Source organism: Bos javanicus, chromosome 9 (assembly GCF_032452875.1).
Source record: "Bos javanicus breed banteng chromosome 9, ARS-OSU_banteng_1.0, whole genome shotgun sequence".
Lineage (NCBI taxonomy): Eukaryota > Metazoa > Chordata > Mammalia > Artiodactyla > Bovidae > Bos > Bos javanicus.
The window spans coordinates 42,089,409-42,161,497 of NC_083876.1; the positions used below are offsets into that span (position 1 = coordinate 42,089,409).

Below are 72,089 nucleotides of genomic sequence, written 5' to 3' on the forward strand. Positions count from 1 at the left end.
TAGACGGGCGCTGTCCAACATGGCACCGCTCGCCAGACAGGGCTATTCACATTCAAATTCAGTACGGTTAAAAATTCAGTTCCCGGGTCGCGGTCGCTACAGTACGAGTGCTCAACAGTCACAAGCAGGCTAGTGGCTACCGTATTAGCGCAGATGTAGAATCTTTCCATCACCTCGGGAAGTCTATCGGACAGAGCTGACACAGTTTAGAGTTAAAAACAAGAACAAGTTTGTAAACCACTAGGCTCCACAATCAAAAACAACCAAGAGACGTTATTACTCTTTCCAAATATCTTGAGGGGAAAAATTATACTAAGAAACACCCAATTAAAAGAAACCTGCAAAGGCACCTGCCAGCAGGCTCCGTCAGCAACTCACTCGTTAATTCCCACGGCGGAGGCCGTCCGTCTTTCTGTGGTACATAATTCCTCAGACTTGTAGAACTCAGCAAACTCCCAAGGCGGTGGGCAACTGAGGGCAAGACTCCTAAAATTTAACTGTTCAAAGCGGCCGACGCCTGTATTCACAGCGCGGGCGAGCCTCGGCTCGGTGTTCCACAGCTGGACGCCGCCCGGGTCTCGCGCGACCCTCAGTCAGGCGCTTGTCACCGGCTGGGAGCGCGACGCCGCCCGTGTGTGCGCGCTCCCGCACGCGCGCCAGCCTGCGGCGCGAGCGGCTCTCGGCGGCCAATGGGGCGGGGAGCCGCGCGCCGGGGGCGGGGCCGTGACGCGCGCACCTCGTGACCGTGGTAGCGGCCTGCGCCTGAGGAAGCCGGAAGCGGCTGCTATCCGCAGCCCCGACTGGAAGTGATCAGGAGGCAGTTTGCGCCTTGGGGGTTGTGGAACCCCGCGATGGACCCGAACCGGACCATCGAGCGGCGGAGGTCATCATTGCTGCTGCTGCGGCTGCTGTTGGTGGTGCTGCTGTGGTCGGGACTGGCTCTGGGCACCTTCTCCGTGGGCAGCAGCCCCCACAGGGTCCTCCACGACCTCCTGTCGGAGGAGCAGTTGCTGGAGGTGGAAGACTTGTCCCTGGCTCTGCTGCAGGGCGGAAGGATGGGGCCACTGTCACTCCCCCCAGATTTGCCGGATCTGGATCCAGAGTGCCGGGAGCTGCTGCTGGACTTCGCCAACAGCAGTGCTGAGCTGACCGGGTGTCTAGTGCGCGGCGCCCGACCGGTGCGCCTCTGTCAGACCTGCTACCCACTCTTCCAACAGGTCGCCAACAAGATGGACAACATCAGCCGAGCCGTGGGGGTGGGTAGAAGAGCACATCCGGGACCTCTGGTGTGGATTGTTGGGAAGTGAGGAGGATGTAATGATAGTTAACTCGGGGTGGGGCGGGGGTGGGGAGGGGCTCCTCAGTTTCCCCATCTGTGAGAAAACGAGGTTGGATTGGGGCAGTGGAGTTAGGGGCATCAGAAAAGTGGGTGGTGGTATAGGGAGGGCTTGAGGTTTGGATTTTTGCCTCCATGGCTGCTGTTGGGCCTCTTTCGGTACATACTTGCAGATAGGTATAACTAGTTTTCTTGGGGCTTCTGCACCCCAACCCTGCCTTTTCTTCCTTTCCTTCACCCCTTTGCCCCAACTCTGCCACAGCTTCTTCCTTTCCCCACTTGCAGTTCCCAGGAAGGACTCTTTCCTGAAACCCCAGGTGAAGTGGAGAAACTGCAGTGTGGTGGTGATGAGAAACTTGAACTTTGTAGCCAAACCGTTTCAGATTCACCACTTTCTAGAAGTTTGACCTCAGATTAATTATCTTGGAGTCTTAGTTTCCTCCTCTGTAAAATGGAGGAAAACTGCTGCCAGAGGTGACTGTTAAAATAATAAAAAAAGAGATAATGTATGAAAGGCCATTTTAGTCATTAATACAGTCTGGAGACATTTGGCTAGGACACCATTTCTTCTCTCTTATTAGAGGTGTACTCTGAGCAGGTTATATTCTCTGGGCCTGTTTTCTCATGTGTAAGATGGAGATAAAACGAACTCTTAGAAAACAGGCACAGGGACTTCCCTGGTGGTCCAGTGGCTAAGCCTTAAAGCTTCCAATGCAGAGGTCCCAAGTTTGATCACTGCTTAGGAAATAGGATCCCACATGCTGCAATTAAAAGATCCTGCATGCTACAACTAAGACCCGGCACAGCCTAGTAAGGAAATAAATATTTTATAAAAGAAAAAAAAACTGGCACATAGCAATAGTTTTCAGTAAATGGGAACTAAAATTTTACAAAATAGTAAAGCTGCTCTCGTGTCTTGGTACTCAGAGCTCTTCTGGTCATGTGGTACACGCTATGAGGCACTTAATTAAAAGAAAGACACAGAGACATGTCCCTGTTCCTAAGTACCTTATAGGGCTTGGCTTAGGAAAGGATTAGTGTCAAGGCTGGTGGGAGTCATGAGGTATGGGCTGGATATCCCTTTTAAAGGAACAACATGAGGAATGACATTGGGATTATGGAATGGAAAGTTCCTCTTGTACTGAGAAAAAAAGTCTCATGAAAATGTGATTGGAATTATTTCATAAATTATGGTTGATTTGACAGAATTTAGACGTATTTAGACATTGCATCCCCTACTTTGTCAGCCTGATATTACTTGACATAAGTATGCATTTTTATATAAATAGGGAATTTATTTGCATTAAATAAATTCTGTGCTCAATCTTTCTGTAAAGAGTAAGTTTTCAAGGAAGTTTAGGCTTACATGCAATATTTTCGTGCATCCTTCTATTGGGTATGCTGCTGCTAAGTCGCTTCAGTCGTGTCCGACTCTGTGTAACCCCATGGACGGCAGCCCACCAGGCTCCCCTGTCCCTGGGATTCTCCAGGCAAGAACACTGCAGTGGGTTGCCATTTCGTTCTCCAATGCATGAAAGTGAAAAGTGAAAGTGAAGTTGCTCAGTCGTGTCTGACTCTTAGCGACCCCATGGACTATAGCCTACCAGGCTCTTCCATCCAAGGGATTTTCCAGGCAAGAGTACTGGAGTGGGGTGCCATTGCCTTCTCTATAGCCAGGGATATATATGTGTGTGTGTGTATACCCCATTATTTTAAAGCACCCAAGACTTGTCCCTTGCTGTCATACTATAGCAGGTATGTACGGCATCATAACTGATTTAAGCAGTAAGTGAGTTAGTTGTTCTGTGGTCAGAATGACTGAATTGTGTTGCACTGCTTGGCTCTTGAGGCAGCAAATACTTTTCTCATTTGTGTAGTTTCTGTGGAATTAAGATGAAGTTAAAAAATTACCCCAAACTCTGGTGGTACAGTGCTATGGGCTTCTGTGGGCCAATTAAGGGCCAATTTGTGTATGGATTTCCACATGAGTTCCCCACTGCCCATGGCAATGTAAGGGTGGCATGAACTGTGTCCTCTGCTTTGTGTCTCACATTCTACCAGTGACCTGCATACCTGGCTTGCCTCACTGTTGTGTGAAAGGATCAGAGGAGAGATAACAAGAGGCAGAAAGACCCTTTCCCCAATTTATATTTCCTCTCCCAACTCATCCACCCCTTTCCTCAGTAGAGCTGGATGCCATAGCTCAAAAGCATGATTTCTGAACTTCTGGGGGTATTTCATGGGTTTAATAGGCTTTTTCAGATAGGTGTGGGAATTGAGCCATTATGTGTAGTAATGAACATATGGAAAAATATGTATGAATTTCTTAGGAGTGAATTTAAATTATCAGTTGTCCTTTGTGTGTGTGCAGCAGGGAGTTGTTTCTGGAGAGTAATGTATTTTCTTTGACTCAAGTCTTTGATTTAAATCAGTTTAATTAGCAAGTACATGCTATTCTTAAATATTGAACAGGTAAAAGGGTACTGAAGGAAAAGGAGGGGATAGTCCAGGCTTCAAACTTAAAATTATCAGTGTAGTTAGGGAAATAAAATTAATCTATATTGAGAAAAATTTAAAAAGGAAAAAAAATCCATGTGAATGTTACAAATTGTACAATAGGATTTTAGAACAAAAGAGTGAAGATGCTGAATTAAAGGAGGGAAGAGAGCAAGAGGGGGGTGCTTATTAGAGAAAACCTACAAGCAGAATTTTATCAAGACATTCTTTCTCAACTCTTTAGTGTGAATCCATGTCCATGGATTGACTGAGAGAGGAGGAGAGTGTAAAGAGAAAAAGAATCAATGGTAGAAATTAGCATGCTATTTCTGTGGTGCAGCAAACTGATTGATTTATCTGTAATAGTTATCTGAAAAGAATTCTATTTTCTAGTCACTTTCTCTTGGAATTAATGGGTCAAGGACTCCATATAGTTTTATTATCTCAAGATAAAGAATACAGTGATTTGTGAAACCTGAATAATGGAATTAATGGATTCCTTCTTACTTGAATCATACTTTCTTCTTTTAGTTTAAACTCATAGGAATATAGTTTCATTGAGCTGTTCACCATCATCAGAGTGGTTGCCAAGATGCTTTGCCTCTCCTCCCCCTATTCTGAATTGCTAATCTCTATCTTATTCTACTTGGTTCATTTAAAATTTATATAGGCAGATAGATAGACATATGTTTGTGTGCTAAGTCACTTCAGTTGTATCCGACTCTTTGCGACCCTATAGACTATAGTCTGTCAGGCTCCTCTGTCCATGGGGTTCTCCAGGCAAGAATACTGGAGTGGGTTGTCATTTCCTCTTCGAGGGAATCTACTTGACCCAGGGATCAAACCCACATCTCCTGTGTCAACTGCATTGGCAGGCAGGTTCTTTACCACTAGTGCCACCTGGGAAGCCCAGATAGACATATAGATATGTGTATATATTTATGAAGGTACTAGTAATTGAGGATATGTATCTGGAAGTGTTCAACATAATTTTAGTGTAGATTTACAAATTCTTAGGAATAGAAGGAGGAGATTGGAACACAACATGACATAATATGTCTGTCTTTCATTAGAGATTAGAATGCACTGTTTCTTTGTGGTTTAGTTGCTAAGTCATGTCTGACTGTTGGGACCCCATAGACTGTGGCCCACCAGGCTCCTCTGTCCATGGGATTTCCCAGGGAAGATTACTGGAGTGGGTTGCCATTTCCTTCTCCAGCACTGGTTCTTATTCATTCAGAAAAATTCTTCAATACTTATGATGTGCAGGGTAGTTGTACTTACTAGGGATGTATCTGTGAATGAGAAGAGCTTATAGTCTGATAGAGGAAACAGACATTAAACATCATTATAATTATTTAGTTCAGGTGTGATGTAAGTGTTGCAGAGAAAAAAATCCCAAATGCCACCAAAGCATGTAACAAGAGTGCTGATCAGGACTCAGGCTGGGAATAGATAGAAGTGGTGAATAGTTAAAGACACCTAAAATTTGAGAGGGTGGGAGAATGGGGAGAATATATACATTGTAAAGAAGTAGCAGGTGTGAAGACTCCGAGAGTCTGGTGTGTTTAAGGACTAGAAAGAACTCAAAGCACTGTGAGCCAGGAGGAGACTAGTTATTTGAGTCTGAGAAAGTGGGCAGGTGCCATGTCATGAGTCCCATGCAGTGAAAGTGGCTGGATTTAATCCAGAAGGATGATCTGTCTATTTCATAGAGTTTTTACAAGGATTTAATGAGCTATACATTTAGGGCATTTAGAACCACTAGGTATTCAAAAGTACATCATCATCATTGGGGTTATTCATCATTTCCCTTCCATTCTCATGGTTGCCACCATCTTCTCATCCTGGATACTCCCTGAATACCACATAGTCATTCCTTCTTTCACCCCTTGATCATTTTATTTACTCCATTTAAAACCTTTTCCCCTTTCTTCCCTTTTCCCTGGGCTTCCCAGGTGCCACTAGTGGTAAAGAACCCGCCTGCCAGTGCAGGAACATAAGAGATGCGGGTTCGATTCCTGGGTTGGGAAGATCCCCAGGGAAGGGCATGGCAACCCACTCCAGTATTCTTGCCTGGAGAGTCCCACAGACAGAGTAGCCTGGTGAGCTACAGTCCATGGGTCGCACAGAGTCGGACACGGCAAGCGACTTAGCACACATGCGTCATGTGGGATGTTAGTTCCCCAACCGGGATTGAATCTGGGTTTGAGTGTGGAGCCCTAACCACTATATTGCCCCTTTCTTAGTATTGGGCTTAGTTCAAATCCTGCTTCCTCCATGAACTCTCCTCATTTCTCCCAACTACATTGATGTCTTCCTCAACTGAACTATTCCACACACTGACCACTCATACAGGTTATTCTGTATTGACTTTTAAAATAGCCAATCATCCACTTACATCCAGTTCCTTCTTAAGTAACAGGTTACACTTAGCCAGCTACACCCACCTAGAGCACTTTTGTTGGCAACAGGTAGCTAGGTGAAATAGCAAATATCAGTTACTTACTGGGTGCCAGCCAGTGTGCTAAGTGATTCATCTATGCTATTTCGTTTAATACGGTACCTGTAGGACTCAATGATTATGAAACTGGGCCTCACAGAGTTTACCTCAGCTTTCCGAGATTGCCAGCTAGTAATTCAGGTTTGTCTGACTCTTTAGGCCACATTCCATTTTAATCTGATGGGTAAATTATCACAAAATATTGTTTCATTTTCTTTCCTGAAATTTTCTTCTATAGCTGATATTGCTCTGAAAGCAATTCCAGGAAAGGGGCTTTTAACATATTTTATTCGAGGTTGCATCTTTTAATGAGTTAACAAAACTAAGCCACAGAATGGGTAATCATCCCAAAATGATCTTCAGAGAGATTTTAAAGCAAGATTTCTGCTCTTAAGCCCAACTTCCCTCTTTTCTAACCCCACATGGCTGATCAGTTCTTTTCTAGAGCTAGCACACTCTCTCATTTATTGCTCATCACACTAATTCCTTATCTGTATGTCTCTGGGGAGGTTCTTGAAGGCCCAGTGTTGATGGCATGCCTTGTCACTCTTTGTACCCTCAATACACCAGGATTCTCTTTTTAAGAAAATATTTTATTTATTTATTTGGCTATATTGTGTCTTCGTTGCAGCATGTAAGATCTTTTGTTGCAGTAAATGGAATCTCTAGTTGTATCTTGTAGGCTCCAGAGCATACAGGCTTCAGTAGCAGCCCACAGGCATGTAGGGTCTAGTTCCCTGATTAGGGATTGAACTGCATTGCAAAGCAGATTCTTAACCTCTGCACCATCAGGGAAAACTTACCCCAAAATTCCAGGATACTTATTATGCCTGGTAAATAATAGAAGTTAAATAACTTTGAAAGGGTGAAGGGTCAGCAAGACTTAACTTTGCTTGTGGCAAAAAGGAAAGGAAATAGATAAGGATCCAGTAATTCAGGAACTTGAATTTATCATTTACATAGTGTAAATCCATTCTTGTGGATTTTAAGATTTTGAGCCAAAACTGTCCAGAAGATGAAACAATGTTTTGTCATCATTTACCCACCAGATTTTTAAAAATACATAAATAATATATGTTCATTGTAGAAAAGTTTGGACAGTGTAAAAGAGGCAAAAAAGAAAATGAAAACCCTTCTATTTCCATTATTTAGAGATAGCTACTGATACATTTTGGTGAACAGCTTTCCAGAATATTTTCCTGTTCATAAGAAGTATATTAATATTATATGTGGGCCTAAGTATTTGAAATGGTACCATAGAAGCAAATACTTATTTAAGAAGCAAAGATTTTCTTCCTTTGTAAGTGAACCTGGTGCCAATAAATGTTAGCTGCTATTGTTTTATTACAGTTATTATTAATGATGTCATTATTTGATTATAACAAAATATTAAATGCTTATAATGCATATGTGCTCCATTGCTCAGTTGTGTCAGACTCTTTGTGACTCCATGGACTATAGCCTGCCAGGCTCCTCTGTCCATGGAATTTTCCAAGCAAGAATACTGGAGTGGGTTGCCATTTCCTCCTCCAGGATATCTTCCTGACCCAGGGATCAAACCTGCGTCTCCTGCTTTGACAGGGAGATTCTTTACCACTGAGCCACCTGGGAAGCCCCCAAAAGCTTATAATAAATATGAATTATTTTTATAAGGTTTTTTGGGCCTCAGGTTGTTGTTTGGGAAGTCTAAGAATACTCAGATTGTATTTTTTTCTTTTGTTTGGTTACAGAATTCTTCAGAGAGTCATAGTTGTGCCAGAAGCCTTTTAATGGCAGATAGAATGCAAATAGTTGTGATTCTGTCTGAGTTTTTTAATTCCACATGGCAGAAGGCAAATTGTGCAAGTAAGTAACTCTTTCACTTTCATTTTTGAAGTTGTATTTCAATAGTATAGATGTCAGATTTTACTTTAGTGAATTTTGAACTCTGAAAATTTTAAATACTCTTTATTACTAAATTTAAATGAATTTTGATTAGCATCATGGTTTATTAGTGAGAACATCTTGGGCAAATACTGAAAGCCAGCAAAGAGTAGCAGTTAACAGTGAGCTTTGCAATCAGATCTGAATCTTGTTCTAAGCTCTGTGACTTATTCTATCTTAACCTACTACTGTCAGACCTTGGGCATATAATTTTGCCTCTTGGAGCTTCAGTTTCCTCACCTGTAAATTCATGGTAATATTGGAACCTACTTTACCTGATAGTTTTGAAGATTAAATGAAATAAATTGCGTACAGCTCTTAGCTCAGTACCGGGCATATAGTTACTGTTCACGGAATGTTAACTGCTTAATAATTATGATGTTTATAATAATCTGTCAAATGGTGGTAGGGGGAGGTGGTAACATCAGTTCCAGCAGGTTTGTGGGCTTGTATGTATTTGTATAATGAAATGAGATTTATTTTCAGGCATTCTTTGGAAAAATTAAAGTTATTATTTCAATTCATAAGTGTTTTTAAAACCAACTATGTATTAGGAAATTCTTGTTTTCCATATCTTATAATTTAGTGAAGAAGAAAGTTAGAGTTACAGTATAACCTAAGGTGACAATAAATGCTACGAAAACATCATAGAGTTCTTGGGAAAATCGAAAAAAATCAGATTGACAAGAATTTGAAGTGACTTCCAGGAGGAGGTACCTTTTGATCCTACACCTTTATGACTGGACATGATTTCAGTAAGTAGAGACAAGAGGAAGGACACTGCAGATAGAGAGGCATCCTGAACAAAGGCACAGAGATATAAAACAGTAATAGACATTACAGGATGCTGGAAGCACAGTGGGAGGTGAACTTGGAAAGGGAAAGTAGGACTTTGACCTATATAGTAGTTTATCACTTATGCCAACATTTTTCATACTGCTTAGAGCATCAGCATAGTACTATGAAGTGGTTATATACTGTAGTATCTTGGGAACTTACAATACACATGGAATATTAAAGTCAGTGAGGACTATAGGTTAAAATTTTTCAAATATCACTTAACCTAGCACTTTCTGAATGTTTTTAAACTGTAAAAATCCTTTTTTTTCCTGTGGAACCCCAATGGAAGGGAGAGACCAGTGAGGAAATTTTTACAATGGTTTAGGCAAGAGGCAAAGAAAATGTGAAGTAGGGCATGGGCTGTAAAAATAAAAAGGACAGAATGAATTAAAAATCTGTGTACCTGTAAGTCATTAAGGAGTTTAACTTTTCTAAGGACTTTGTCTTTTTGTTTATTCATATGACGATGGAAAAAAGACTCCCTGCTAAGTTTCTTTCCTTTGTAGTATACCATGGATATTGGATATTAACTCTTTTCATTTTGTTTCTATTAATTCAGAGGCTTGGCTGACAGCTAACTTTTTTTTTTTTAAGGCAAAATCTTTCCTTTTTGGAGTAAAACTTTTTAGTATAAATATGATTGAACAGTTTGTTTAACATAAACAGAAGAGCTGTTTTTAAGTATTATTAAGCCCTTCACAAAAATCCATTGATAGATGAAGTGAGTGAAGTGAAAGTCTCTCAGTCATGTCCAGCTCTTTGCAACCCCATGGACTATATTGTCCATGGAATTCTCTAGGCCAGAATACTGGAATGGGTAGGCTTTTAATTCTTCAGGGAATCTTCCCAACCCAGGGATCAAATCCAGGTCTCCTGCATTGCAGGTAGATTCTTTACCAGCTGAGCCACAAGGGAAGCTCAAGAACACTGGAGTGGGTAGCCTATCCCTTCTCCAACAGATCTTCCTGACACAGGAATCAAACTGGGGTCTCCTGCATTGCAGGTAGATTCTTTACCAACTGAACTGAAAAATATGTTAATTGCAAATCATTTAAAATCAGTTCATTAGAATAAATGGGGTATATGTTGGGGTTCACTTCTTTTGACTGATGTTGTTGTTCAGTTGCTAAGTCATCTCTGACTCTTTGTGACCCTATGAACTGCAGCATGCCAGACTTCCCTGTTCTTTACCATTTCCTGGAGTTTGCTCAACTCATGTTCATTGAGTCAGTGATGCCATCCAACCATCTCATCCTCTGTCACCCTCTTCTCCTCTTGCCCTCAATCTTTCCCAGCATCAAGGTCTTTTCCAATGAGTTGGCTCTTTGTGTCAGGTGGCCAAAGTATTGGAACTTCAGCATCAGTCCTTCCAATGAATATTCAGAGTTGATTTCCTTTAAGATTAACTGGTTTGATCTCCTTGCTGTCCAAGACACTCACAAGAGTCTTCTCCAGCACCACAGTTCAAAAGTATCAATTTTTTGGCACTCAGCCTTCTTTCTGGTCCAGCTCTCACATTTGTACATGAGTACTAGAAAAACCAATGCTTTGACTATACGGACCTTTGTCGGCAGTGATGTCTCTGCTTTTTAATAATGCTGTCTAGGTTTGTCATAGCTCTCGTTCCAAGGAGCAAGTGTCTTTTAATCTCATAGCTGCAGCCACTGTCCGTAATGATTTTGGAGCCCAGGAAAATAAAATCTGTTACTGTTTCCACTTTTTCCCTATCTATTTGTTATGAAGTGATAGGACTGGATGCCATGATCTTAGTTTTTTGAATGTTGAGTTTTAAGCCAACTTTTTCACTCTTTTCTTTCACCTTCATCAAGAGACTCTTTAGTTCCTTTTCACTTTCTGCAATTAAAGTGGTATCATCTGCATATCTAAGATTGCTAATATTTCTCCCAGACATCTTGATTCCAGCTTGTGAGTCATCCCAGCATTTTGCATGATGTACTCTGCATACAAGTTAAATAAGCAGTGTAACAATATACAGCCTTGATGCACTCCTTTCCCAATTTTGAAGCCATCCATTGTTCCATGTCCAGTTCTAACTGTTGCTTCTTGTCCTGCATACAGGCTTCTCAGGAGACAGGTAAGGTGGTCTAATATTCCCATTTCTTTAAGAATTTGACCTGATGTTACTTTATATATGTGAGAGGTAAAGCATCTTTTCTTTAAAAGGTATTTTGTAATGAATTTACCAATTGAAAGAAGCTTTCTTCTCTAGTTATTTTCTAAAAAAGGAAAAAAACATTTTGCTGCATACTTACTCAGTATGGCAGGTATAAAACTCTTTAGAATAAATTCTTAGGGTGCTTTGTTTGCCTTTGTTTTTCTATGAGGCGTCCTATCTTGAAAATATTCCTTGATTGGACTTCTGAAGAAAAAATGAAATGTTTACTCCCTAATTAAAATTAATTTGCCCAAAATGTATGGCCAAGCAGGGTGCAGAGAAGTATGACATCTTTTGGAGAATTATATAGCTAGGTGGGCAGAAAAGAAAGAAAGACTTAATTTTCATTCTACTTACATTTGTATCCTTTGGATTATATACCATGTGCATTTAATACCTAGTCAAAAATACATAAAATTTAAAAAAACTTGACAAATGGTCCAAATCTGCTGTGATTATTTGTATGTTAGATGTAATTAGAAAGATTGGCTATTTTCTTTTCCCAGATTATGCATCCATAAAAATTGTCTTCCATTCATTGTTTCACATTTTAAAATTTATCACAGTTTATATTCTGTATTTTATATGGAAATAAAATAGTTTTATAAATTTGTACTCCTCAGCAGTTCTCCCTTGGGCATTCATTCTAAAATAATTATCTTACCTAGAAATGAATAATCTATACCAAATTACCTGGAAACACTTCTAATTATGTTCTCTGAAATCTGCTCAATAAAGATATTATGAACATTTTCTGAAAATTTTAAAGAATTGTTCAAAAAACTTTGAATTTTCACCAAAATTTAACAAGACATTGTTACTTGAGCAACATAGTGTTTTCTTACAAAGTAGTGAGAAAAGAAATTTGAAGAAAGGGAAAAATGAGCTAAAGAAGGTGAGTAATAAGTCAGCAGTTAAATAATATTTCTCAATTTCATAACACTTGGCTCATTTGAACTTCACAATAAGCCCTGTGAAGTAGAATGAAGGCTCAGAAAGTGTAAAGGAATTACAGATCAAGAGTGTGGAACTAAAATCAAAAGGCTTTAAGAAAAGACTGTATTCATGAGTTAAGGCCTAATTTTGTTTTTTAAGTTCTATTTGATAAATTAATTGCACAGTCTCCATTTTAAGAAATATAGATACATTTTAGCCCTACAAAGTTTAATGTTTATGCTATGTACATGTTTGATATTATAGAAAACCTAGTCTTTTACTAAAAATAGAAATGTAAAATATTCTTTTTTTTCTATCATGCTACATAAAATTAAAAGTAGATAATGTGAAAAAAATGTCTTTAGTAAAGCCGCACATTTTCTAATGTTAATCCTCAGCAATGATCAGGAATCCGGCATCGGGTTCTGAGACAATCACATCTTTAGCAAGCAGATCTATTAAACCACTGATTTCGTGAGATCCTCACTCTATTTTCTTTATAAATGATGCTCTAGGCTTCTCTGTGTTTGTGTGTGTGTGTGCATGTGTATGTGTGTGCGCGCGCACACGCGCATACTAAGTCACTCAGTCATATCTGACTCTTTGTGACCCCATGGACTATAGCCCACCAGGCTCCTCTCTCTGTCCATGGGATTCTCCAGGCAAGAATACCGGATCAGGGTGCCATTCCCTTCTCCAGGCGATCTTGTGGACTTAGGGATCAAATCTGTGTTTCTTGTGTCTCCTGTATTGGCAGGCAGATTCTTACCACTAGTGCCACCTGGGAAGCCCCAGGCTTCGGTTTACCTTGTACTTAGCAATCTGTTTGTTATCTATTCAGTCATTGTTTGTTTTAAATATTTGGCCTTTATGCTATGCTATGCTAAGTCACTTCAGCCATGTCCGACTCTGTGTGACCCCATAGACGGCAGCCTACCAGGCTCCCCTGTCCCTGGGATTCTCCAGGCAAGAACACTGGAGGGGGTTGCCATTTCCTTCTCCAATGCATGAAAGTGAAAAGTGAAAGTGAAGTTGCTCAGTCGTGTCTAACTCTTAGCGACCCCATGGACTGCAGCCCACCAGGCTCCTCCGTCCATGGGATTTTCCAGGCAAGAGTACTGGAGTGGGGTGCCATTGCCTTCTCCGATTTGGCCTTTAGAAACAGGTAAAAGAATGAATACAAAGAATATTTACTCTTTTAATAAAATGGAAGAAAGCAATCATGTCACACTATAATTTTAAATGAATTTGTGTCTGATCAGACAGAAGTTTGCCTAGGATGTTGTCATTTTGTACTGTAGGAGACCAAATGTGCTATCCCAAAATATGCCTCTTTGGCGTGAGGGTTATTTCAAGCTCATTATTTTGAGAAACAGTAGACACTGTTTCTCAGGAGAAGCTCTGAAAACAGAGTAGAAATAACCATTTTGTTTAGAAATTTATATTTATAAAGGAAATCTCTGTTTATAAGAGTGTCTCCGTCTCTACACCAGGAAGAAAACGATGACTTTAAATCACAAGAAAATCTTGTAAATGGAGAAAGCAGGGACATAAACCTGCATAGCCTTGTACTTGCTTATGTTACTTTTCCTAGTCACTTCACCACTGACCTCCTCTACACCCATCTTTCTTTGTTTTTACCTGAACATTATATTCAAGCCTAAATTCTAAACTACCTCTTTGAGTTACTCAATTTCCTTTTGTATCTTCCATGTATATGTGACATATACAAGTTAACAAACTTCTGTTTGTTTTTCTCCTACTGATCTGACTTTTGTCACAGGGGTCCCAGCTGAGAACTTAGAAGGGTAGAGGGAAAATTACTTTTCCTCCCCTATAGTATATACATAAAAACTGCAATATAAATATTCAAAAATATAGATTATTTGCCTTTTTATTTAAACACAAAACACTGGTCAGTTTTCTCAGAGTTTGTATAAAATTGTTAAATACAAGCCATGATCCCTTTTATCTCAGTTAACTTTATGTGGTGATCTAGTTATTAAATTTACAAATATAGAGCTGATAAGGGATGCCAGCAATAGAGACCTTTCAGTTCAGTTCAGTTCAGTTACTCAGTCGTGTCCAACTCTTTGCGACCCCGTGAATCGCAGCACACCAGGCCTCCCTGTCCATCACCAACTCCTGGAGTTCACTCAGACTCACGTCCATCGAGTCAGTGATGCCATCTAGCCATCTCATCCTCTGTCGTCCCCTTCTCCTCCTGCCCCCAATCCCTCCCAGCATCAGAGTCTTTTCCAATGAGTCAACTCTTCGCATGAGGTGGCCAAAGTACTGGAGTTTCAGCTTTAGCATCATTCCTTCCAAAGAAATCCCAGGGCTGATCTCCTTCAGAATGGACTGGTTGGATCTCCTTGCAGTCCAAGGGACTCTCAAGAGTCTTCTCCAACACCACAGTTCAAAAGCATCAACCTTTAGTGGTAACTAATCTGGAGTCTATTCCATCTGGCATCTAAAAGATAAAATGGGAAGGAAAAAAATTACAAAGGAAGAACAAAACTTACTGATGTGTTTTTCAAACTTGCTTTTAACTGAAACTTAAACCAATATGTGATCCATTTTGTAGGCATGTATCTTCTGATATAAAATGACTATTCCTTTTTCATCTTCTATGCTAAGAAAATGTAAAACTATAATTACATAGTTTAAAACCTTTTAAAGTTAATTTAAGGGGATGTTAGGGTTTTTAAAAATAACTATTAAAAATATAAACATTTAAAAGTGTAAAAGCTAAAATATTGTTTAAAAAATCACCTTTCCTTCTATTAGACCTAGCTGTGGGTTAGTACCTAGTCTTTGCCATTATTACTTGATGAAAGGACGGCTAGAAACTCAATAAAAGAGAGTGCCATTCTAAAACAACATTGTTAATCTACCATTGTTGTTGTTGTTCAGTCATTAAGTCATGTCCGTCTCTTTGCGACCCCATGAACCCCAAAGCAGCATGCTTTGCTTCCCTGGCCTTCACTGTCTCCCAGAGTTTGCTCAAACTCATGTCTGTTGAGTCAGTGACGCTATCTAACCATCTCTATTCTCCAATATAAAATAAAAAAATTTTTAAAAGAGTGCCATGCATTACCACTACCGTCTATTTTATATTTAGAATTTCTGTGTCTTTGAATGATATTGGTCTTTGTTAGAAATGAGTTTTGGGAAATTAAAATTCAAAAGAAATGTTAATACAACTCTTCCAATTCACATTACAAATAACATGAAAATTAATTTTTGTAGAGAGTGACTGCTAAGAGGTAAAGAAAATATATCAAGGATTTCTCTTCACAATTTTAAAGCTGTGTATTGTTGACATAAGGATAGCCTGGTTATTGAGATCCTTCTTAGTTATCTTATGCATATGACAGTTGGATAATTAGTAGAGTGACCAGATTTGATGGGACCATAACTTGCTTTAAGGTAGTGTTTTGGTACTTTGTTTTTTATTTTTTTCTTTTTCAACTTTTTTGAGATGTAATTGACATGTAACATTGTTTACATTTAAGTTGTACAATGTGTTGATTTGATACAATTATATACAGAATGATTACCACCATAGTGTTGGATAACAAACATCTCCATCATGTCACACGATTACCATTGTGTGTGTGTGTGTGTGTGTGTGTGTGATAAGAACACTTAAAATTTATTCTCTTAGCAGCTTTCAAGTATACAATACAGTATTGCTAACTAAATCACCATTCTGTACATTAGATCCCCAGAACTTGTCTCATCGTACAACTGGAGGTTTGCGCCCTTTGACCAACCACCCCCTTTACCCCCACCCACCACCCTTTGATAATCACCATTCCACTGTTTCTATGCTATCAGCTTATGCAAGAATACTGGAGTGGGATGCCACTTCCTTCTCCAGGGGATCTTCTCAACCCAGGATCAAACCCCAGTCTCTGCACTGCAGGGGTCTCCCACATTGCAGACAGATTCTTTACTGCTGAGGCACCTTCAACTCTGAGCTACCAGGGAAGCCCATAGTTGACTATATATGCAGGAATTTATTTCTGGACTCGCCATTCTGTTCAATTGGTCACCTTTCCCCTGATAGGAGAAAATCTTCCCTAGTTGATGAAACTCCTGGAGAAGAGATTTATGACAATTGAGTTTCTTTTGGAAGCTCTGTCTTTAGGCAGGTAAGGGGGAATTCATAGAAAGCTTATCACTACATTGGCTGTTTTCCAGGTGCCTGCAGCTCAAAATAATCCTTATGGCAGATAAGCCTATGTTAGAAAGGCATATTCTGCCACTCTTCACTTTTTGTCTTGATTCTTTAAAAACCAATAATAAAACTTAATAGTTAACCAGGGTTCCATGCCTGGTCCAGGAAGATGCCACATGCCTCGGAGCAACTAAGCCTGAGCACCGCAACTCCTGAAGCCTGCGTGCCCTAGAGGCCATGCTCCAAAATGAAGACTGAGCAGAGCCAAAAATAAATAAATTAATCTTAAAAAAAAAAGTGAACAAGAAAGTCAATTAATTGGAACCCATCTTTCCCATATTTTAGCCAAATGGTAGCATACTAAGCATTAGACACACATTTATGTCTTATAACTTTAGATATCCTATGTTCATACTTACTAAGCTTAATTATGTTGTTTAGGTAAAAAGTTGCCATACTTTAATGCTATATTTTCTGAAGCTTACCCTATTTTTCAGAAATTGGTGATTGTCCCTGTTTTTCTCTATAAAACTAGTTATGAAAAACAGCAGAGATTCTTATACAAACTCCTAACAGATGTCAAATTCTTTTATCTAAAGATGGATACATAATTCCTGTTATGATATTTAGTAGGTTTCTATGTAAGGTCTTAACTTGAACCCTTAACACCTTTAAGAATGCCTCTTGAGCTGATGCCTGAGCCCTTACTGAGCTAGAAACTGTGCTAATCTGTCCTTGATGAGGCTTCATTGGTTATCTGAGATGAGGAAAATTCATAATGACCACTTCACTTATAGTGCTTATAGGAAGCTTTATTATTACTAATATTTCTTATTAATTTCTAAACTATATAGCTTCTCACTGCTTGTAACCATATGTTCCCAATTCTTACAAAAGGATAAAAGGAATTTCACTGGAGTTCCTTTGTTTTAGATCAGAAAGTCAGAGCTCTTTAATAATGAAGACATTTTTAATCTCATTATGTAAGTAAACTCCTTTGTGCTTTATAATATCACTAATGATCACTGAAAGATTTTTGATAGTGCTGCATTAATGCAGTACTTAATAAGATGACTGGTCTATATTAGCTTTTAGTTTAATTTTCAAATTATTTCAAATGAAAAGGAATGGCTGTTAGTAAAATAAGAGGAATTAAGTTCTTTGTTGTTCAGAGAAGCTTCTTTTTTTTAAATTATTTTTTCTTTTGTTTTTATTTTTCATTATTCTATAAATTACCTTTTTATAAAGAAATTACTTCAGTTACATATTTTGTATAGAAGAAATTACCATTGCTCTCTCTTTTATACGGCAATACAGGGGTATACACCCACCCCCTGTGCCATGACATGGCTCATTATATACAGATGTATAATTGTTGTAGGTGAAATTTTATTCCCTCTACCTCCCTACAAAATGTCAACTACAAAACCTGTAAACCACTTCAATCTTTTTTTTTTTTTTTTTTACGAACGAGGCAATTTATTAACCCAGCATCATTTGTTCTAATGCTTCTTGTTGGCAGCTGCCACCTGTCCAGCGATTCTGTCCAGATCTCTCTGTCCCTGAGGCGTCAGTTTGCGGCCCCCATCTTGGTCCTTTTCCACCATTTTCAGCCCCTCCAGGGCTTGGAGGACCCGCCGGGCCACGCTCTTGGAGCCTCTGCTGAAGTGGCTGGGCATGACGCCATTCCTCTGGCGCCCCCCATAGATCTTGGTCATGGAGCCAACCCCAGCGCCACCCCGGAGGTACAGGTGCCAGGTGCCGTGCCGTGGAAGCAGCTGGTGTGTAGAACCAGTTCTCATCATAGAGAGCAAGTTCTTTATGCTTGGCCAGCTTGACGGTGTCCACCCATTCAAGGACTTTCAGCTTCCCGGACTTTTTGAGGAAGGCTGCCAGAGCTCTGACGAACTCCTGCTGGTTGACATCTTTTACAGTAACTCCAGGCATCGTTCGGCCTCCGCGCTGCCAGCCAGGGGAAAGGCCACTTCAATCTTATTAGCCCATATACTAATATTATGCACGTTTGTAACTGTTTTTATTTATATATACTCTACCTCATGTGTAAAAAGATTCAAGGCTACTTTGTGATGATGTTAAACCAAGATTAAGAGAGGCTTATGTTGTTATTTTTTTTAAAGAATTTAGTGTATAAACTTTTTGAAAGCCAATAGAATAACATTTTTAAATAGTAAAGAAAAAATGGTATAATTGAGATAAACTTAATTAAGAACCTGACAAGTATATTTTATATTTTAATAACTTACTAACTTGATGTATGATCCTCAGTATATCATCTTATTTCTCTGGCTGTTTCCTAATTTGTGAAGTGATCCTCAGATTTTCAAATGATAAGGTGAACGATCAGAACAGGACTTACATGTTTGAGAAGATAAAGCTGCAGAGAATGTAGAGTGCATCAGCAGGGCCCCAGGTACAGACCAGGTCCTACACTATTGGCCTATGTGAGCAGGTGAATGGAGCGGGATTCCAACTCAGCTTCTGGAGGCAGAAGCACTCTTGTAAACTACCCAAAGGCAATGTCTTTTTCCAGCTTGCATAAAGGAGTCTTAATGTACTAGTTGCCCTGTTCACCAGTTTTAGGCTTCGTCTCAGTTGCCAGCACTGAGCAGTTGATAGCAACTACCTGAATCCCTGCATGGTGTAAAATCTATGGGGAAATCTATGGGTGGTGGATGGAGGAGTGGAGGTGTGTATTTATTAATTACCCGTATTAAACTTTAATTTTTTAGAGGGTAGATGTGAATATTTTGTGTTTGTGGTATTTGAAAATGCAGGCTTAGGAATCAGACTGAGTAACAATTCCTGGTTTTTACTTATCGGTCGTGACCTTGGCAACTTCCTTAATTCCTGTCAGCCTCTGTTCCTTATTTAAAAAGTGTTCCTTATATTAAAAAGTTCTTGCCTCATGGCTTCCCTGGTGGCTCAATGATAAAGAATCCACCTGAAATGCAGGAGACTGCCTGCAACGATGTGAGTTTGATCCCTGGCTTGGGAACATTCCCTGAAAAAGGAAATGGCAACCCACTGCGGTATTCTCGCCTGAGAAATCCCATGGACAGAGGAGCCTGGCAGGCTATAGTCTATGGAGTTGAAAGAGTTGGACATGACTTGGCAACCAAACCACCACCACCACCTTTCCTTATAAGATTGTTGTAAGAATTGAGTGAATGTGTTTAAAGTACAGGCATGGCACTTGGAACATAGCAACTACTCAGTTAATGTTAGCTTTCATTGTAGTGATTGTTGTTTGTAATAGTGAATACATTGTATAGTGTGTCTTATCCTAATGTTTGCTCAAGGGGAGGGAAAAAAATTTTTTTTCCTTCACCCATTTTAGGTTCTTTGATTGGAACTCTTTAATTAGACTGGCCAAAGATGGAGTAACAAGAAAAAGCAAGCAGAAGCTTATTAACATGTGCATTGCACATGCACATGTGGGAGCACCCAATGATGAGGAACTCAAAGAAATGGTTAGAATTTGGGTTTATATAACATCTTAGGCTAATCAGAGGAAAGGGATTTTGGCCTTCTGGATGTAGGAGGCAAGTTATGGGGAAGTGACCAGTAAAGTATGGTAAACAGGATTGCTTAGTAAGATTTGTTATGTAGATTTAAGTTAGAGCCCTCTCCATTGGGAAGAGTTAGTTGTTATGAGTTCTTCTTTCTCTGGAGAGGAAGACATCTTTACAAATGGAAATTTCTTTTACAAGTGTAAATTTTATTTACAAAATAAAAACTTGAACCCTGTTTTTAGTTTTTCCTGAATCTATTGGTTCTGAAAGTCCTTTAGCTCAGAATAATCCATATCCCAAAAAGGCATATTTTGAGTTGGCATATTCTGGTACTCTTCACTACTTATTCAATCTGTCTCTTATCCATTGATTTCTTTTTGTTTGCATTACCTCTTTTCTCCTGGATAGTTGCAACAGCCTTCTATCTGCTCCCAGTTGAAAGATAGTAATAGATGGCCCTGAGTGGGTATAATGTACAGCTGTCAGTTGAACTGAAGAGGAACAAGAGTATGGTTGAGTACTAGAGAATAGAAAATATTTTAATATCTCTTGTGGAATAATTGGCAGGGCATCTACAAGGATTGTTTTGTGAATCTGACATTAGTTTGAATTGAGTCCCCTCATTATAACTTCAGAATTTTCTGTAGTAGCGTTCTATAACTACAGTTGGGAATAGAGAAAAGTTGTGTGCGTGCTCAGTCACTCAGTTGTGTCTGACTCTTTGTGACCCCATGGACTGTAGCCCACTGGCTCCTCTGTCCATGGAATTTTCCAGGGAAGAATACTGTGGTGGGTTGTCATTTCCTACTCTGGGGGATCTTCCCAACCCAGGCTTCTGTATTGGCAGGCAGATTCTTTACCACTGCGCCACCTGGGAAGATAATGAAGGCTTAAAATATTAATATTTGTGATTACGTGGAATGTAAAGAGGACAAGGATTCTAGGAGCGTGAGATTGAAATGGCTGACCGTGAGTTTTAGGATGTGATGTCAGGCACTTGAACCTAGATCCCAGAGAGTAATCTGAGGGAGTACAGGGAGAGGATAAGGAATAAGAGCACAAACTGAGGATAAGGAATAGGTTCATCCAAGGAGGGGCAATAGATAGATACATTGTGCTATGTTCATGCATATAAAATAATTCAAAGGATTTAATTTGAGCTAATACTAAGTGAGAGTAGCAAGTTGCAGAGGAATATCACTTATGTGAGATTTTTAGAAAGATATGAAACAATTGTATGTATTTCCAGATGTTACTTGTAAGTCCCTGTATGAGTATTTTATGCAAAATTATCACCAGCTTGTTTCTCTGGTCTCCCAACTCACAATAGACTAGAAAGAGCAGATTTTTTAAAATTACCCTCTTTGATGCAATAACTGACCTACTATTCGAGATGGAAGAGACCCAGAACTACTAAATTTAACACAGAAAAGGATCAAAAAGCATATACATTTAGCTGAAATCAATGCAGATAAATGGTCTTACGCCTGAAATACTCCTTTTAAGGCAGCGTTTGATAACTGATATTCATGATTAAGACTTTGCACTGTCAAAAAATCAGTTTCAATTTTATTTGATATATTGTTTTTACAAAGAGAGGAGAGTATGTGATTAAGATTTTCATGAAAATGGTTATGATGTTACCAAAATATTTCGGAAACTGAAAGGGGTTAAGTTTCATGTATTTGGAAAATTCTCTTAACGTGTGAAGAAACTTCATGCTTATTTGAACAGAGGTTTACAATAGTGCAAAACGGAAGGTAACAGCTTAAGAGATAAATGACTATATAATTACTGCTTGAGTTATATCAATATGCTTTTTTGGTTTCTTGACAGATTGTTTAACGAACAAAAGTGAAGAATTATCAAATAGCACAGTATACTTCCTCAACCAATTTAATCACACCTTGACCTGCTTTGAGAATAACCTTCAGGTATTTTTATATATGATACTTGAAATTAAAATGCTGTTTTGTCCAAATGAGTAATAAATAATTCCGGTTTTTATAGCACTACTTGTTGATATTCATATACACATAGAGTGTAGAGGTAGACCTGGATTTCTACTAAATCTATTACTAGCTCTTGGGCAAATCAACAAAACTTCAGTTTTTTAATTTGTAAGGTGGGAATAGTAAGATCTACCCTGACTACCTACCTTCCACTATTTTGTAGTCAGGATCCAATGAGTTAATGAGTATGAACATATTAACTGAAGCATGTGATTGTTTAATTGAAACACAATGTTGTTCTGTCTGACAGTAATTTACTTTGACTTTGTTTATGCAATAATGTATTTTGCAGTTCAGTATGATTGTCTATAAGAAGCTTATTCTCTGCCTCAGTGTTTGCTTAAATATATTTTACCTACTTTAAAAGACTCTGTTTAGTAACGTAACTTTGAGTTTTGAATTATAATATAAAAGGTAGCCTTTAAGAAACCAAGTTATTGGGTTTTGTTTTCTCCACCTCTGACCTTTGAATGTTAGTATTAGAGCTTTCCTGGTGGTGGTGAAGGGTGAAACTGGAGTTCTGGTAAAGTCCTAGTTTTGAAACTTGCTTTTAATCAAGTAAGTAATCCACAAAAATAGTTATAAACATGTTTAAGATATAGGTATGTATGATTTTCTCTTTAATAAATGTGATAACAGAATTATGGATTTCCCTGAGTATAGTAAAAAACATTTATTAGATGAACATATAGTAGATAAATATTTCCCAAAATATGTTCTGCAAGCATTTAATAGATAGTCCATAAAAAAAGGTTTAGTGTTAATAAAGGTGAGAAATGCTTTACTACAGGACTGCAGAACTTCAGTGGACAAATGTACGTTATGTAAAACTTCAAATAGTAATTACTGTACACAGCATTTACCAAACCTATCTGGGAGCTCTTTGGTTTTAGAAACCAAACAACACTAGTTCTGATACATATACTTGAGGGAAGCTAGCATTTTTCCTGGGATGTTGGTTGCAAATATTTTTATCCTGGTTTGTTGTTTGTCTTTTTATCATGCTTCTTTGTTGTGAAGAAAATTTAAATTTTCATGTCATTTTTTTTTTTTTTGCTAAGTCACTTCAGTCGTGTCCGACTCTGTGTGACCCCATAGACGGCAGCCTACCAGGCTTCCCCATCCCTGGGATTCTCCAGGCAGAACACTAGAGTGGGTTGCCATTTCCTGCTCCAATGCATGAAAGTGAAAGGAAAGTGAAGTCGCTCAGTCGTGTCCATCCCTGGGATTCTCCAGGCAAGAACACTAGAGTGGGTTGCCATTTCCTGCTCCAATGCATGAAAGTGAAAAGTGAAAGTGAAGTCGCTCAGTCGTGTCCGACTCTAGCGACCCCATGGACTGCAGCCTACCAGGCTCCTCCGTCCATGGGACTTTCTAGGCGAAAGTACTGGAGTGGGGTGCCATTGCCTTCTCCGTTCATGTCATTAGATTTATCAAAATTAATGAGTTAAGGATTTTGCATCACACTAGAAGGCCTTTTCCCACTTTGAGGTTATTTAAAAATTTTCTCCTATGATTTCTTCTAGGACCGTCAGGATTTTGTTTTATATATTTAAGCGTCATTTATCTATTTGAAATTTATTTTGGTGTAAGATGTGAGGCTTAGAGGCTTCCCTGGTGGCTCAAAGGTAGAGAATCCACCTGCCAATGCAGGAGATGAGGGTTTGATCCCTGGATCGGGAAGATGCCCTGGAGAAGGAAATGGCAACCCACTAAAGTATTCTTGCCTAGGAAATTCCATGGACAGAGGAGCCTAGTGGGCTACATCCATGAGGTCATACAGAGCTGGACACAACTTAGTGATTGAGCACACACACATGTGAGCCTTAGCTCCAACTTTTTATTCTGATGGCTTCTTGACTGTCAAAACAGGATTTACTAAATCAATCCTAGAAATGAATTTTAGAACCAGGTTTTAAAAAATCAATCATTTTGATATTTTATTATAATTGCATTACATTTTAGATTTATCATTTGGGAAAAATTGACATGATATTGAGCTCTTCTATCTAGGAGTACAGTATATTCACTATTTTTTTATTGAAATAAAATAGGCAATACCGAATTTACCACATTACAGTTTTTAAGTGTAAAGTTAATTGGCATTAAAGTACACTCACATTGTTGTACAACTCCACCACCATCCATCTCAAGAATGTTTCATCTTCTCAAACTGAAACTCGGTACATATTAAGCAATAACTCCCCATCTCCTCCTTCTCTAGCCCCTGGCAGCCACCACTATTCTTTATTTTTTAATGTTCTCTAGCACAGTTTTATTTATTTATTTAAATTTCATATAGGCCTTATAATGGTTCTTAACTTTATTTCAAGGTTGTTTTTAAGAAATACTTACTTGGCTGTGGCGTGTCTTAGTTGTGTCATGCCGATCTTTTGTTGTGGCACACGGACTCTCTAGTTGTGGCATACAAGCTCCAGAGCACGCAGACTCAGTGGTTGTGGTGCACAGGCTTAGTTGTTCTGTGGCATGTGGCATCCTGGTTCCCTGATCAGGGGTCAAACCCACATCCCCAACATTGCAAGGCAGACTCCCAACCACTGGACCACTGGAAAAGTCCCTATTTCAAGGTCTTATTATGTAGTGTTTGGTGCCTTTGGGAGTTGTATCTTTTCTTCCCCCACTACAGATTTTAACTGGCTATTTTAAAATGTTTTATTTTGGAATGATTTTAGATTTTTATAAAAGTTACAAAGGTAATACAGAGAATTCCTGTATACCTTGACCCAGTTTCTTCTCATGTTCACCTTATATTACCACAGTACATTAGTCATAAATAAGAAATGAACATTGGTACATAACTCTTAACTAAATGCCAGACTTCATTCTGATTTCACCAGTTTTCCTACTAATATCCTTTTTCTGTGTCAGGATTCATTCCAGGATAATGCATTGCATTTAGTAATTGGTTACTCCTTAAAATTTCTATTATATATGTAGCTACATTTCCTTTCTTACTTTAAATGCTGTACTTATGAGACCTTTTTTCCCTTGAATTTTATTTAGGCTTGTTGAAGGTATGTTTGTATTTGTCTTTTTGAAAATCCGCAATTGTCTTTATCAGTTTCTATTTTATTTTTCTTAATGTGTTAATTTATGCTTTTGCACTGATTATCCTCCTATATTCCTTTGGTTTTGTCATTTTTCTTGTTCCTTGAATTGAATGGTTGATCGGTTTATTTATTATCGGGAAGAGGTATGAGCTGGAGCTGTAGATTTAAGTCATCAGGTACAGATAGTATCAAGCCTGGAGACTTGGATGTGAGTGTAGGTAGAAGTGATAAAGAGGCCTGAGTTCTGGGCAATGCTAGTGTTTTATAGGATGTGTGGGGGAGGGCAACGCCAGTGTTACATGGGTGTGTCTGCGTGTGCGTGTGCGTGTGTGTGTGTGTGTTACAGAAGGGAGGGGAACTAGCTAAAGAGATAGGTGGTAGCAGTGAAATTGATGGTATTGGCTGTGGCAGTGGCTTCTGGCTCAACGATGAGGCAGGGATGTGGGTTTAAGTTCCAGACCAAATCCATCTTATGTCAGTATGTATTTACCGGTAGCTTTTCTGGAGGCTGGACTGTCTTGGTGGGTGTGGAGACTGCTTTTTGTGGATGGCCTTGCAGGCAGGGTGGAGCTATTTTGCCAGCCCCTCGCATCTCTAGAGGACAGTGGGTGGTTGCAGGGGCTAGAGGGTCACAAGAGACTGTGTTGCCAGCTAGTTTCCCTGGGAATGGTGTGATAGCTGTCGTAGAGCCTTCCCATGAGATGTGCGTGGCATGCCTTTGTAATTTGCAGTGCTCTTCAGGGGCCTGGGTTTATGGTCTATTCTTGAGTCTCTTCAGAAAAGAAATCAGGAGACAGGCACATGCTGATGTCATCATCTTCCGAGAATCCTACTTCCTCATTTGTTTCAAACATCACAGGGCTTTTTTATTGTTTGACTATGCCACCATTTGGGTTGGGAAGATCCCCTGAAAGAGGGCATGCAACCCACTCCAGTATTCTTGGCTGGAGAATCCCATAGACGGAGAAGCCTGGCAGACCACAGTCCATGGGGTCACAAAGAATTAGACATGACTGAGCGACTAAACACAGCAGCACACACATGCCACCAATTAGTCAGTCAGTCTTTATATTGATGGAGATTTTTGTTTGGTTCAGTATTTTACTGTTACAAACAAGGACAGTCCTTTTGGGGTATCAGTTCAGTTCAGTTCAGGCTCTCAGTCATGTCTGACTCTTTGTGACCCCATGGACTGCAGCATGCCAGGCTTCCCTGTCCATCACCAACTCCTGGAGTTTGCTCAGACTCATGTCCATTGAGACAGTGATGCCATCCATCTCATCCTCTGTTGTCCCCTTCTCCTCCTGCCCTCAGTCTTTCCCAGCATCAGGTCTTTTCCAATGAATTGCTTCTTCCCATCAGGTGGCCAGAGTATTGGAGTTTCAGCTTCAGCATCAGTCCTTCCAATGAATATTCAGGACTGATTTCCTTTAGGATGGACTGGTTGGATCTCCTTGCAGTCCAAGGGACTCTCAAGAGTCTTCTCCAACACCACAGTTCAAAAGCATTAATTCTTTGGTGCTCAGCTTTCTTTATAGTCCAACTGTCACATCCATACATGACTACTGGAAAAAACATAGCTTTGATCAGGCAGACCTTTGTCAGCAAAATAATGTCTCTGCTTTTTAATATGCTGTCTAGGTTTGTCATAGCTTTCCTTCCAAGGAGTAAGCGTCTTTTAATTTCATGGCTGCAGTCACTATCTGCAGTGATTTTGGAGCCCCCAAAAATAAAGTCTCTTACTGTTTCCACTGTTTCCCCATCTATTTGCCATGAAATAATGGGACTAGATGCCATGGTCTTCGTTTTTTGAATGTTGAGTTTTAAGCCAGGTTTTTCACTTTCATCAAGAGGCTCTTTAGTTCCTAGTCACTTTCTGCCATAAGGTCATCTGTGTATTGAGGTTCTTGATATTTCTCCTGGCAGTCTTGATTCCAGCTTTGTGCTTCATCCAGCCCGGCATTTCGCATGATGTATTCTGCATATAGGTTAAGTAAGCAGGTGACAATATACAGCCTTGACGTACTCCTTTCTCAATTTGGAACCAGTGTGTTGTTCCATGTCCAGTTTTAACTGTTGCTTCTTGACCTGCATTCAGATTTCGCCCTTGACCCCCAGACTGGCTGGAGCCAGAGGTCTCCAACTGTCTGCTCTCCTGGCCCCATGTGTTCTTCCGAGGTTCAAGCTATCCTCTTCCCTCGCTTCTTTGGAGGACTGCCTGTCTGGTTTGTGGTCAGCTGCCTCTGCCCAGCACTCGAGCTCAGATAAACTGCAGCTCCCTTTTGGAGTTACTCAGAGCAAAGAAAGACCCATGGACAGATGGACATGATAGCCACAAGGTCCTCAGAGGAGGGCATGCTGGCTTTGGGGTCAGTCATGGTTCTACTTGCCCCTGGCAGGGCTGGTGGTATTATCCATGTTTATCTGTCTGGTAAATTCCTAGAAGTGAAATTGCAATGTCAAAAGATATGTACATTTTAAGTTTTAATATAAATGACAAAATTATACTCCTCTATCAAGGCATTAGGCTCAATTTTTGATTGAACATATTTAGGTAAGTGTACATTTGTTCTATGAAAAACAGGCAATGGGCTATTTCTTGTGGTAGAACTGAACAGAGACTGAGTTTCTCTGTCGGATAGTGAGGGTAATGTTGTAGAGGCTCCATCAGCTTGATTTCTGTAACTTTTTTCTTTTTTCTTTCATTCCAGCAGTCAGTTAATGTTATTTCTTCAGGCTCCAAGGTAAAGAATAAATGGAATAGAAAACAAAAGTGTGAACTGTTTAGCAAACTTGTTCTTGAAATAATAAGTGTTAGTACTAGAAGTGGAAAAGGTTAGTATCCACTAACATTATGTCTTATACCCATTACCTTCATTTCAGGTTATACAGTTCATTGGTATTAGTTCCTTTTTGTTGACCAGAAAGGCCTGGATTGTAAGCCTTGGGGTAAAGAGGGTTGAGGAAGGAATGTAGTTTAGGTGCCTTTTCCTTATTCATCAATAAAGTCCTCTGTCTCAATAAGGTAGACTTCAGTGTTCACGTTCAGTACAGGCAGGAGCATACTTTAGGCAATGGCACCCCACTCCAGTACTTTCGCCTAGAAAATCCCATGGACGGAGGAGCCTGGTGGGCTGCAGTCCATGGAGTCGCTAGAGTCAGACACGACTGAGCGACTTCACTTTCACTTTTCACTTTCACGTATTGGAGAAGGAAATGGCAACCCACTCCAGTGTTCTTGCCTGGAGAATCCCGGGGACGGGGAAGCCTAGTGGGCTGTCTATGGGGTCGCACAGAGTCGGACACGACTGAAGCGCAGCAGCAGCAGCATCAGCAGCAGCAGCAGGATAGATAAGGGCAGATATATAAATGACAAGATAACTTAGGAAATTTTTGGTGTGTAGGTATCATTAATTTGGTGTATGAGCTAGTTTTGTTCTCAGTTAACAGTGGTTAGTGCTGTCGTTCTCAAAATTCAGGGGCAACTAGAAAGTGCCAAACATTTTGCTATGTGTTATACATCAGTCTTTATTCCTTGGGACCTGTAATACAGGTAAGGGTATCCCTACTTTATAGGTGATAAAACCAAGACTCACAGTGGTTTAGCAACCTTCCCCACATCACAGCTCAGCACTTTAATGCACTCTATTATTTCTTCTAGGAAATTTAATTAAAATTCAATGTTTAGTGTGTGTATTACAGGCGTAACGTGTATCACATGTGCCTTTGACGTTTTAGGGGAGCACACACAGTCTTCAGTTAAGAAATTATTCGGAAGTATGCAAAAACTGTCGTGAAGCATATACAACTCTGAGTAGTCTGTACGGTGAAATGCAAAAAATAAATGAACGTGAAAGCAAGGCTGAATTTGGAACACATTTGTGCATTGACGTGGAGGATGCAGTAAGTACTTTGCTTGTGAAACAATATATGTTTTGCAGTGTTGAATATGCCTTCTGTTATTATTAGAATCTGCATATGCTGTCTTCAACCAGAAATAACTAGTTGCTAAGTAGTATGTTTTAGAATATCCTGATATGTAAGGCTAAAATGGAAATTAATCAGATACTTCATCAACAAGTTGATAATTTAGTATATTTGGTACTTTTTATTAAAGTATAGTTGACTTACAATATTATATTAGTTTCAAGTATACAACATAGTGATTTAATATTTTTATTGATTATACTCCATTTATACATCCTGTTTTTTAAATTTGATGATGAGTGTCATTTTCAGAGGTATGGGTATTGTTAGATGTTTGCATTTTAGTTTCTTGTGCACTTGTTACTAATTCAGGAAGTCTCTAGGTTTTGTTATTACGTGTTTCTGAAGCCATTCCTCAATTACTTCCTATCCTCTTGCTTTATTTCTTTGTATCTATTACCATCTGAAAAAGTTTTGTTTCCTTATTTGCAGTCTTTCTCTCCTTACTAAAAAATATAAGCCTCAGGAGGACAAGGACTTCATGTCCTTTTTTGTTCACTGTTCAGTTTTCTAGGATAGCACCTGGCAAATAGCAGGCCCTTAGTAACATGTATATAGGTTGAATGCTGCTGCTGCTAAGTCACTTCAGTCGTGTCCGACTCTATGCGACCCCATAGACGGCAGCCCACCAGGCTCCCCGTCCCTGGGACTCTCCAGGCAAGAACACTGGAGTGGGTTGCCATTTCCTTCTCCAATGCATGAAAGTGAAAAGTGAAAGTGAAGTCTCACAGTCGTGTCCTACCCTCAGCGACCCCATGGACTGCAGCCTTCCAGGCTCCTCCATCCATGGGATTTTCCAGGCAGGAGTACTGGAGTGGGGTGCCATTGCTTTCTCCATAGGGTGAATGAATGGTCAGCAAAAACTCTTCTCCATTGAATAGCCTGCCTTTACATGGGGTACCACTAGATGGCGATCATGCCTCTTTATGGGAATGTGATACCTGATTATTGAAGTGTTAAAAGAAATTGAAAAATTATTGGCAAAAAGCAGATAATTTGTGGTCAACATTGGTAAACCTAATGTTTGAGAATGATGAGTGTGAATTACAGCAGCTTGAGATGAACATAGTGTATCAGTAATATTTAGAATGGTAAAAAGCACTTAATATGGATGTACCGGAGATTTTTGTTTGTTACTGCTGTTCCTTGGAGAAGGCATTGGCACCCCACTCCAGTACTCCTGCCTGGCAAATCCCATGGATGGAGGAGCCTGGTGGGCTGCAGTCCATGGGGTCGCCAAGAGTCAGACACGACTGAGCGACTTCCCTTTCACTTTTCGCTTTCCTGCATTGGAGAAGGAAATGGCAAGCCACTCCAGTGTTCTTGCCTGGAGAATCCTAGGGACAGGGGAGCCTGGTGGGCTGCTGTCTATGGGGTCACACAGAGTCAGACACGACTGAAGCGACTTAGCAGCAGCAGCAGCTGTTCCTGATGTTTAGAATAGTCAATACTTGGCTTTCTAGTAGGTTCCAAGTAAATAATAAATATCTTTTAAAAAGAATATAAAAGAATTTGTATATTTTTAAAAGAATTTTTATATTCTCTTTAAAAGAATTTAAAAGAAAACTTATCCTCCAATAAAAGAGAATAATAGTCTTTAATTATTTTAATAAAGAAGAAAAATGAATATTGGCTCCATGACATAAGTTGAATTACAGAAGAAATCAACATGACCAACCTATTCTAGAACATTCATCTTGCAATAAGCAAAAATTACAACAAACTTACAAGGCACCATTTGTAAATTCAATTAAAATTGAGGCAGGAACAGTTTTCTACATTAAATTTGGCAGTTTCCTTGTATCATTTAGCCTGTTTGACAGAAATCATGAGCTCAACAAATGCGAGGTACAGCAGCCCCTAAGTGTATTTAAAGCATGCTGCTTGTTAACAGTGTCTAATAAGGACTTGGCAGGTGGCACTAGTGGTAGAGAACCCAGCTCCCAGTGAAGGGGATAGATACCGGTTCAATCCTGGGTTGAGAAGATCCCTGGAGGAGGGCCTGGCAACCCACTCCAGTGTTCTTGCCTGGAGAATCCCCATGGACAAGAGGAGCCCGGCGGGCTACAGTTCATAGGGTCACAAAGAGTCCGACATGACTGAAGGGACTTAGCGCACATGCACACATTGTCTTAATAAAGGGTCTGTGACTCATTAGATACTACCTACTTAAAAAATTACTTGCCGTGAGTATGAATCTTTCGTAATATATTAAATAAGAGATTAAGCATTGCATAGATATCATGTCTTGAAGAGAACCCTTACGAAAAAAGAGACGCCTTATAAAGTTGATATTTTTATTTCCATTCTAACAATATTGCAACAAGCTCAGTGAAATTACATAGATAACATATGAAAAAAAATTTTTGTTTTTGTGACACTTCCCCCCCAGTTTTATTGAGGTATATTTGACAAATAATATTGTTATATATTTAAAGTATACAACATGATGATTTGATCTACACTGTGAAAGAATTCCCAGAGTCAAGTTAACATTTATCACCTCACATAGCTACCCTTTTAAATATTTTTTAATGAACGAAGCACAGTCTAACTATATTTCTATTGTTGCAAGTTCTGTGTTTGAAGTCTGTGAAAGGTTGAAATTCTTTGGACAGTATTATGAATTTTGAATATGAGATTTTTGTATGGGTATAAATGTATACAGTGACTAATTGTGAACCAGCTTATTTCCCTACAAAAAGAAATTGTCCTCAACTGTTAGTAATTTTTTAGGGATGTATATTTAGTCTAAATTCTGGGGTCTTGTTATTAACAAAATAATTATATGAATTTGAAGACAAATTAAATGAAAAACAGAGTAACAGTATTTGTTATTGTTTCAGATGAATATTACTCGGAAACTTTGGAGTCGAACTTTCAACTGTTCAGTCCTTTGCAGGGACACAGTGCCTGTAATCGCTGTTTCTGTGTTCATTCTCTTTCTACCTGTTGTCTTCTACCTTAGTAGTTTTCTTCACTCAGAGCAAAAGAAACGCAAACTCATCCTACGTAAGTTTCTTTTTACGATTATTCTTTTATTTAGATAAAAACCTATATTTAAAAAAAAATCTAAGCTTCCTTTAGAAATAGTATATACTCTGAGAGCTCAAGGTATATTAGCTTGAAACAGCTGTCTTCTTCAAATTTTACGACTCTGTTCACTAATGGAAGAGATGTGTAAGTTTATAAGTGAGTTTATAATCAAACTTTAGTATACAGTATCTTTCAGAAGCTTTAGTTGAGAAAGCTAGATTCCCCGGAATAAAGTTGACAACAACAGAGCAATAGCAACAAAGGCTTTGCAAACCTGAGACAGCCGTAATAGGTAAATAAATAGTAGACCACTTTTAGGCCCGTTTGCAGAACTACCCATGGCAGAACCACCAGACAAGCAGCAGGTGGTAGGGAGAAACTGTAGCTTGCACAGAGACTGTTTATGAACAAATTGGAATTGTAGTTGCAAGAAAGTTATTTGACATATGGCATATACTCGGTATGTATTAATTCCTTTCCTTTCTCCCTATCAAATAGGGCAGAGCAGAAAAAGCACTAACTAGAAGGTTTCAACTAGCCAAGAAAAGTGACTTCCAAGTCTCATATGTTTCTTCTGTATTATCAGAGTGAAAATATGGGCTTATCCCTGAGTAGTTTTAGTATTTCTAAAAGAGGGTATTTTCTAGAGAAAAACATCAGGCTTTTTTTCTTTGAAATATTATTCCTAGTCTAGGAACCTAGGATATAAAATTTTTTTCCCTGTAAATCTTTTTCTGGCATTTCTTCATGATTTATCTAACTTCACTTCTAATATATCTGACTTAAAAAAAGATTACTTGTAGATCAGTTTGCACAATGCAGAGAGTCTTTATCATGGGTGTATTTAGTAAAGTATTTTGAAGATGTCAGAATTCTGTAAATATGTCATAAGTCAGTCTTAAAAGCATTTATTTAGAATAATAACAAAACATTGCAGAGACCTCACTGTTGAGAAACTATTTTTCAGGGCTTCGTGTACCTTTAAAGTTTAGCATTGTATTTGCTTTGCAAATCTATTTAACGCTGCAGGAGACACATACTACTTCTGACCAGTGTCTTTGTTTGATTGGATTAAAGATTTACTGAGCATGGCCCCTATGAGAACAAGACACAGTTTCCCTCTCTGTCAGTCTTTCCCATCAGGAAGCTTCCATAAGCCTCTTACCCTTATCCATCAGAGGGTAGACAGAATGAAAATCACAATCAGAGAACTCTAATCAAACTGATCACAGGGACTACAGCCTTGTCTAACTCAGTGAAACTGAGCCATGCCGTGTAGGGCCACACAAGATGGACGGGTCATGGTGGAGAGTTCTGACAAAACATGGTCCACTGGAGAAGAGAATGGCAAACCACTTCAGTATTCTTGCCTTGAGAACCCCATGAACAGAATGAAAAGGCAAAAAGATAGTACACTGAAGGATGAACTCCCCAGGTCAGTAGGTGCCCAGTATGCTACTGGAGAACAATGGAAAAATAACTCCAGAAAGAGTGAAGAGACAGAGCCAAAGCAAAAACAATACCCAGTTGTGGATGTGACTGGTGATAGAAGTAAAGTCCAGTGCCATAAAGAACAATATTGCATAGGAACCTGAATGTTAGGCCCATGAATCAAGGCAAATTGGAAGTGGTCATACAGGAGATGGCAAGAATGAACATCTACATTTTAGGAATCAGTGAACCAAAATGGATTGGAATAGGTGAATTTAACTCAGATGACCATTACATTTACTACTGTGGGCAAGAATACCTTAGAAGAAATGGAGTAGCCCTCATTGTCAACAAAAGAGTCCAAAATACAGTACTTGGATGCACTCTCAAAAACGACAGAATGATCTCTGTTCATTTCCAAGGGAAGCCATTCAGTATCACAGTAATCCAAACCTATGCCCCAACTAGTAATGCTGAAGAAGCTTAACTTGAACAATTCTATGAAGACCTTCAAGACCTTCTAGAACTAACACCCAAAGAAGATGTCCTTTTCATTATAGGGGACTGGAATGCAAAAGTAGGAAGTCAAGAGATACTTGGAGTAACAGGCAAATTTGGCCTTGGAGTACGGAATGAAGCAGGGCAAAGGCTAACAGAGTTTTGCCAAGAGAACTCACTGGTCGTGGCAAACATCCTCTTCCAACAACAAAAGAGAAGACTGTACACATGGACATCACTAGATGATCAAAACCAAAATCAGATTGATTATATTCTTTGCAGCCAAAGATGGAAAAGCTCTATACAGTCAGCAAAAACAAGACAGGGAGCTGACTGTGGCTCACATCATGAACTCCTTATTACCAAATTCAGACTGAAATTGAAGAAAGTAGGGAAAACCACTAGACCATTCAGGTATGACCTAAATCAAATCCCTTACAATTATGCAGTGGAAGTGATAAATAGACTCAAGCGATTAGATCTGATAGACAGAATGCCTGAAGAACTATGGTCGGAGTTTCATGACATTGTACAGGAGGCAGTGATTAAGACCATCCCTAAGAAAAAGAAATGCAAAAAGGCAAAATGGCTGTCTGAGGAGGGCTTACAAATAACTGAGGAAAGAAGAGAAGCTAAAGGCAAAGGAGAAAAGGAAAGATATATCCATTTGAATGCAGAGTTCCAAAGAATAGCAAGGAGAGATAAGAAAGCTTTGCTCAGTGGTCAGTGCAAATAAATAGAGGAAAAGAATAGAATGAGAAAGACTAGAGATCTCTTCAAGAAAATTAGAGATACCACGAGAACATTTCATGTAAAGATGGGCTCAATAAAGGACAGAAATGGTATAGACCTAACAGAAGCAGAAGATATTATGAAGAGGTGGCAAGAATATACAGAAGAACTATACAAAAAGATCTTCATGACTCAGATAACCACAATGGTGTGATCACTGACCTAGAGCCAGACATCCTGGAATGTGAAGTCAAGTGGGCCTTAGGAAACATCACTATGAACAAAGCTAGTGGAAGTGATGGAATTCCAGTTGAGCTATTTCAAATCCTGGGAGATGATGCTGTGAAAGTGTTGCACTCAATATGCCACCAAATTTGGAAAACTCAGCAGTGGCCACAGGACTGGAGAAGGTCAGTTTTCATTCCAATTCCGAAGAAAGGCAATGCCAAAGAATGCTCAAACTACCGCACAATTGCACTCATCTCACATGCTAGCAAAGTAATGCTCAAAATTCTTCAAGCCAGGTCAACAGTACGTGAACCATGAACTTCCAGGTGTTCAATCTAGATTTAGAAAAGGCAGAGGAACCAGAGATCAGTCAAATTGCCAACATCCGCTGGATCATCAAAAAATCAAGAGTTCCAGAAAAACATCTATTTCTGCTTTATTGACTATGCCAATGCCTTTGACTGTGTGGATCACAACAAACTGGAAAATTCTGAAAGAGATGGGGATACCTGACCACCTTACCTGGCTCCTGAGAAATTGTAGGCAGGTCAAGAAACAACAGTTAGAACTGGACGTGGAACAACAGACTGGTTCCAAATTGGGAAAGAAGTATATCCAGGCTGTCTATTGTCATCCTGCTTATTTAACTTACATGCATAGTACATCATAAGAAATGCCAGGCTAAATGAAGCACTGGAATCAGGATTGCTGGGAGAAATATCAGTAACCTCAGATACGCAGATGACACCACCCTTATGGCAGAAAGTGAAGAGGAACTAAAGAGCCTCTTGGTGACAGTGAAAGAGAAGAGTGGAAAAGTTGGCTTAAAACTCAACATTTAGAAAACAAAGATCGTGGCCTCTGGTCCCATCACTTCATGGCAGATAGATGGGGATACAATGGAAACAGTGAGAGACTTTATTTTGGGGGGCTCCAAAATCACTGCAGATGGTGACTGTAGCCATGAAATTAAAAGACGCTTGCTCCTTTGAAGAAAAGCTATGACCAACCTAGACAGCATATTAAAAAGCAGAGACATTACTTTGCCAACAAAGGTCCATCTGATCAAAGCTATGGTTTTTCCAATAGTCTGTATGGATGTGAGAGTTAGACTATAAAGAAAGTTGAGCACCGAAGAATTAATGCTTTTCAACTGTGGTCTTAGAGAAGACTCTTGAGAGTCCCTTGGACTGCAAGGAGATCCAACCAGTCCATCCTAAAGGAAATCAGTCCTGACTATTCATTGGAAGGCCTGATGCTGAAGCTGATACTCCAATACTTTGGCCACCTGATGTGAAGAACTAACTCATTGGAAAAGACCCTGATGCTGGGAAATATTGAAAAAGGCGGGAGGAGAAAGGGATGACAGTGTCTGAGATGGTTGGGTGGCATCACCAACTCAATGGACGTGAGTTTGAGTAGGCACCAGGAGTTGGGGATGGACAGGGAAGCCTGGCATGCTGCAGTCCATGGCATCACAAAGATTTGGACATGACTGAGCTACTGAACTGAACTGAACAGTAAGAGTTCACCTGGTTGTACAAGTCACAAATCTTGTCTCTTAATTTCTTTTCATGTCTTTCTATTTTCTTAATTCTTTTTCTTTTATTTCCCCATTCCCATATTCACTTCCCCACTCCTTTAAATTCATCAGCAAATACTGCCAGCCCTATTTCCAAAAATACATCTTAAATATATTGTCCCTTGTCAGCACTAATTCAGGAGTCCCTTGACTGATATCTGTACATTAATTTCTTGACCCCCTACAATCCATTTTCCATATACCAGCTAGAGTGAATTTTTAAACATAAATTTTACCATGCTCCTCTCCCATTTGAAACCCTTCCTGTGTACCTGTTGCACCTAGAATAAAATACAAACTTATTCTAGGGTCTGCTCTCCAAGCTGCATGTGATCTGACTCCCATCTGCCTTCCTAAACTACTTGCATCCACCCTTCTCCGTACTCATGATGCTGTGTGTAGGTTTCTTCTCCTCTCAGACACCAATTCATTCACACTGCCCTCCTTCCAAGGCTCTTACATTTGCCCTCCCCACTTGCCTTGACTGGCTTCTTGTCATCCAGGTCTTAAGTCAAAGACCTAAGAGACCTTTTATGACCAAAAAAGACCTTCTATGACCATCTCCCCAACCTAAGAATACACCTTTTGTTTAGTTCTTATATATCATCTTTCTTTAATAGCATTTAATTGCTGTTTAAATTAACTTTTCCACTTATTTTCTACCTTATTTGTTTGTCTACCCTGACTCAACTGTAAGTTCCATCAGAAAATGGATTTAGTTTATCTTGCTCACCACTATATCACCAGCATCTAGAAAGTACATCAGTTCAGTTCAGTTTAGTTCAGTCGGTCAGCTGTGTTGGACTCTTTGCGACCCCATGAATCGCAGCACACCAGGCCTCCCTTCTACTGCTGCTGCTAAGTCACTTCAGTCGTGTCCGACTCTGTGTGACCCCATAGACGGCAGCCCACCAGGCTCCCTTGTCCCTGGGATTCTCCAGGCAAAAACACTGGAGTGGGTTGCCATTTCCCTCTCCAATGCATGAAAGTGAAAAGTGAAAGCGAAGCCACTCAGTCATGTCAGTCTCTTAGCAACCACATGGACTGCAGCCTACCAGGCTCCTCCGTCTATGGGGTTCTCCAGGCAAGAGTACTGGAGTGGGGTGCCATTGCCTTCTCCCCAGGCTTCCCTGTCCATCACCAACTCCCGGAGTTCACTCACACTCACGTCCATAGAGTCAGTGATGCCATCCAGCCATCTCATCCTCTGTCGTCCCCTTCTCCTCCTGCCCCCAATCCCTCCCAGCATCAGAGTCTTTTCCAGTGAGTCAACTCTTCGCATGAGGTGGCCAAAGTACTGGAGTTTCAGCTTTAGCATCATTCCCTCCAAAGAACACCCAGGGCTGATCTCCTTCAGAATGGACTGGTTGGATCTCCTTGCAGTCCAAGGGACTCTCAAGAGTCTTCTCCAACACCACAGTTCAAAGCATCAATTCTTCGGCGCTCAGCTTTCTTCACAGTCCAACTCTCACATCCATACATGACCACTGGAAAAACCATAGCCTTGACTAGACGGACCTTTGTTGGCAAAGTAATGTCTCTGTTTTTGAATATGCTATCTAGGTGGGTCATAACTTTTCTTCCAAGGAGTAAGCGTCTTTTAATTTCATGGCTGCAGTCACCATCTGCAGTGATTTTGGAGCTCAAAAAAATAAAGTCTGACACTGTTTCCACTGTTTCTCCATCTATTTCCCATGAAGTGATGGGACCGGATGCCAGGATCTTCGTTTTCTGAATGTTGAGCTTTAAGCCAACTTTTTCACTCTCCTCTTTCACCTTCATCAAGAGGCTTTTTAGTTCCTCTTCACTTTCTGCCATAAGGGTGGTGTCATCTGCCTATCTGAGGTTATTGATATTTCTCCCGGAAATCTTGATTCCAGCTTGTGCTTCTTCCAGCCCAGCATTTCTCATGATGTACTCTGCATATAAGTTAAATAAGCAAGGTGACAATATATAGCCTTGATGTACTCCTTTTCCTATTTGGAACGAGTCTGTTGTTCAATGTCCAGTTCTAACTGTTGCTTCCTGACCTGCATACAAATTTCTCAAGAGGCAGGTCAGGTGGTCTGGTATTCCCATCTCTTTCAGAATTTTCCACAGTTTATTGTGTTCCACACAGTCAAAGGCTTTGGCATAGTCAAGAAATCAGAAATAGATGTTTTTCTGGAACTCTCTTGCTTTTTCCATGATCCAGCGGATGTTTGCAATTTAATCTCTGGTTCCTCTGCCTTTTCTAAAACCAGCTTGAACAACTGGAAGTTCACAGTTCACGTAATCCTGAAGCCTGGCTTGGAGAATTTTGAGCATTACTTTGCTAGCATGTGAGATGAGTGCAATTGTACGGTAGTTTGAGCATTCTTTGGCATTGCCTTTCTTTGAGATTGGAATGAAAACTGACCTTTTCCAGTCCTGTGGTCACTGCTGAGTTTTCCAAATTTGCTGGCATATTGAGTGCAACACTTTCACAGCATCATCTTTCAGGATTTGAAATAGCTCAACTGGAATTCTATCACCTCCACTAGCTTTGTTTGTGGTGATGCTTTCTAAGGCCCACTTGACTTCACATTCCAGGATGTCTGGCTCTAGGTTAGTGAACACACCATCGTGATTATCTGGGTCATGAAGATCTTTTTTGTACAGTTCTTCTGTGTATTCTTGCTACCTCTTCTTAATATCTTCTGCTTCTGTTAGGTCCATACCATTTCTGTCCTTTATCGAGCCCATCTTTGCATGAAATGTTCCCTTGGTATCTCTAATTTTCTTGAAGAATCTCTAGTCTTTCCCATTCTGTTGTTTTCCTCTAATTCTTTGCACTGATCGCTGAGGAAGGCTTTCTTATCTCTCCTTGCTATTCTTTGGAACTCTGCATTCAGATGATTGTATCTTTCCTTTTCTCCTTTGCTTTTCACTTCTCTTCTTTTCACAGCTATTTGTAAGGCCTCCCCAGACAGCCATTTTGCTTTTTTGCATTTCTTTTCCATGGGGATGGTCTTGATCCCCGTCTCCTGTACAATGTCACAAACCTCCGTCCATAGTTCATCAGGCACTCTGTCTATCAGATCTAGTCCCTTAAATCTATTTCTTACTTCCACTGTATAATCATAAGGGATTTGATTTAGGTCATATCTGAATGGTCTAGTGGTTTTCCCTACTTTCTTCAATTTCAGTCTGAATTTGGCAATAAGGAGTTCATGATCTGAGCCACAGTCAGCTCCTGGTCTTGTTTTTGTTGACTGTATAGAGCTTCTCTACATGGCCCATAGTAAATGCTCAAAAATATTTGTGTAATAAAAGAACATTATACTTAAAGTTAGCAGTTCCTAGAGTGTGTTCCTCATAATACTAGTCCTGTAATATTCCTTTACATGACCTTCATAAGGTACCTGAACGTTAATTATATCCCCCAAACTTGACAATAGGACCTTTGCATAATACCTATTAATGTTTTTCAGAGGCATTGTTTATGAATTAAATGATGAATTTAAGGAAATGTTAGCATAAGCAAATAATTCTTGTGCTATTACTTCATGGAAATTTTAATTTGCTTTTCTTTATGCTACCATTTTATACATTCCCATTCATCAAGTCCTATGGGAATTAGGGATTTAAAAAGGAGCAAGGCACAATAGATGCCCTCAAAAAATATACTGACCATAATCCAATCATCACAACAAATGTAGTAGAAGTGCATAAAGTGTGGTTGGACTGCAGAGAAAGAGAAGATGCACTTGGCATTAGGGATATTGGAATTTACCATTAAATGATCCCTGGGGTAGAATTTTGGATGATGTGGAGATTTATCAGATAGAGAATAAGGAAGCAAAGAAGTTACAGTTATATGTGGGTGTGTGCCTGCTAAATCGATTCAGTCCTGTCCTACTCTGCACCGCTATGGACTGTAGCCTGCCATGCTCCTGTCCATGGCATTCTCTGGGCAAGAATACTGGAGTGGGTTGCCTTGCTCTCCTCCAGGGGATCTTCCCAACCCAGGGATCAAATGTGCATCTCCTGTGGCTCCTGCATTGTAGGCAGATTCTTTATCACTGAGCCACAGGGTAATGGTTATATGTACTCACTGGTATTGCTACCTGATTGGTTTAATGAACTTGATAATTAGAAACTATATTATATTTAATAATTTAAATTTTTAATTTCAAATTAAAATAATTTTAAAATTATCAAACAACATAATTTAAAAAAATTTTTTTATTTAGTTTGCTCCCCAAATCCACTGAAGGCTTAAGAAGGCTTTATCTTAGGTTGTTTTTTAGTTTAAGTTCCTTTTAAGTTTACTCTGAAGCCATACACTGGTCTGAGGAAGTCATGTAGTCATCTTGCACTTTAGAGTGGTCGGGGGAGACCCTGATAGAAACTAGAATAGTCATTCTCATCCATGGCCATACATCAAAGTTGTCTGCAAAGCTTTCAAAAAACAAAAAGAAAAAGCACAACCAGATGCCTGAATACCACTGGAAACCTAAATCATAACCTCTGTTCTAGTGTTGAGAACCTCTGAAGTAGAGAGATTCCTTAGTTATCCAGCGTAAGTTACCTTCACTATGGCATGGTTGTTTTTAATTTCTGGAACATGAGAAACATGTTTAAGAACAAAACATATTACCTAGCCAGTAACCATGATTTTGTCAATTAACTCTAATGACTCAGTCCTATCAACACCATAATCAAAATTGGTTGCATATATTTTACTAGCAGCCATTTATGTTTGTGCAGTGTGTGTAATGTCCAACTCACTTTGCTTTGTAAACTGTTTAAAATTTTTTTAAACATTGCAGAATTCTTTCATTGAATTCTTTCAAGGAAACTTAGATTTGGATTTCTAGATTAGACTTCCAAATATATAATTTTATTATTATACTTTATAGCACTTCCATTTTTTAACTAGAGTATTTTCACTTATATAACATATTTAAGATTGTAAGGTTCAGAATGACATAAGTTGTCTGTTTTATTTGGTACTGCTTCCAACAAAGTCATGAGCTTCTAGCAAAGTTATGTTTTTGAGTTTAGTAGAAAAAAATAGATGTAGATTTAATTCTTATAAGATTGAATAGATTCAGATTCAAACATAGAATTAATAGATGAACACTATAGTTTACATAAAATAATGAACTATCATGTTTGGAGAATGAAATTTAAGTTAAAATATAATACTTTTGATTTATGTAGCGAAACGTCTCAAGTCCAGTACAAGCTTTGCAAACATTCAAGAAAATTCCAATTGAAACCTACAGAATGGAGAATCAGCATCTTATCCCATGGATGAATGGTGGAAGACACAGCTTGGTCCAAAAGAAGATAAACTGTGATTTGACAAGTCAAGTTCTTAAGAAATGCAAGGACTTCAGATTTATTTTTAAATAAGAATTTTCAGTTTTTCTTTCCTTTTCCACCCCATTTTTAACGGTTTGGGTATTTTTAATTTCCAGGCATAGCAATGTTGTCTATTTTAAAGTGTATTTGTTAAAATAACGAAAGATACAAGAACAATCTTTGTTTTGTTTTGTAGACATATTGTTAATGAGACTTCCTGTATTTCCTTGGTTAACATAGTATCTCAAATAGCAAAGTTTTTGAAAACTAACAATTTAAAAATTAATCAGTTATAGCAAAGACTTTGAAAAAAATGTACTTGCCGAAAAGTAGCAGGTCCAAAGATTAAATTTCTCATCATTGCAGTGTTATTATCACATATATTTAATATGTCATATATTACAATTAATATGTAATTCCATCTCTAGTTTCCTTAAAGTCATTTTTGAAACCACTAATTATAAACCTCCCAAACAATTTTTAGAATTGGGAAGGCACATTACATTTATCTTTGTAAAAAGATTTATGATAACTGGTTTCTTACTTGACTTTTATAAATAGTATTTTACACCTTATTTTTGCCTTTATTTCATAAGTAATTTGAAATCACTGGACTGCTTTATTATATTCAGGGCAAGATGGATTCTTTTTTATACCAGGGATTTGCATTGTGAAATATTAAATTATTTGGCAATTTATAATTTATTACTATTTTAAATCAAATGTAGCATTGTCACACTGTATTTAAATTGTGATTTTTTTTTTAATAGGGATTTTTCTCTTGGAAGATATGGGGAGTTTTGGAAGAGAGGAAAAGGAGGTGTAAAAAAACCCTTTAAGATTCAGAAAATAGGGACCTGAGGGGATGCTCACTCTAAGACTATTGAATGGTTTATACTGCAGGCATGAGTCAGTAGAGTCTGATACAGAATGCAGTTCAGCTAAGATGATGCTTATTTTTTTTCTAAATTATTAATATCAAATGAAGGTGATATATGATTAAAATGAAGTCAGATATTTCACAGTTGAAAATGAATTCCTTTTTGGAATGTTTATATAAACCTTTAAAAAAAAATTCAAAATTGTTCATGTTTTCTTCCCTCAGGTGTTTTAGTGTTTGGTGTTTCATTTGTTAATTCCTTCTTGCCATCTTGGTGGAAATAGGTTTTCTTTCTTTCCTCTTTTCTTTTTTTTAGGCTTTGTTTTAAATTTTGAAAAAATAAAGGCTGCTCTATATAGAAACGAGAATTTGCCTAATTGGTACAAGAATCTGAATTCCTTCATATACTGTAAAATGTTCTTATAGAGAGACAAGATAATGTTTTTTATTATTTTTTTAAATGTTTACCATGTATACAGAGTGAAAGAGAAGGCCCACTCTTGGATGTGTAACATATCCAAAAGCTGTTACAGTTTTTCTAGTCTGCTGTGATCTATTTAAAATGTGCTGCTGTTTGTTCTGCTGTTACTGTTCACGCTGCTAATGCTAATAGCACTATCTTGATTTGAAGTATATAGTTGAGGGCCATTGAAAGCAATCCTTCATTAATGCAGATAAAATCAGTTTACATGTGCAAAGTTACAAAATGGCATTTTCGATTCTGTAAGAAGTGACTCTTTGAGCACCTTTTAATATTATGTATTTCTGAAAACCCTGGCTTTTGGATATGGCTGCTAATAAGCACTTTACAAAAGAAAAGGCATCCCTTTAATATTTTTCTAAAGAGTCATTGCTCTTTAGAAGTAGCATCAGCAATAGAATTCAAAAATAAGTATTAAGCACTATGCTAAAGTATGTAAATATTTCATTTGTAAAGTCATATTGAAAAATTCTTTGCATAGTTCTGAATTCTTAGATTCATAGTATATGTGTGTGTACCGGAATATCTTTAGTTTTTTGACACTTTGAAATAAAGGAAATAGCTTAAAGAAATTGAAGTGCTGTGTTTGATTTTTAAATACTTTTTTTTTTTAACTTCAGATGTAATTGAACATCACATTTCAATTTTCAGGTACTGAGTTTCAATATGTACTTTTGAAAGTACATATTGGGACTTCCCTGGTGGTCCAGTGGTTAAGACTCTGTGCTTCCAGTGCAGGGGACACAGTTCAATCCCTGGTCAGGAAACTAAGATTGAACATACTCTATGGCCAAATTAATTAATTTAAAAAGTACTATCTATCTTATAACTTTGCTGCAAATAAAAATGTACTTTTGGATGAAGACAATGATTTAGATTTGATAGGTAGAAATAACATCAGCTCTCCCACAGTGTAACTCTAAATCAATGAATAACAGAGTTTAGTTGGTAAATGTTACTTCTGTGGGACACTATTTTCTAATGTTTCACAGATGGGATCTATTTTCTAGTGCAGTGTACTCCCTATAAAGTGAAATGTTTTCCCAGAACGTAGGGGTTAGGGGAGCTGGCTTTCCTCATACAGTTGAAAATCCACATATAATTCCCCAAACCCAACTTCTAATAGCTCACTGTTGATCAGAAACCTTACTAATAACATAGTCAATTAACACATACTTTGTATGTTATATGCATTATATACTGTATTCCTACAATAAAGTAAGCTGCAGAAAAGAAAATGTTATTAAGAAAATCATAAGGAAGGAAAATACATATATAGTACTGTCAATATAAGTTTATGTCACCTGTTTACAAGATGAATTGTCTGTCAATAATTACATCAATATTGTCTCATATGGTACAAGACACTATAGATGTTATTTGTATTAGTAAAGATCCTGCATGCTACAACTAAAGATCCCACGTGCCATAACTAAAGACCCATATAGCCAAGAGAGTAAATAATGATAAAGAATAAATTATAGTGTTTCCAGAAGAAAACATGGAGATAAAAAATTTTGAAACTACAAATGGGAAGATAGGAGATACAGAGGAAACGGTGAGAAGATTTAATTTAATTAAAGTTCCTGAAGCAAAGGAGAGAGAAAAATGGAACAGAAACAATTTTTGAAAAGATAATAGCTGAGAATATTCCAAAACTGGTGAAAAACATTGTCACACATTAAGAAGTCCAAATAGAATTTAAAACAAACCCCCAAACCTAGTCACATTCATAGTAAATGAAAACTAAGGAGAAAATCATACAAACAGCTAGAGAAAAAAAGGCTTACCTTCAAGAGAGCAGTAATTAAACTCATTGTTGGTTTCTCATGAGAAATAATGAAAGCCAGAAGGCAAACTGAATATTTTCAAAGTGCTAAAAGAAAGTAACTGACAATCTAGAATTCTATGCCCAGCAAAAAGTGCTCTTCAAAATTAAAAGGGGAATAAGGCATATCTGGGCATAAAGGCTGAGAGAATTATTACAAGCAGGCCTGCATTAAAGGAAGTACTAAAGCTAGGTCTTCAGACAGAAGCAAAATGAACTTAGATGGAAACCCAGTGATGTAAGAAAAAAAGATTGATGAAAAGGATAAAATAGGTAAGTCTAAATAATAATTGACTGTATACAACAGTAATGCCCTGTGGGATTAAAATATACATAATGAAAACATAACAATGGTATAAAAGTCAAGGTCAGATTCTTGGAGTTAAATGTTTTAAGGTAATTGTATTATCTGGAAATTTTCAAGTGGGTACTGGTAAATAATTTTGTTTTCTTTAAATTGGACTTAAGGTACATTCTGACTCAGATCCAATTTCACTCCTTTCATGACATCTTTTATGATTTTCTTCTGCTCTTGACTCTTCATATTTAAGAAAGCAGCTTGTCATAAAGGAAAAAATAAGGACTTTAGAATCAGATCAGATCAGATCAGTCGCTCAGTCATGTCTGACTCTGCGACCCCATGAATCACAGCATGCCAGCCTCCCTGTCCATCACCAACTCCCGGAGTTCACTCAGACTCACGTCCATCGAGTCAGTGATGCCATCCAGCCATCTCATCCTCTGTCGTCCCCTTCTCCTCTTGCCCCCAATCCCTACCAGCATCAGAGTCTTTTCCAGTGAGTCAACTCTTTGCATGAGGTGGCCAAAGTACTGGAGTTTCAGCTTTAGCATCATTCCTTCCAAAGAAATGCCAGGGATGATCTCCATCAGAATGGACTGGTTGGATCTCCTTGCAGTCCAAGGGACTCTCAAGAGTCTTCTCCAACACCACAGTTCAAAAGCATCAATTCTTCGGCGCTCAGCTTTCTTCACAGTCCAACTCTCACATCCATACATGACCACTGGAAAAACCATAGCCTTGACTAGACGGACCTTTGTTGGCAAAGTAATGTCTCTGTTTTTGAATATGCTATCTAGGTTGGTCATAACTTTCCTTCCAAGGAATAAACATCTTTTAATTTCATGGCTGCAGTCACCATCTGTAGTGATTTTGGAGCCCAGAAAAATAAAGTCTGACACTGTTTCCACTGTTTCCCCATCTATTTCCCATGAAGTGATGGGACCGGATGCCATAATCTTCATTTTCTGAATGTTAGAATCAGACCTGGGATTAAACTCCTGCTTTTCCCCTTTCTTGGACAATTTACTTCCCTGTCCTTGAACAAGTGGGGGGTACTGATGATACTGGCCCCACAAGATTATTGTGCAAATCACATGAGATTAAGTATATGAATAGCCTACAGTGCAGTGTGCAATACCCCACTGTGGTATTAAGTACTAAGTAGTACTTCATACTGCTTAGTAAGTACTAGTCTTTTTGACAGTAGTACTCACAAATTGTGGTACACAATTTGGCACTTGATTAGACATCTTCTCACATTGTTTCCTAGGTTTCTTATGTTTGGGATTATTATCCCTCCTCTCCTGACTAGACTAATCTTTTCCAGTTCAAGGACTATATCTCAATTTCCTCTTGTACCCGGTCAGTGAATGATTTTTGGAGTCAGGGTAACACTTTTTTGAAGAAAGTAAGTGGAAAAACACTGTGTTTCCCTGAACTACACACTGTTTTGTAGCAGATCCACTCAGAAGGATGTTTGAGACCTTGAAGAAAAGTCCTTCAGCTGCCCTTGAAAAATATAAATGGTGAAAACACAACTAAATTAATGGAAAGAGAAAAGTGCTATCTTGCCATTCAGGAACCCTCCAGTTTAAGCACTGAAGATTCCAGGCTGGAACCAGTGCCAAGGATCACGGATTGCTGCCCTTAAATCTAGCATCTTAAGTTCCATACAATACCTTTTCTGGGCAAGAGTTCCATCTGCTTAATCTCTACTAAATGCGTGTATATTAGATCTGACTCTTGAAAAATACCAAGTTAAATCGGACAGTTAAAATAAAACCAACATCATGCCCATAACTGGTTTAATTTATCTTTCCTTTCAGTAATCCCACACATTACCTACTTATTTGCTGTAATGAACATGCCATTCAGCTAAAATAAGATTAACTGCTTAAACCGCAGCATTACAGGCAGAGAACATTAATGCCGCTTTGTGTTTCATTGTAAGGTTCAGCAGTTAAACGATATGGTGTTGTCGTTTCTTCCTTTGTAATCAAGATGGTTTCACTTAGGATTAGTGCTCCCCAGCCAATTCTCCTGATGGAACATTTGAAGCAGCACATTTCTATATCTAGGTTACAGCCTGGCAGCAATAGCAACCTTCAGAATCAAACCTGTTGGCCTCATCAGCACTCAAATTGCATCGCTCTTTGTGAAGCCCCCCTCTGCTCTCACAGTGATGAAAATCTTGCCTGCCATGCAGACTGTGGAAGGAAAATTGGAAGGGGGCTTGACCATGCTTCTGGAAAATAGCACTGTGATGACTCAGGTGTGATCAGAGTTGAGAAAATTAACCCAAGCGTCCCACAAGTAAATGTACATTTGGCTGTTCTCTGCATCAAGGTCAAATCCCATTTCAACAGATTTTTCTAGACAATTCCAGCCCCACTTATCTCTCTTTTCTTTGAACTCTAATTGTAATCATAGTTCTCCCTACATAACTTAAGGCTGATTGTTTACTGATTTATATAATTCTTATCATTGTTCTATAGGGGCTAAGATTATCACTTCAGTTAGACTGCAGGCTCTCAGAAGTCAGGGACTAACATTTGTATGGTCCTGACCCCCAAAGAAGGGCCCAGTAATTGCTCCTTGACTGAAGGAAATAACCTGTGTGATGTGACTCATTATGACTCTACCTGGATAGTTGAGAGTGGGGACCATCAGCCTCAACTGAGCCTGCAGGGCACCTCATTCTCATCATGCCTTCTCCTCTAGGGAGCATGTTCCGTTTTCATGGTTCATCAAAAACAAAGGGAGGCAACATGGTGACCAACAGATTTTCCCATTCATTCATTGATTTATTCCTTCAGTAAAAGTTTATTAAGCACCTATTGTGTGCTAGTGGGTTTCCCTGATATAAAGCATAAAGTGTAGTTGGTAAAGAATCTATCCACAAGGCAGGAGATGCAGGTTTGATCCCTGGTAGGGAAGATCCCCTGGAGAAGGAAATAGCAACCCACTCTAGTATTCTTGCCTGGGAAATCCCATGGACAGAGAAGTCTGGCAGGCTACAGTCCGTGGAATCACAAGAGTTGGACACGACTGTGCGATGAAACCACTATCACCATCGTGTGCTAAGTCTCACTTCTCAGCACTCTAAGAACTGAGAAACTTCTTGCTAACTATTTTGAATGAAATGGGGGAAAACAGTTTAAAAGAACTAGAAGAAAACTTCTTTCTTCTCAGACACTTCCCTTCAACCCCAACTTTTGAGCAGGAGCTCACTTCAGTAGAGCTTCCTTTCCCCATGTTTATTCACCACTGCTTCCCATTCTTGTCTCTCCTCCTACTTAAATTGCTGTGGTGGTTGGGAGGGTTCCTACGCTGCCTCCCTGGCTGTGACAATAGCCAGCTATTGAATTTTCTTGTGTGAAACTGGTTTGCTCAGGTCTCTGTTGTGCAGGCTGCACTTGCTATGTTGGATGGGTTCCAGCATGCTCCTCTGGCTAGGATTTAACATGAATCAGGATTCCTCAGTGGGCAGGAAGAAGGTGGGGAGAGAAGAGGAAGATTAGGTGGCTTATGCCCTCTCTGCCCACGGCATCTGATGAAGTCTTAATCTGTCTTGGATATACCTCCACCCTCAGCCTAATAATTGTTGACCAGGTTTTGACCCTTCCAGGGAAAAACCAGAGCCTCAGTTGCCTGGGAATCATCTGAAGCTGGTTGGGGAGTATCAACAGCCGCCATCTGAGCTGGACTTCTCAGGAAACCTGAGGTCATGCCCTTGACAGTTGTGAGACCAATAGTGATCCACCCTACTTCCTTGCTTCCTTCATTTTCCTACTAGAAATATGGTTATACTAGAAGGATTGATTTAGAATCAGGAGGGATCTTAATCACCTCTATTCCTTATTTCTCAGGTGTAGAAATTACAACTAGTCAAAATGGTTCACACAGGCAGACAGAGCCATAGTGGCAGGGCCAGAGCAGTGACCCAGGTCCCCTGACTCCTGGGGAGGAGCTCTGATAAGCCGTACCATATCTCACCATTCCCTTCTCCATCACTCTGTTCCCACACCTCCTTTAAGTGTCACTCATCTATTCCTTCTCTTGACTGACTCACTGTTTTTCTTCTTACAATTTCAAAAGCAAAAACTACCAGTATAAGAAGAAAAACAAAAATAAGCAAAATTGGCTCCCTCAACATCCTCCTAAACACCTTTGATTTGTCCATAGTTTGCTAACAAATATTTCTTAGATACCAACCTGCTTAAGCACTCATTTCTTTGAATTTACAGTGGACTCATAGAAGTTAAGTGTATTTCTAATAGAAAGAGCATGTTGTTAACTTTTTTTCCTTTTTTTTTTCAGTTCAGGCTTGTACAAGTGACAGAAATCCAACTCAGACTAGTTTAAGCATTAAAGGAGATTTATTGGATTACATAACTGGGAAGTTCAGGAATTGATCTAGCTTCTGGTTTGATTGGACTGAGGAACTCAAGGGAGATTGCCACCTTCACCCTCTACTCATTGGTCTATATTGTCTTCATTTTTTCCTACTGCGGACAGGTGTTCTTCATGTACACCTTCATGAAAAAAGTATGGCTGCAGGCAGTCCCCATTCACATAGTACTTCCAAAAAGAAAGACCCCATTTTCCTCTGCTGCTGCTGCTGCTAAGTTGCTTCAGCCGTATCTGACTCTGTGCGACCCCAGAGACGGCAGCCCACCAGGTTCCCCTGTCCCTGGGATTCTCCAGGCAAGAACACTGGAGTGGGTTGCCATTTCCTTCTCCAGTGCATGAAAGTGAAAAGTGAAAGTGAAGTCGCTCAGTCCAACTCATAGCGACCTCATGGACTTCAGCCTACCAGGCTCCTCTGTCCATGGGATTTTCCAGGCAAGAGTACTGGAGTGGGGAGCCATTGCCTTCTCCACCTTCTCCTCTAGCTCCAAATTAATCTCAGAAAAGGGCTCTAATTGGCCCAGGCTGGGGCATATTCCTTTCCCTGGACCAATCACTGTGCCCAGAATGAGGTGGGGTGACTGGCTGGGCCTAAGGGTCTATGACTGGCTGCTTCTCCCACTACTTCCCCGCCCTCTTCCATCTGCCTCCCCACCAGTGTATTCAAAGGGCAGAGTCCTACAATTTGGCAGCTTAGCCAGTATCACATGGAACGATAGGGGAGCAACACCCTACAAAAAGAAACTCTTTTGAGAAGACAAAATTGGTAGCTTCCTATTTTAAACACCTTCTCCCTGTAAACAATCTACTTCTGAGTCCTTCAGAGCAGATCTCTCTCTGTAACCTTTCCGGTCCCATTGGATACCTCACTTTTCAGTACCACTGACAAGGTCCATTGCAGTATCTGCTTACTGAGGTTCAATTCCATTTTCTCTCTTTCCTGACCACTTAACACCTCACCAGGGTTAATATCTTCCTATTGCAATTCTGATCTTACCTCCTCATCTACTCAAAAATCTTTGACACTCCAGTCCTATGAATTATGGATGGCCACAGGGTAACAGAATAAACTTGTCAGGCAATTTTCGTGGCTGTTAACTGAATCCATACCTCAGTAGTCAAAGATAAACCTCAGACCATTATACCAGCCTGTCTCCATCTCCCAGATATGACATGTATTCTGTAATTCTAGTTACAGTCAATGTTATTTTAATCTGGATCTGTGCTCTGAATGTTGGGTGTGTTTGGGCAAGGGCAACAGTCTAAGACAAGGTCTACTGATGGCTCGTGTTTGGAAACCACACTCTGAGCAGAGTTTAAGGTGGGGCAAAATGAGACAGTACAGTTTTCTTTTTAAAGAAAAGAAACACTACCTGGAGATAGCCTCAGATGACAACCTCACTTTTGAAGTCAATCACAAGTTCCAGGTTATTTGTGCTTCTGATTGACTGGCTATAATTGAGTCCCCATGACTCTCATAAATGGCCCAAAAAACTCAGAGAAACACATTGACCAGTTTATTATATAATTAATGATATGGTGGAGGATGTGAATGAATAGCCAGATGAAGAGATACCTAGGAGAGGTCCAGAAGGGCCTGAGTGCAGGAGCGTCTGTCCCTGTGGAGTTGGGGTATGTCACCGTCTGAACTTGGAAATTCTTCAACACTCCCACCCCCCACATTCTGGGGATTTTAAGGAAGGCTTAGTTACATCAATTATTAACTTGATCTCCAGACCCTTTCCAGACTTTCCCAGAGGATGCGGTTGGGATTGAAGCTCCAATCTTCTAATTATAGATCGGTCTTTATGGTTACCAGGCCAATTCCAAAGCTATTCAAGGGCCTACCAAGAGTTTCCTCATTAGAACAACAAAATTCCTATCACTCAAAATTCCAAGGGCCTTAGGAGCTCTCTGTCAGGAAGTGGGGTCACTGACCAAATATTAGAACAAAAGATGCTCCTAGTGCTCTTATCTGGAGAAGGCACAGCACCCCACTCCAGTACTCTTGCCTGGAAAATCCCATGGGCGGAGGAGCCTGGTGGGCTGCAGTCCATGGGGTTGCGAAGAGTCAGACACAACTGATCGACTTCACTTTCACTTTTCACTTTCATGCATTGGAGAAGGAAGGGGCAACCCACTCCAGCGTTCTTGCCTGGAGAATCCCAGGGATGGGGGAGCCTGGTAGGCTGCCGTCTCTGGGGTCGCACAGAGTCAGACACGACTGAAACGACTTAGCAGCAGCAGCAGTGCTCTTATCACTTAGGAAATTCCAAGGCTTTTAGGAGCTCTGTGCCAGGAACTGGGAGGCAGAGACTCAAACATATTTTCTATTATTTTACAAGGCCGTTTATCTTTCTCCCCTTCCTCCATCCTGCTGCTTGGAATATGGCTGTGATGGCTAGGATTCCATTTTGAAAGAAAAGGCAAGGGCCATACACAGCAGAGCCACAAGCCTGAGTCCTTGACACCATGGAACCCCCTACCAACTCAGGCCTGACCACTCAGATTTTATGTGAAGAAGGAACAAACTTCCATGCTGCTTAAGCTACTCTTGTCTTGAGGTTTTGGTCATTCACAATTAAGCCAATACCAATTGATTTAGTATATTTCAGGTGGAGCAGATGAGCAGAAGAATTCTATTATGTACTAAAGGACAAAGGAATGTGTCATGTCACTCAGGAAGGGGTGAGTGTGTGATAGCTGGGGTGAAAAGGTTGAAAAGTAGACAATCTTTTTGATGGGGTTTGTAGGAGCAATGCTACTTCCTAAAAGAAACAGAGGCCAAGGATTTTGAACTCTCTTTTTTCTCTAATAGTCCTTAATCTTAAGCCAGTGCAAATCCTGTGAGCAATCAATGTCCATATTAAAGTAATAATAGTGTTTTATAACATGTTTGACTATTAGTTTCACAAATATGAAACACTGAACAATTACTAGAGAGAGAAACATGCATTATCACATAGTTTGAAAATTGAAATATAAAGATAGATGATAATAAAAAAAGAAGTGCTCCAACTTATTGAGTCTTCTCTTTTAAGCACTGTGCTATGCTATTTTACAAACATTATCTTGCTTAATCCTAATAATAATTTTATTTGTTAAGTGAATTAAATACTCTTTAACTCCATTTTCTGGATGAGATACTTAGAGATACTTAACTGATACTTGGAGAGAAAGGTTAAACATACCCAGAATCCTACAATCAAAAAGAACAGATTCCAACACCCATACTCCTAAGCAATACTCTGACTGAAGTTGTGAAGAAATGTATTCTACCAAATCGAGATCTCTTTTAATAGTTTCATGTTGAAAATGAGTTTCAGTTGGTGTTTCAGTCAGGTTCCCCACAGATAGTTCAATGGAGAGACTGTAATAACGGGGCTACCTCCAGGGGAGTGGGCGAGGTTAAAGAAATGAATGAAGGATATTGAGGCACTCAGAGTCCGGCACCAGCAGGAAGCCATTATTTCTCTTATGGCTAAAGGGGAAGAAAAAGTGGCCTTGGAGTCTGGCCAGATTTGGAGCTCCCTGAGGGGAGCCATAGGTGTGCAACATCACAGCGATCAAGAGAGACACAGCTACTCAGGAGGGAGGGCAGAGAATAAAGCCTGATACCTCTCTGCTCCCGCTCTCTCATTGGAAAGGGTCATCTCCTTGAGCACAGAGCAGAGCTGGGAAGGACTTTGAATAGGTCTAGAAGGCAAGCAGAGGAATTAAAGCCAGCACAGTCCATTTATGAGCTACAAGAGTTCTGTAATCAAGCCATTGTTCAGACTTTTCTAGAAAACGGACTCTTTGGGCAGTTCATTGAGGGAAAATTTCCTTAAGACTGAGAGCAGCTCTCAGAGCTCAATATCCACTCACTTCCCTACTCTGCTTTCAAAAATGACCCTGCTTCAGAAGTCTACAGGGCAGTGCAAGCAGTTCAGTCCTGCAGTCCCTGGGTTCTTTTCCTCCCCGTGGCCTCTCTAATGATTCTTTAGAACAGTGTCAACCTGTACTGCTGTATTCCTTCATGCCACAGGAGGAGAAGCAGGTGGCAGAGTAAAGAGGTGAGTAGATGATGGCCAGACAAAAAGCTGTTTCAATGATTAAGATGTTTCTTAGTTGGGCCCAATCTAGTTACTTATTTTCTGAAAAACCATGGGAACCAAAAACTTGTTTTAAACTGCAGTAGGAGAAGGCAATGGCAACCCACTCCAGTACTCTTGCCTGGGAACTCCCATGGGTGGAGGAGCCAGGTAGGCAGCAGTCTGTGCGGTCACTAACAGTTGGACATGACTGAGCGACTTCACTTTCACTTTTCACTTTTATGCATTGGAGAAGGAAATGGCAACCCACTCCAGCATTCTTGCCTGGAGAATCCCAGGGACAGGGGAGCCTGGTGGGCTGCCATCTATGGGGTCACACAGAGTCGGACACGACTGAAGCGACTTAGCAGCAGCAGTAGCAGACACCTCTTAAATGATAAGCAATGATGGGCTAAGGCCCATACCACTATCAGTTGTGTGTATCTCATATTATTCACAAATTTTTTGTTAAAAGAAAGTAAGAGAGGTGCAGGGAATCTGTGAGAAAATATTTTGTGTGAAATGCAGGATTCATGAATCTTTTGACTTCTGAAGAAGGAAAAATTCTAAACTTTGTAGCTTCTTAGAGGATATTTTGCAGGCATTACCCAGGAAGAAAAAGTGGTGTATAAAGAAAAGGAAGAGGCAAATTCTTGTCACTTAAGTCTCTGGAAAGCATGAGTGAGTGAGTGACACTGCCAGCCTACCATGCAATCTTGTTTTAATGAGGAACGGTTTGAAAAAACTTCAGCAGCCCACAAAGTCCAAACCAGGGCTTTTACAAGCAGATATTGCCACTTTCCCCTGGAGAAGGGAATGGCAACGCACTCTAGTATTCTTTCCTGGTGAATTCCATCGACAGAGGAGCCTGGCAGGCTACAGTCCATGGGGTCACAAAAGTCAGACACGACTGAAAAACTTCACTTTCACTTTCATTGCCACTTTGGGGCCACTAGGGAAAAAAACCTTTAGGCGAATTATAAAATGGTACCCTTAGGAATTGTGAAAATTATGTCATTCTACTTTTCAAATACATGGTGATAAATCCACATTGTATATCTGTTTTTGTGGTTAAGTTTAATTTTTAAAGTATTTTTAAAATTATATTTTGATAAATTGTTTTTCTAACGTTGTGTCCTTTCACAAAGCAATTTTGTCCTATTTTTCTGTTTGTGATGATCACTTAAGGACTTTTATATTTATATAAAGTAATAATTCCAGTTCTGGCTTCAGTAGGCAAAAACCCCAAATTAAGGAGAGAATATTTCTTTCTTGCTGAAAAAACATGTATTTCTGGTCCTTATATTTTCACTTGGGCTTTTGCCATGCCACCAAAAAAAAAGAAAATGAAGCCCTCTGAAAAATGGTGATGTAGATGGGGAATTTCTTATAGTAAAGAGTGCTTAAGAGGAAAGTAGAATTACTCATCCCCCTAAAAAAGGGTCTGCAGAATTATAGTCTTCAGAGATGCTATTCCTTCTCTTTCTGGGATTTAATTTAGTATGTACTTTAACATATTAAAGGCTCTGAGAATTTCTGCAAGAAAGTTACTGCTTAACATTTGTTTTACTCCTCATTATTTTTCCTTCTACAAAGCTCTGTAATTTCTATAACCATTGAAGTTATTAAGAAAAACCAAAAAGGATACTTTGGGGAATGCTATCTTGAGCTGAGGTTTCCCTAACCAGAGTGTCTGTGTGTATGAGTGTTAATCACTTAATCATGTCTGACTCTTTGCAACCCCATGGAGGGTAACTCACCAGACTCCTCTGTCCATGGAATTTTCCAGGCAAGGATACTGGAGTGGGTTGCCATTCTCTTCTCCAGGGGATCTGCCCGACCCAGGGATTGAACCCCAGTCGCCTGAGTTGTAGGCAGACTCTTTACTGCCAGGGAAGCCCCTAACTACAGTATAGCTCACTGTAAAGATTTTTTTGTCAAATTGTTTTGAAATTTTTAAGCTATGGCAGCAAGAGTCTGGTTTCAAAAAAGTTTCTATGGGGACCAAATCTCGACTTTAAGCGGAAGAACTGGCCTGTGTAGCGTGTGCCCAGCACCATCAAGAACAACAACATCTGAGACCCTTGCTCTGTTATTTACCCTCTTCACCTGATTTCCTGAGAAGTTCCTGATGTCCTCTGCCTGAACTTTCCTCTTATCTCTTATTTTTGGCCTATTAAAAATCCCCCGGGAAGGGGTAGGGGTGGTGAGATGACATGAAACAAAAAAACACTTGATACGCCTCTGGTGTTGGCTCCCGTCCCCCACTCTCATTCACATCTACCCCTTAAATTCTATCTGCTTCCAGTCACTCCAGAAATAATCCAGCCAGATTCAGTTTATCCTCAAGCCCTGGCACTGGATTGTGTCCATTCACTCAGTCATTGAAGACATATTTCTGTCCCCCTAAGTAAGGTGAGGCAGGTGGTGTGCCAGGCCCTGGGGCTCCTGCAGGGACCCAGACAGACAGGGGCCTGAGCTCACAGAGCTCTTGATCTAATGACAAAGCTAATGAGGTGGGCTAGTGCCCAGGTCGGAGAAGGCAATGGCACCCCACTCCAGCACTCTTGCCTGGAAAATCCCATGGACGGAGGAGCCTGGTGGGCTGAAGTCCATGGGGTCCCTAAGAGTCGGACATGACTGAGCGACTTCACGTTCACTTTTCACTTTCATGCATTGGAGAAGGAAATGGCAACCCACTCCAGTGTTCTTGCCTGGAGAATCCCAGGGATGGGGGAGCCTGGTGGGCTGCTGTCTATGGGGTCACACAGAGTCGGACACAACTGAAGCGACTTTGCAGCAGCAGCAGTGCCCAGGTCAGGAACCAGGCAGGTCCTGGGTGAGAAAACCAGGTGTTATGAACTGTTAAACAGCAGGGGGACTGGAACTTAGTCTTAGCAATTATATTTTATTTAAAATTGTAAATCTTTTTAAAATAAAATGGTTTTTGTCTCTTTGGCTGTTTTAATTTTACATGAAAAACTAAGTTGGCTAAAAAAGCATGGTGATTTCTCTCTAAATTAAGCTGTCTTATAGGTAATATAACCATAACCAAGTTTACTTTGTGGCTGCATATTCTAATTTCAGTAAAACAAGTAGAGACCAGTTAAAAGCTTCTTCAGGACTGGTTTAACTTAAAACTTTTAAATGCTAAGTGAATGGTAGGTACTCACCTATTTGAGACAAATTTTTTTTTATGAAGACCATTTTTAGGCACAAATTCTTTTGAACTGATGACTGTGATTTTTTTTTTAAACGTGCTTCTCAGGATGGGTTTGGAGCAAACCCCTGGCCTTGGATATTTGGAGAAGAATGAGGTTTCTGGGAATCAGATCAGGAAACCTGGCTTCAGGCAGACAATGGTCTCTTTCTCTTCCTTGCTCTCTGTGATTATGAAATTCTACCTATCCCCACTTCTCCTTTTCCAGACACACAGGGACTGGCAGCTTTTTGGAAGCTTCAGCTGTTTCCCGAGCCACCGCCCTGCCCGCCATGGGTGTTGGCCTGAGGGACGGGAGATGAGTGCTGCTCTGGGAGGGGAATAGTGGTCACTTTCACAGACCACTTCAGGTGAGAGATTTTATCCAGCTTTCTAGGTCAAGATGTAGTCAGGAGCAACTCAGGGGAAATTCACCACCAAACTCCAGAGTCCTGGGGGTGTAATGTACAGCATAGTGACTATAGTTAATAATACTGCATTGCATATTTGAAACTTGCTAAGAAAACAGATCTCAAAAGTGCTTATCACAAGAAAAAAGCATAACTACATATGGTGACAGATGTTAAATAGATGTGTGGTGATCATTTTGCAATAGATATAAATTTCAAATAATTCTATCATACACCTAAAAGATAACATAATGTTATATGTCAATAATATCTGAATTAAAAATAAATCCCCCACATAAAACCAAACCAAACAACAAACAATGCAACTGCCCCCCACTCCCATTTACCCCACTAGCTTCACTCTTTTTGATTCTTGAGAGATTTCTTTTTTAAAATCATATATCTCTTGGAGGAGTTATAGCTTAATTTAGGAGTTATGGTTTATCAGATAACACGTACCAATGCCCACGCAGTGGCGTAAATTAAAACCACACCCTTTCCTTATTTTCCTTATGCAGTCCATTGCCGTTTCTTGTCTGTTTTTCCTCCAATGTATCTTAAGTCTACCTACTTCACTCCCTTTCTCCTGCACCATCCTAGCCCATGCCTCCCTCACAGCTGGTTGGCAATACCCTCCTTTGAGCCCCTCAGCACCCTGTACCACCCCCTGGCCTTGAGCTGTAATTGCTGTTTACTCACCTGCCAACTCGGAGAAGGCAATGGCAACCCACTCCAGTACTCTTGCCTGGAAAATCCCATGGATGGAGGAGCCTGGTAGGCTGCAGTCCATGGGATCGCTAAGAGCTGGACACGACTGAGTGACTTCACTTCACTTTTCACTTTCATGCATTGGAGAAGGAAATGGCAACCCACTCCAGTGTTCTTGCCTGGAGAATCCCAGGGACGGGGGAGCCTGGTGGGCTGCCGTCTCTGGGGTCGCACAGAGTCTGACACGACTGAAGTGACTTAGCAGCAGTAGCAGCAGCACCTGCCAACTCTCAAATGAGCTCAGGGTCTGGTATATTGAATAAAGGAGTGAATCTGAGTGACAGTATTTTCTAAGTCACTGCTGAAGACAGGAGGTTTGGAATTCTATCTGGCATACTCAATGAGAAAATTCTTTCTCTAGGTTTGACCTCTGGACACTAAAGAAAAGGCCAACAGATATTTTTCAAAGGAGAACTTGACCTGAACTGAATCATGATGAGTTTAGATAGTAAAATATGATGAGCTAGAACCGAGAAACTTTTCTAAGGCTCACCTATCAAAGTATTGTCAGGGCTTTTTCCTCATGTTGTTGAAATCCTTGATGCAGTGCATTGCAAAGGGCTGAAGAGACCATTCTGGATAAATTAAGAAAGGGGGAAACTTTTGAATTAAGGTTATTGGAGAAGCCCAGGCAAAATAGTGATCCCTTTTAACCTTTTGGACTTCAGGGTCAATTTGTCAAGTGAGGAAGGAAAACTACCTTTGTTTTTCTTACATTCTGTTTCTTCTTGCTTCCCTCATCTTTCATTATATTTTCTTCGTCCTTCCTCAGAAACATCTCCTTGTTTTCTAGGATCACAGCTCTTAGAACTGGGGGGAACTCAAGAGATTCTCTAGTGTCTGGTTTAATAATCCCTTAGGGGAAAACTGAGGCTCAGCAAGTTGAAATGATTTGCCCACAGCAGTTGGAGACCAATTTTTGATTGATAACCCCTAATTCTTTCTGTGTCCTGTTGCCTTGCTTCTTTCTCTAAGAGAATAGTAAGAAGGCTCCCATGTTGGCAGGAAAAAGTTTATTTTTTTTAAGAAAAATAATACAACATGCATTTGTGCTTTCAAAATTTCCTGAGTTAAGAGCTAAACTTATGTAGTAAAATAAAAGAGAATTCCAATTAAATTAGAAAATAAAAATATTTTCTTTAAGTAGAAGTTTATCATGAGAGCTCTGATTTGTTCCTCCAGTTCACTAGTTAGTTGCCAGTGGTGCTTAAGTTCAAAACTCTGATAATGTCCTTCTAATCACACTCTATGGAGCCATGGGGACCTTTGGCCTTAGACTAATGCAAGAGGCTTAGAACTCTCTTTGTTGACTACTTCCCTACTTGTAGATTCTCAGCTGTTTGAAAGGTACTCATTCAAGTGTCTCTTTATTCAGGTGTACCATAAAAAACTAAAGTTGAAACAAAAATGAAATATCAGATAGATTACCCTTAATAAAAATGTTCCAAGGGAGGGCTGGTCCCAATTCATTAGGATCCATGGCTCATAGGGGTGGACAAAGAATGACTTAAAAGGCTCATAGTATAATGGGGTTTGTAGAGATCCAGACTGCCCCCATTGTACCCTGCAGAAGAGCCAGTGTGCACAAATGGAACGCGTTCACCAAAATCTATGAGAGAAGCTTGCAGTTAGCGCAGACCCCTCACTTTGTTTAGCCTGCATTATTATGGTGAACTGACCCCTCCTGTTTCATCCAGGCTCATTGCTGACCACTCTCCCCTTGTTCACCATGCTCCAGCCCAGCTGTTTTTCACTCTATTCCTCAAATTACATGTGCTGTTCCCCGCTTCCAGGCCCAGCCCGTCCTCACGTGTTACCTTGACCGAGATTGCTCTGCCTTTCTAGAGTGGCTCCTCATCCCCAGGGAAGGCTTTCTGAGGCACTTTACCTGAAGCAGGCACCATCTGTATTCACTCAGTCTCCAGCCTATCATCTTATCCATTTCCCTCATAGAAAATGAAAGTGTTCGTCACTCAGTGTGTCTGACTCCTTGTCACCCCATGGTCTGTAACCCGCCAGGCTCCTCTGTCCATGGAATTCTCCAGGCAAGAATACTGGGGTTGGTAGCCATTTCCTTCTCCAGGGGATCTTCCCGACCCAGGGATCAAACCTGGGTCTTCTGCATTGCAGGTGGATTCTCTACCATCTAAGTCATAAGAGAAGCCCTTTCGCTCATAGACCTGTGGGAAATCATTAAGTTTTTTTTAACTGTCTGTGCCTCTCCTCTCCCCCCAGAAGGTAAGTTATGTAAGAATTTACTTGTCTTATTCACCTCTATATTCCCAGCATTTCAGATATCACCTGGCACAGTGTAGATGCTTGATAAACATTTGTTGAATATATGAACTATCAAATAAAACAAGATGGAGGATTGTGTGTTATTGTTCAAGTAGTGGTGAGCTGTGCAACTATGATGTTAACTGGCTTGAGAATTGCCTGCCAGGAATGAAGTCTCCACGAACATCGATGTGGGCAGGGAAACACAAAGACTCATTGGCCCAAGGCAATTGCTTCTCATTGGAACTTCTCCTAAACTTGGGCTGCACTCTGTCTCTTGTAATGTTTCCCATCACATATCAGTTTAAATTTCTCGATAAGAGAATGTCCAAACAGTATTGTGAGGTTCCACATAGGCAAGGAAGTCTCCCTCCCTTTCCTGCAGCATCTTGTACTCTAATGGGTTGAAGACATACGGAGTTTTATCTTTTGTAAGTTGCCTAGACCACACGATTTTCATTGGTACATGAAGTAGTCTCAGGAGTGTTGTTCTACCATATGAGATTTTGAAATATTTCCTGAATCCTTCACCTTTGAAGCCTAAGATTCTTTGGACTCCACGAAATTGCCCAGTGTTTCAAAACCAATTTTGAATTAAAAAAAAAAAAAAGAATTGCCCATTACTGAGGTCTTGTTATGTGCTAGATCCTGGGCCTTTTTTACATTGTTTTTCCTTCAAGGTAGTTTCAATTATATTAAACTCATTTTTACATATGATGATGCTGAGACTTGGGAAAATTCAGCAACTAGTTCAAGGTTACACGTCTAGTAAGTGACAGCCATGAATCAAATCCAGGTGTTTCTAGTGCCAGAGCCCATGTTCCTTGCACTACACCACAGGCTCTTGTTTCAAATATTCCAGGACTCCGTTTCTAACTTCCTTTCTCTACATATGTTAGAGAACATCTTACAGATACCAGGTAAAAGCCTTGTAGACCCAGGCAGTCTCCTCTATGAAGAAGGCACAGTCCAGTGGCACACTGTACTAATAGAACCGTTAAATAATGCAAGAGCTCTAAGGATACCTGGACGACACAGGGCAGAAAGAACACTAAACTCTCAATTACAGATATGACTGATGGAAGAGCCTTAATTGGCTCAGCTTCTGCTCCCACTTTTGTAACTGCCAGAGCCCTTCTGGGTGACATCATTTATCCCCTAGGTCTGTTCAGGTTTCCCTCAGTCACCTTAGCAAAGGCATTTTCAGTTCCTAACAGTCACCAAAAAAGTATTCATTGATGGCAAGAGGCTGAGTCTTCCAAGGGGTGTGACTTCCCCAAGGAAAGGCAAGACTAAGTGCTGGTTTTCCACTGGAGCCAAACTTTTTCTCCATCTCAGGAGAGCGATTCCATTCTTGTCAGCTCCTGTGGATATGGTTTTCATTTTTTTTTTTTTCTTTCAGATGTTACTACTTGAAAATTGTGGGTTTTTTCCAGCTCATTAAGCCTTATAAATATTATGATTTGACAGGTCACATCCCCCAGTCAATTTCCCCTTCATAAACTCTGGGCTGTTTGGACAGTCACAGAAACTAGGCAGGGAGGGCGTAGTTGGCAGGAACGAAGACGTGCCCCCCTCCCTTCCTGCACATGCTGTCCAGCCCATGGCACAGCTCTGCTGGAAAAGTACACTATGAGGGAGAAAAACTTTTAAGAGTAATTATTATTGTGCTGAGGAAATAAGATTGATTTTCCTTAAAACCACTTCTTTGGAGTATCAGGCATATACCAAACATCTTTCAACCTCTTGAGTTTGAAATGGGTTTGTAGGTACACTTGACAACTGACTTTAAAACAAAGGCTTTTGGAACTAGTCGCTCTCTTCTCTAAATATGTTTTTTAAAAAAGGCATATGCTCATGGAGGGAGGAGTGGGATGAGGAAGTAGAGAAATAATGGAAAAGAAACAGAGGCGGTGGGGATGGGGGGGCGCGGGCGGTGCGGGGAGGGGAATGGGGGAAGGGCCAGAGAGAGGGAGAGTCAGAGACAAAGGACACATGAGGTTTAAGTGTTCAGCTTCCTTTTCCCTTTCATTAGCACAAATGATGGGGCTACCCGTGGGTTTCAAATCCACTTAAGCTCTTCTTGGGAGCTGGCGGCGGCCTGAGGCACAGGCTGACTCTCAGAGGAGAACTTGGCAGCAACAGACTCAGAAGTCAGACAGAAAGGCTCTGACATGTGAGCTGTCAGGTGATGTCAACAACAGCTGACTTATCATAAGGCCTTAGGAGGAAAACCAATGGGAATCTTGTTTCTGAGCGTCCAGTGCCGAGCTCGCTCCCTGCTAGGTGCTTGGAAACAGATCGAATAGCATAATGGAGTGATTTTGTAATCTGTCATAATACCATAAGCCACAGACTTTGACCCCTTACAGGTATAATAAGCTCCTTTGAATAAAGCTGCACATGTTCTCCCTATGGGGAGGGAGGGAGGGTACCCTTCTTCTAATTACATATCCAAAGCAGATGTTTTGCCTGAGAACAAAGCATTATATTCATTAGCAGCAATCTTATAAACCAGGTTCTTTTTACTAGCCAGTTAACTAATTGACAGTTAAGAATTTGTATTAATAATATACTGCAGCCAGGCATTGCTTAATCTGACAGTTTTATTAAAAATGTAGGCAAGCTCTGCAAGCCAGCATGACTGCTAGCCCTTATGTAGGAATCCTGCTTACCCAGGATCTTCACTCGCCCATAAAACAATACCACAGAGACAGAAAATTCCCAGGTCCAAGTCCAGGAGTCAGCAGAGTCACTCGCTTGGATGGTTTTTGTTCTTGCTCCCTTTGTGACACATCTGAACAAGGGAGTGATTTTGTCCTTATTTTCTTAAAGTCTTATTGGTATGATTCACTTCTTCTCCAGATTATCCAGATAGTAAATTATCCTGACTCTTCCTTTCTGCTTTTCTGTGTTCCACACCCTCTTTTTCCCCCCAAATTTATTTATTTGTTTATTTGTCTGCCTTGGATCTAAGTTGCAGCGTGTGGGATCTAGTTCCCTGACCAGGGACTGAACCCGGGCCCCCTGCATTGGGAGCACAGAGTCTTAGCCACTGGACCACCAGGAAGGTCCCCCACACCCTCTTTTGAAAAAATTTACTTTATGGTATAGACAGAACTGTTTCTCAAGTCATTAGCAACTCCATCAAAGGTTGTGTAAGTGAAAATGGATAACCCACAAGGTCTGACTGTATAGCACAGGGAACTCTGCTCAGTGTGATGTGGGCAACCTGGATAGGAGGGGTGTCTAGAGGAGGATGGATACACATATATGTATGGCTGAGTCCCTTTGCTGTCCACCTGGATCTATAATAACATTGTTAATCGGTTATACTCCAATATAAAATTAAAAGTTTTTTTTTTTTTTAAATCATGTAAGTGGTGGTAGAGATGGTGAAAGGGAAAATCTATCATCTTACTTCCCTTTCCAGTCTTTGTCTTCAAAATTCTACCCAATTTTCAAGAACCAGCTTAAAGACTTCCTCCTCCACTACATCTTCTCTAACTCCCCTCACTGGTGAAAATCAAATATTTCCCTCTTCCACTCTCCCAGCATTTGCACCAAGCCTCTCCTGTGCCCATGACTCACCTGATTCTAACCCCCTCAGGGCAGAATCTGTCCCATCTACACCCTCATTCTCTCTCCCAAGATCCCTTGTTTATAGCCAATACTGACTAGATACGTCTAGATCAGATAGAAATTCCTCTTGTAGCTATAATCTCAGTCAGTCTATAAACACTCTTCTGGTCTCTGGTTTTTTTAAACTAGGTTTAGATTCTAGTCCTCTGTGGCAGGACCTTAAAATACCTCTTGTCCATCTTCCTGCTTCAGTCTCAGCCACCTTCAGAGGGATCTTTCTAAGATATAAATATGGACATGAGATTCCTCTGCTTAAAATACTTCTACAGTTCTTCATTCACTCATTCGTTCATCCCCAAAATGTTTACAGAGGAGCTCAAACTGTGTGCTATCCACTGTGTTGGGGCTGGGAATTCAGCCGTGAAGAAAAATATTCCAAAATCCTGCACTTGTAGAGCTGACATTCTAGTGGCGGACACAAACAATACATAAACAAGTGAGTATTAATATATCGTATGTCAGATGGTGATAAGTGCTATGGGGAAAAGAAAATAAGTGGGTGGGGCATCTGGAGCAAGGGGAGGAAGCCCAGCACTATCCTGGCTTGGTCAGGAAAGGCTTCTGTAGGAAGCCTACTGAGTAGGCACTGGGGGAAGTGAAGCAGTGAACCCAGTGGAAACTGGGCCTGGGAAAGTCCCCCACTCCCCAGAGGCAGAGGGAACACAGTGTCAGGAAGGCCCTGGGGCTGAAAGGAGCATGCCAGGAGGGGTGTGCCTCTTGCTCTAAATCCCTCTTCCTCCTCTCCTTTCCCTCCACAGAAATGTTTTGGGTTTTTTGGGTCCCCTTTCTTTGTAACTGCATAAGCACTCATGCTACCTCACAGGGCATGTGACAAAAGGATTTGATTGGATAAACACTGACTTGGCTTGGAAACTCAGGGATAAAATTTTATTTGCATTCTTGAATATGTTTTAAAATTTCAAATGAGGGAATTTCATGGAGGTGCAGTGGTTAGGATTCAGCTCTTTCATTGCCAGAATCCAGGTTCAATCCCTGATAGATGGACTAAGATCCTGCAAGCTGCATGACATAGCCAAAATAAAATAAAATATCAAATGAATTTAAGACTGCTTTAACTATCCACCAAGTCAGGTTGTGTGGTAAGGAATGACAGCCTCCAAGTTCAGACTCAGGGAAGCTTTCTTACAGGTCATGGAATAGAAAGATTCATGGACCAAATTAAATTTCCAGAATAATATTGTTTACTGAATCTATTTTAAACACAGAATGGGAAGTGGGGGGACATGGATGGGATGGGTTGCCCCATCCTAAGGATTGGGGCAAGCAGCATGGAAGGAAGCTCACTCTTCTCCGCTTGTGTTGTAGTTAGGAGCACCCAAGTTGAGTCTGGACAAGGTAGTGGGGGTTAGTAGTAAGATGAGCTACCCTAGAGCTACCTCATGCTTGCTTTATTGGAAAGACACAGGACAAGTACACACGCACAGAGTCAAAGATTGCCAATCCGTTTACTGAAGCTATGAATTCTGTCTGCATTTCTGGGGCAGAGCACATATGGGGCCATAAAGGATAATACTGACGTGACTGAAAAGTCACCACTTTAGAGATGACATATCTACCAGCCTAGAGATAGTATAAGCCAGAATGCATGTCTTTCTGTTCTGTCTTTTTAAAATATATAACATATCTTACAAGTTACCAATTACTCCCTAATACTTAGCATATCTTATGAATTCTATGTTTCATAGGCTATTTACTCACTCATGTATACTTATCAGATCCTGAGTTTTCTTTTTCATAAACTTACTCATTTACTTTCTATCTATGCTGAATCCTTATAATGGGTTTTATCCACCTATGGGTTTTTCTTTCTTCTACAGTACAATTGGATATACTTAAATAACACAGCAAACACAGACACTATAGGCTGGAAAAGAGAGATTCTAAAACACCAGTTTAAGTGTATCTGTGCCCCAAGGCGATGTCTAAGGGAGGTAATTACACCCAGCAATTTATGCCTCTCACCACCTGCAGCGCATTCCCATGATTGGCTTATTGAAGAGCGTGAGCATGTTTAAAGGCAAAAGAAAAATGAAAGTCATAAAAACCTCTGAGATCATTAATTATGTAAGCCCATGCTGGCTGGTTAATAATCATAATAGTTCATTGGAAATTTTTGTTTCCAGTCATCTTAGTAACTCAGAATCTTTTTTCTTTTCCTGCTTACACTCAAGAATTTCTAAACTGTTTCCAGAATGGTATTGGTCAGCTGAAAGAAAGGAATTTCAGGGGCAGTTGTTTGTTTGTTTACTTATTTTGGAATCACTAATTTTTATGCAAATTGCTTTTTTAAAGTAAACTTTTTTGAGAAGTATGCTTTGCATCCAATAAAACACACCCATTTTAAGTGTGCCATTTGATGGGTTTTGACAAATATTTACACTTATATAAACACCACCACAATCAAGATATAGAGCATTTCCATCATTCTCCCCAATTTCTTCATTTCCACAGCAGCAGTTTGACACAAAAAGGAAGTTTCCAAAGCACCCATTTTTAAAAGATTTAACTTTAAAAGCCTAATTCTTCCCTTTTTGGGCAAACTGAGATAATTTTGTAAAACATCATTTAGAAATTTCTTTCCAGTAGGTGCTAGACAGTGCTTCAGAGAAGGCAATGGCAACCCACTCCAGTACTCTTGCCTGGAAAATCCCACGAATGGAGGAGCCTGGTAGGCTGCAGTTCATGAGGTTGCACAGAGTCAGACAAGACTGAAGCGACTTAGCAGCAGCAGCAGACAGTGCTTATCCAACATATTGTTTTTAGTTATTGGTGTCAATTAGGAATATCAGTTCAGTTCAGTCACTCAGTCATGTTTGATTCTTTCCGACCCCATGGACTGCAGCACACCTGGCCTCCTTGTCCATCACCAACTCCTGGAGTTTACACAAACTCGTGTCCATTGAGTTGGTGATGCCATCCAACCATCTCATCCTCTGTTGTCCCCTTCTCCTCCTGCCCTCAATCTTTCCCAGCATCAGGGTCTTTTCCAATGAGTCAGTTCTTCACATCAGGTGGTCAAAGTACTGGAGTTTCAGCTTCAGCATCAGTCCTTCCAATGAATATTTAGGACTGATTTCCTTTAGGATTGACTGGTTTGATCTCCTTGCAGTCCAAGGGACTCTCAAGAGTCTTCTCCAATACCACAGTTCAAAAGCACCAACTCTTCGGTGCTCAGCTTTCTTTATAGTCCAACTCTCACATCCACATATGGCTACTGGAAAAACCATAGCTTTGACTAGACGGACCTTTGTTGGCAAAGTAATGTCTCTGCCTTTTAATATACTGTCTGCTAAGTCACTTCAGTCATGTCCGACTCTGTGTGACCCCATAGACGGCAGCCCACCAGGCTCCCCCGTCCCTGGGATTCTCCAGGCAAGAACACTGGAGTGGGTTGCCATTTCCTTCTCCAATGCAGGAAAGTGAAAAGTGAAAGTGAAGTCGCTCAGTCGTGTCTGACCCTCAGCGACCCCATAGACTGCAGCCTTCCAGGCTCTTCCATCCATGGGATTTTCCAGGCAAGAGTACTGGAGTGGGGTGCCATTGCCTTCTCCGAATATACTGTCTAGGTTGGTAAAAGCAAGAGAGTTCCAGAAAAACATAGGCTTCTGCTTTATTGCTTACTCCTTGGAAGAAAAGTTATAACCAATATACTGTCTAGGTTGGTCATAACTTTTCTTCCAAGGAGTAAGCAATAAAGCACAAGCCAATGTTTTTCTGGAACTTTCTTGTTTTTACGATGATCCGACGGATGTTGGCAATTTGATCTCTGGTTCCTCTGCCTTTTCTAAATCCAGCTTGAACATCTGGAAGTTCATGGTTCACGTACTGTTGAAGCCTGACTTGGAGAATTTTGAGCATTACTCTACTAGCATGTGAGATGAGTGCAATTGTGTGGTAGTTTGAGCATTCTTTGGCATTGCCTTTCTTTGGGATTGGAATGAAAACTGACCTTTTCCAGTCCTGTGGAAAAGATGAGCTGAGTTTTCCAAATTTTCTGGCATATTGAGTCCAACACTTTCACAGCATCATCTTTTAGGTTTTGAAATAGCTCAACTGGAATGCCATCACCTCCACTAGCTTTGTTCATAGTGATGCTTCCTAAGGTCCACTTGACTTAGCATTCCAGGATGTCTGGGAGTGGCAGCTGTGCAGTGCTGGAACAACTTTGAGGAGAATTAGCAGTATAGGTGTTTTAATAATTGGAGTCAGCCTTGCCTTCTGCCCCTATCTTGAGAAACAGTCTGACCACATTTCCAGAGTTACTTGTTCCCACTTCTGGACCCTCAGCCATGGCCAGACAGGATGTGTGACTGCCCTTTAAATGCACCACATTCAACATGCAACCCAATACAACCTTTGTGCACTTGCCCATGTGATGTTCCAGCCATGAGAGCCCTTCTCCAGGGGCCAGTTCAAGCCCTGCTTCTTTGAGGAGCCTTTCCCAAGCCACCCAAACTGTTGGAAATCTCCAAAAGAGATCGCCTTCTCTCCAGCACATCCACATTGTGCACACTCAGCGCACACGGTTAGCATCACTAGCTTAGCGTCCCTTGTGTGTCCCTGTCTCCTCCACAACTGGATCGCTGACTGCTCAAAGGCAGGGGTGACCCGCCTCGACCCCAGCAGTGTGCAGTGCTCAGTGAACAGTCACTGAATGACTGTGCCCGTGAGACGTTTCTTGGCAGAATACATTCTATTTGAATAGGACCCACAACACTCCTTGACTCACAACAGATAATTGGATGTCTATGCCATGCTCTAGCCAACCATCTCAGAGGGACACAATGGGTATGTTGGGTCCTGCAGTCTAAAAAAGAAGCCATACTGCCTTAGGGAAACCTGACGTGTGACAAACTTACAGAGTATATAAATTATGCCTTTTTTGGAGAGCAGGAAAGAGCTTTCATAAAGGGGAAGGAAGAGGAGAGAAGAGAGAATGTCCATAATTACTTTCCTTACAAATTATTGTTTCACTGTACAGGAAGCCGCCATCACAGGGTTCCTTGAAAGCTTGATTCCCTTCTCCTTTGCACTCTTGCAGGACTTCCTCCATGCATCTTCTTTCTCTTCAGTTACAGACTTCTCCTTTCTACTGGGTCCTTCCCCTGATGCCATGAACAACTCTAGTTTTCTTTAATTAAAAAGAAAAAAAATTTATTCTTTCAAGGTCCTTGATCTCCTACAGCTGTGACTGTCTCTCCCTCCTTCACTTCTCATCCAGTTTTCTGAGTCACTTCCATTCATTGTCTTCACTTGCTCTGTGTCTTTTCACTTCTAAACCTGCCCCAGCCTGGCTTCGTTCCAGACCACCTAACTGACATTGCTCTTGCAAAGACCACTGAACTTATAACTGCTAAGGCAAACAGTTCATTTTCAGCAGCATCTTTGCTTCATTCACAGAGCAGATCATTCTTTCTTCCTCCAGGTTTTCTTCCAATTTTCCCAAAGCTTTCTCAGTGTCTTTTTTTGTACATCTCTTTTTTTATCTGTTATCCTCCAAAATGTAGTCATTACTCAAGATCCTGCCCTTGACCTACTTTTTTTTCTTTATATTCCTTTATATTTCTCTTTCTAATAATATTTGTTACCAAGCTTGTACACCTGTACAATGAGAACACTGGAATCTATTTTTCCAGCCCAGGCCAGATCTCGTCTCCCAAGATTTAAGTGTCTTCTATCAATATTTCAATGTCAACATGCACAAATTCTATTCATGCTATTTTAATAGCATCACTATCTCCTCAATACCTAAGTCAGAAACCTGGACATCATTCTGACTTCTTTCTCTGCTTTCCTTCTGCCCCTCATTCTTCTGGCTCCACTTTAGGTAAACACCACCCCTCACCCCTACCACCTCCAACTTCCCCTGTAATCTGGTCTGGAGTTGAGTTTTACTTGGCCAAGAGTGAATTCCAAAGACAGTGAGTGAGCACAGTGACATTTGGAAGAATTTAAATTAACCCAAAAGATTTTTGCTTCAGACTATGAAGGATTAAATATTGCAGGAATTTCCCTTCAACCATAAACAACTAGAATACCAAGGGTTTTTTTTGTTTTTTTTTCAGGCCAAATATTTGAAACAGTTTCCAGACATGGGACAATGGGTCATGAATTGTAATCCCTGAAAGAAGGGAAAGAAACAAAGAATTAAGAAGAAGAAGGAATCGAAGCAGCCTGATAACCTTGCCAAGTTAAAAGAGATCAAGAGTTTGGGGAATTTGTGTTGGACAGTGTCAGAGTGGAGGGAGGTAAACAGAAAGAGAGCTCTAGAGAGTTCTGTGCCCGGGACCCTTTCAAGGCAGAAAGCTGGGGCAATCATAGGAGTTACCCCATTTGTTTCCTAGCTCTCAGGGATCACTGTCCTTCATTGCCTGATAACCAATGTTTCATGCATTTAATCTAGTTCCCTATTGTTTCAGGCGGGAGAGTAAATCCAGTTCCTGTTACTCCATCATGGCTAAAAGCAGAAGTCCTAAAGGCTACTCTAGATCTGCCCTAAAAAATTTAAAAGAAAACACTGAAAGGATCAAACTCAAATAACTTAGCTAAATGTCAGAACAAAGTCCAAAACCCTTTAACAATACAACAAAATCTAATGTCCAACAAAGTAAAATGCACAATGTCTCTCATCTGCTAAAAATTATCAGCCATACAAAGAAGCAAGAAAATACGACCAGTACCCAAGAGAAAAATCAACAGTAGAGACATTCAGAAATGACAGAGGTAATGGAATTAGCAGGCAAAGAACTTAAAACGTCTGTTGTAAACCATATAGGTGTATTTGACAATGCTTTTGTTTGTTTTTTTGACCTTGTTGTGGCTTGTGGGATCTTAGTTCCATGACGAGGGATCAAACCTGGGTCCCTTGCAATGGAACCACAGAGTCCTAACCACTGAACGACCAGGGAAGTCCCTTATATTTGACAATATAAAGGAAAACATAAGCATGATGAGGAGAGATATGAAAGATCTCATTTTAAAAAGAACCAGAGACTTGGATTATAATATTGTTGCTTCCACATGTTTGTTGTTTGACCCAAGAGAATGACCTCCCCTCTCTGGGCTAATGACATCCCTGCTAATACTCTTTTCCTCCAAATCGCTTTTTCATCCCATAAATTCTGTAGTTGAAATATCTACATGTCTCCAGCTCTATTTCCCAGTCATCTCTGCCTAGTTTATGGCAAGTCTCCTATCATAATCACCAATCTTTTTCTCCCATAATAACCAGAGAGATTTTCCTAAAATAAGAAATGAACCATACCTCTCTCCGGGCCTTTCATGGCCCTAATGATGAAGTCCACAGTTCACACTGCAGACTCCAGGCCCTTCCTGGTCTGGTCCCACCCTTCTTGCTTCTTTGAGCCTTTCTAGAAACCATTCTTTCCTTTCCCTCATGGCTCCACTCCTACCCTTTCATCTTGAAACTTCCTGCCTAGAACATTTACCCCAGTAATTTTTTCAGTCAATTTCTGATCCTTGATTAAACACCGCTTCCTCAGGAAAGGCTTTCCTGACCACCTGCATCCCTCCCCATGACTCTCTTAAGTGCCACTCCTGCTCTGTAACTCTTATATATTTCTGATTTGATAGTCACGGCACTTATCTCACCATATTATAATCGCCTAATTGTCTCTCTCCATGCCAGCCTCTGTGCCTGTTTCCCTGTGGTAGCGCAGCACCTAACCCAGTATCGGGTTCTAAAAAGAACGAAAGAAAGTTCACCCTCCATGATATATTTCAGTTCTGCTCCTTCCAGACCCCTGCTCTAGGCCATGCCCCTGTAACCCTGCATTCCCAAAATAGCCTCAGATCAGCCTCCCAGTCTGAGGGTCTCCTTCATCTAATCCACCATGCTCACAGCGGCAAGAACCATTGTCCTCAAGCATCATTTTGATCATATCACTCCCCTTCTTAGAAACCTACAATAGCTCCAATTGCCTCTTGAATTAAATTAAAACT

The 72,089-nt window shown here is 40.2% G+C and overlaps 1 protein-coding gene and 1 pseudogene across 1 annotated transcript; one reads left to right on the forward strand and one right to left on the reverse strand.

Annotated features, from left to right (window-relative positions):
- The first annotated feature begins 724 nt into the window (after positions 1–724).
- Positions 725–43,770, forward strand: OSTM1 (osteoclastogenesis associated transmembrane protein 1). The gene is made up of 6 exons (XM_061427657.1): positions 725–1,256; positions 8,066–8,180; positions 21,766–21,863; positions 28,751–28,915; positions 31,846–32,011; positions 41,694–43,770. Exons 1-6 carry the CDS (start codon positions 852–854, stop codon positions 41,747–41,749), a joined length of 1,005 nt encoding a protein of 334 aa, XP_061283641.1. The 5' UTR covers positions 725–851; the 3' UTR covers positions 41,750–43,770.
- On the reverse strand, positions 17,833–18,384 carry LOC133253873 (small ribosomal subunit protein eS19-like; annotated as a pseudogene).
- Positions 43,771–72,089: the final 28,319 nt, after the last annotated feature.

Excerpts from the sequence above, each read along its gene's own strand:
- OSTM1 (XM_061427657.1), top strand. The coding sequence starts at position 852 with ATGGACCCGAACCGGACCATCGAGCGGCGGAGGTCATCATTGCTGCTG. Across the intron at positions 8,181-21,765 it reads GCAGAAGGCAAATTGTGCAA|ATTGTTTAACGAACAAAAGT; the intron begins GTAAGTAACTCT and ends GTTTCTTGACAG. Across the intron at positions 21,864-28,750 it reads GCTTTGAGAATAACCTTCAG|GGGAGCACACACAGTCTTCA; the intron begins GTATTTTTATAT and ends TTGACGTTTTAG.